The sequence below is a fragment of the Ammospiza caudacuta genome, chromosome 5 (assembly GCF_027887145.1).
Source record: "Ammospiza caudacuta isolate bAmmCau1 chromosome 5, bAmmCau1.pri, whole genome shotgun sequence".
NCBI classification, from domain to species: domain Eukaryota; kingdom Metazoa; phylum Chordata; class Aves; order Passeriformes; family Passerellidae; genus Ammospiza; species Ammospiza caudacuta.
The window spans coordinates 31,064,356-31,130,593 of NC_080597.1; the positions used below are offsets into that span (position 1 = coordinate 31,064,356).

A 66,238-nucleotide genomic window follows, 5' to 3' on the forward strand; every position below is an offset into this window, starting at 1 on the left:
TAATTCACCCAGAAACGTTCCTGTGCCTTTGAAATTTATCACAGAGTAGATAAATTTTAAAGAGTAGATAAATTTACCAGAGAAATCCTCACCTGGTGCAGGCGGAGTTCTAATGCCTGCGCTGCTCAGCGAGGAAGATCTAAGATCTCCCACCACTTTCTTTCTTGTCTTTATTTCTAACCTCCGGTCTGTTTATGGGGGAAGGGAAGGAAACCTCTCCTCTCCTGGTGGGCTGGGAACAGCTTTACCAACAGCAAGCCTGGAGCTCAAAGGTGAGAATGTGAGGGAGGTGCAAGGAGGATGCACCCCTGGGGCCGCAGCTGCATTCCTGTAGGAGCAGCTGTTGCCCACTCCCTGTCCCTCCCAGGTTCCTGGCCAGTTTCAAGTGTAATAAAGCAGTCAGGGAGCTCTAACACCCAGCTGTCAAAGCTGCAGGGATTAAAGCACATTAATCGTCGTGCAGCCTTTATTCTCTGAGGAATGCGCACCACCTTAAACAGATCCGCAGAGATGACAACACTCCCGACTCCCCTTGTATCGCTTACAGTCAGATTCTGCTTTATCTTTGTTCATCTAGACTGGAAAATATGCACAATGCCCTCATCCTACCTAACCAAACACTTTTTTGCCTCTCCCACGTGTTCACACTGCTCACACGACTTGCCACACTGAACTTTCAGAATCTCCTGTGGACTCGGTCTGGTTGTTGCTGTGGGACCAATGTCACATTCACGAGAGGCATGGCAGATCTCAGAGCCCACCTCAAAATCCCTTTCAGTCAGTTTTTTACTGTGCAGTACTGACAAGATTAATTTTTGACAATGTCCCCTTACCATTCCCCTCCTTCAGAGTGTTTATCTCACCTGCATGCAAGCACAACAAAATAAAACTAGAAATAAAAGAGAATATGGAAGCACTGCAGTTTATTGTTTTGAAATGTAATTTTAATATATCTACTGTATCATTATCCTTTTCATCTGCCTTATTTAAATTAAAACTTCTTGCTATCAAGTATAACTTTGTGTCTTCAGCGTTCAATGTATCAAAATGCATGTCAGGCCCCTTTGTAACATACCTCATGTCATCTTGAATCTCAATTTATCCAGGCTAGAAAAGATGTTCTTTTATTGAAATAACCTACTGACATTTTGCATGACAATTTTTTACAAAGTACAATGTGGTAAAATATTAAGTTTGATCTTAACTTGTTCATTTAAAGTAAGGGGAAAAAATTCTGGCTGCTTTTTAGTTAGAAACCAATTGAGGCTTTTGTCTTCTAACTTAATAAAAAATTAGCCAAAACAATTAATTGATATCCTTAAAAGTTTAAATTAATTTCTCTGGTCACTTTATGAAACTCGATAATTAAGAAGGATTATGATAATTAAAACTGATTCTGATTTATGAGGATTGTCTGAAAATTATTTCAGTACTCTTAGGCTTGAGATGGAAACCTCAATAGGGAGTTCTTTTCCTTTTCCTTTAAAGAAAAGAATTGGAGGAATATGAAACCTATGGAAAAAAAAACCCCAAAAACAAAACAAACAAAAAACCCCACAAAACCACAACAATCAGTGTCCAAATATTTGTAAGTTATACTGAAACTGTAGCATTCGATTCATGAAGGCCAGATTTCCACAGTATTCATTTTTTTGGGTGATAACTGATGCTTCAGATGGCTCCATAATTGTTTAAGTAGCATATTATACATACTAGTGTATCTATACCTGTTAGACATTTTTCCTCTCCAAGTCTGCCTCTGATGTTTGTAAGTCATAAAGAAAAGCATCCACTATTGTAACAGAGAAAGTGTTAAACTAGCCGTTTTTCTGGGATTTCTAGGCATCAACTAGGTGTTAACAGCTTCATTTTACAGACAGACTATTCGTAAAAATATCAAAATCTTTCTATCCACTTATAAAGCACCAGACAAAAAAAAACAAAACAAAACAACACAAAAAAAAAAAAACCCCAACAACAAAAAGCGTAGCCCTGGCAAGTTCCAAACACTTTTCAACAGTAAATATATTCCTCTGAAGGTCTCCTCCTTTCCCCAAACAAGAAAATATGTTGAAATACCGTATCCTTAATAGTTAAAGATATGGTTAAGAGAGCCGAATCTTTATCCATATTCAAAGCTTAGCCATGAAATTGTGTTACTTCCTTGTCTTTGAAATCAATTTACGACAAAAATACTCAAGCTGCTCACTCGGTTTCTGTCCTAATCTGAAGAAAACCCCCCAAAGAGTAAGCCTGCATTACGGGGAAGACTTTTTATTTACGTGTTTTATTTTAATTTAGAAGGAAAAACAAAAGTTTGCCGTTCCCGGGGTCTTTCTGGCTTCACAACGCGGGGTTTAAAACGGCTTTTCTCTCCCATCTGCGGTCCAAACGGCAAGAAACTTGCCCGAATTAAAGTCCACCGTCTTCTCTTCACTCTCCGAAGAAACTGGGGTGATTTTGCGCCATTCGTTTTACGAAAAATATGAATTTATAACTCCGAAGAAACACAGACTCGGAGGAGGAAAAGCTCTTCCTGGCTAACAGTTAGGCGGGCTCTGCAAAGCACCAATCACAGATCACCGCTTCGCTATAAATTCAGGCATCGGGGTTACTGTAGCCCAATTACTTTCTTTTGATTAGGAAGAACTCTCTGCAGCGATGTCGGAGACCGCTCCCGCCGCCGCTCCCGCCGTCGCGGCCCCCGCCGCCAAGGCCGCCGCCAAGAAGCCGAAGAAGGCGGCGAGCGGCTCCAAGGCCCGCAAGCCCGCGGGGCCCAGCGTCACCGAGCTGATCACCAAGGCCGTGTCCGCCTCCAAGGAGCGCAAGGGGCTCTCGCTCGCCGCGCTCAAGAAGGCGCTGGCCGCCGGCGGCTACGATGTGGAGAAGAACAACAGCCGCATCAAGCTGGGGCTCAAGAGCCTCGTCAGCAAGGGCACCCTGGTGCAGACCAAGGGCACCGGCGCCTCCGGCTCCTTCCGCCTCAGCAAGAAACCCGGGGAAGTGAAGGAGAAAGCCCCCAAGAAGAGAGCAGCTGCGGCCAAGCCCAAGAAGCCGGCGGCCAAGAAGCCCGCCAGCGCCGCCAAGAAGCCCAAGAAAGCGGCGGCGGTGAAGAAGAGCCCCAAGAAAGCCAAGAAGCCGGCGGCTGCAGCGGCCAAGAAAGCGGCCAAGAGCCCCAAGAAAGCGACAAAGGCTGCCAAGCCCAAAAAAGCGGCGGCAGCAGCCAAGAGCCCGGCTAAGGCGAAAGCGGTGAAGCCCAAAGCAGCCAAGCCCAAGGCGGCCAAGCCGAAAGCAGCCAAGGCGAAGAAGGCAGCGCCGAAGAAATGAAGTGTTGAAGTGGAAATACTTTTAAACCCAACGGCTCTTTTAAGAGCCACCCACTATTGTCCCCAAAAGGGCTGATACACTCCATCACTGAGTTCCGTGCCTGCAGCAGAGCCAACTATCCGTGTGGGACGTTCGTCTGTGGAGTGGATGGGACGCTAAACTTAAGGACTGGTTTTACACTAAGACTTGGAAAAATAAAAGTTTACATTCCCGGCGAAAACGCTTTCTAAAGGCTGCTTTCTCTCTTCTTTTTTTTTTTTTTTTTTTTTTTTTTTGGAGCACCGCAAGTGGGTGTTTATGTTAAAGGGACTACTAAGGGCGGGTACCTTTCTGGGGCGTGGAGGTTCCTTTCGTTGCTCTAAATCAGCGCCATTCCTAACAGCACGGATGCGACCGCCACACCTCTTAGTGACCGCAGCCGGGAACTGCTGTCAGCACGGCTCCTCCGCTTCCGTGGCAGTGACCTTTCCGCTTGCCAGCGCCGGCCTGGGGCAGGGCTCGATTTCTGCGTGATTTCACCGACCTACTTTCCCGAGGAGGCGCCTGCCGGGGCGGGGGGCGGGATGGAGCCGGCAGCGATCCCGGCCCTCCCTGCCGGGCCGGCGGCGGGACTCGGCTCGGCTCAGTTCGGCTCGGCCGGGCCGGGCAGCGGCGCCGCGGGCGGGGGGCGGAGCGGCTGCGCGCGGCGCTGCGCAACTCCGGGGCCGCCTGTGATTGGCTGCTGGGAGGAGCCGCAGCCGCTCATTGGCCCGCGGGGAAATTTGGAAAAGCCCGCGCTGCTGGGGAAGGGGGAGGGGATGGGGGTAAACGGAGAAAGCGCGGGCAGCGCTCCGTGCCCCCCTCCCCATCCAGAGGCCACCCCTGCTCCCGGGCCCCGCGTTCCGGGAGATCTCAGCCCTCCAAAGCGTCTGCCCCATTTCAGGGATGCTCTGCCTTCCCCAGCCCTGTAGTCCTTGTCGTCATACACAAGGCAAAATGTTTCAGCACAAGAAAATTCTGAAGCAAAAGGTAAAGAGGGCCGAGTATTTCTCCATCCGCCTTTTCATAGAAGTTATTAAACATTATTTTAATCTTGGTGAAGCATGTTTATAATTTAACTGTGAAATTTTTATTTGGATACAACAAATTATAAAGTATTGTCTCTTATTTTTACTGTAAAAAAATACTAATTCTATTTATTGAAAAACTGTTTAAACGTTTACATTTAAGAGTAAATTACCTCCAATTTGAAAAAATATTCAAGGACTCCGTAATTATAATTGCAAGATTAAGTAGCTGACTAAACGTTTGCTTAAAATTCTACTTTTATTTTTTTTTTTTTTTAAGATTTCAATACCCAATAAGACCGAGGCACTAATGTGTTAAAGCTCTTTTATGGAGTACGTGGGTGGCTCTTAAAAGAGCCTTTGGGTTAAAATTGACGGTCCGAGGCGCCCTACTTGGAGCTGGTGTACTTGGTGACGGCCTTGGTGCCCTCGGACACGGCGTGCTTGGCCAGCTCGCCGGGCAGCAGCAGGCGCACGGCCGTCTGGATCTCCCGCGAGGTGATGGTGGAGCGCTTGTTGTAGTGCGCCAGGCGCGAGGCCTCGCCCGCGATGCGCTCGAAGATGTCGTTGACGAAGGAGTTCATGATGCCCATGGCCTTGGACGAGATGCCCGTGTCGGGGTGCACCTGCTTCAGCACCTTGTACACGTAGATGGAGTAGCTCTCCTTGCGGCTCTTCTTGCGCTTCTTGTCGCCCTTCTTCTGCGTCTTGGTCACCGCCTTCTTGGAGCCCTTCTTGGGCGCGGGGGCGGACTTGGCCGGCTCGGGCATTTCGGCAGCGCTGCTCTACCCAGGAGAAGCTCAGCATACAAAATGGCCGCGGCGCCCGTTATTTATACAGACGTGTATGCAAATGTCCGGTATCAGCACCGCGAAATTCGATTGGCCCTTGCCGTGCAGCGCGTGTCCCTGCAGCCGATTGGTCTCAGCAGGATCCGTCCGCTGATTGGTTCTTTTGGCAGAGCCCAGCTCCAGCCAATGGCCGCGGTCGCGTCCCGCCCAGGGAGGGGATAAAAGGGCCTCGGCGGGTGCGTCAGGAGGATTGTCCCGGTTTGCTCCGTGCCCAGTCTCGCTCGTCAGCGCGTCCAGCCACCATGTCCGGCCGCGGCAAACAGGGAGGCAAGGTCCGAGCCAAGGCCAAGTCGCGCTCGTCGCGGGCCGGGCTGCAGTTCCCCGTGGGCCGCGTGCACCGGCTGCTGCGCAAGGGCAACTACGCGGAGCGCGTGGGCGCTGGAGCTCCCGTCTACATGGCGGCCGTGCTGGAGTACCTGACGGCCGAGATCCTGGAGCTGGCGGGCAACGCGGCCCGCGACAACAAGAAGACGCGCATCATCCCCCGCCACCTGCAGCTCGCCATCCGCAACGACGAGGAGCTCAACAAGCTGCTGGGCAAGGTGACGATCGCGCAGGGCGGCGTGCTGCCCAACATCCAGGCCGTGCTGCTGCCCAAGAAGACTGAGAGCCATAAAGCCAAGAGCAAGTAAATTTGGCGAGCAAAGCCGCTCAGACTTTGCGCGACATAACATTTTAAACAAAAGGCTCTTTTCAGAGCCACCCACGTACTCAGAAAAAGAGTTGTGTTGCTCTCTTTAGAAAGGTGCTCTGGTGCTGAGTCTTTATTAGTACAAATTTAACTCAAACGAACTTGTGTTTCGATTTTTTAAAACTTTGTTTATACTGAAGACTTGATACATTTGCTGTCTCAACCATGTTTCTAAATCAATGTTAGTATTTTTGTAATTGTTTCATTTGCTCATTGTTACATTCAGTAAAGAACTTGATTATTCCGCTCACCTTTCATGGTTCCACAGCTTACTTAGGGTGTAGAACGCAGGACGGTGGCTACAGCACGGGTGGGAGTGGCAAAAGCTGTGCAGCATGAAGATAAATAAACTACCCTAAAGCCCAGATGTAGATACATCTAACCGTGAAAAAAGGCTTTCTTCATTCCTGTTGAAGGCCTTTGTTCTTTGCAAGATGCCAAGTTCCCTATATGTTAAATATATGTATTTCCTATATATAAATATATTACATGTATGTTTATTATACGTAAATACATGTTTCCTATATGTTAAATATAAGTAATATATTGTAACATATATGTTAAATATATGTAATATAAAATGAGGAATGCCTTAGCAAAGATGGTATTTGATCTACATCTCTACTTAATCAGATGTGCAATCTAAAGAAACAGTGTAACACTTCTATTCAGGAGAATCTTCTAGTGGTAGTATGCTCCCATTTTAAGAGGCATTTTCAAACTTTCTACTCATAAATTCACTGTTCATTGCTGCTACTCCTTTTACATCAATTAACAGTGGGCAAAACTGAGTTTTCTATATTGTTGGCACAAATATCGCCCCTGAGCACAACCTTAAATCTTTTCATATTCATTTTTATAAATTATGAGGAAAACTGGCTGATTCCTCTTGCCAGGACATTCCCAGCAGCCCCATCTGATGGTCTGTATGTAGCACACTGCACTGAGGTGATTGCTCTCATCTTTGCTGCACCTCTGCCCTTCCCATCCCCTGGAGAGGAGGAGGAGTGCCCTGGGCTTGGGGGAAGGCAATTCTCCCACTGTGCCTCCTCAAGCTGCAGCTGAGAGGATTTTTAGGCAGCATTGTGCCATGGCCAAAGCAGGGCATCAGGGATCCTTTGTGGAGAGAAACATAAAGAAGAGAGCTGCTGGGGCACCAGACTAATCTGGTATCCACAGATGGTATCTGTGGTAAAAGGTTTTGGTTTTAAGTGGACACGTTTAGGGTTGTAGTAGCTTTATTATGCTGTTTTATTTACTATTTGCTACAGCTAAATATCTCCTGGCCCTTACACTTCTCTTCTTTAAAAACTGCAATGGTAATTAAAATTTCATTTTAACACACATGAACATTCTACACTTAGTTTCCAGAGATTTCTGCACACATGTTTGTCAGAAAATTTCAATCCCAGAATGGTTTGGGTTGGAAGGGACCATTAAAGGTTATCTCACCCAAACCCTGCTTGTGGGCAGGGTCACCTTTCACCAGCCCAGGCTATTCAAAGCCCCATCCTGGCTGGCTCTGGGGATGGCATCCTCTAGGGATGGGGCATCCCCATTTTCTCTGGACAGCCTTGTCCAGTGTCACACAAGCCTCCTTGCAAAAAAGTCCTTACATATGTGCGCTCTAAATGTGGTCTCTTTCAGTTTAAAATCATTGTCCTTCCTCCGGTCCCTACAGGCCTGAAAAGAAGCCTTTCTGTATTGAAAGACTGGTGTAGGATTTCCTCAGAAACTGCTTTTCCCTGGCCAAACAAGCACAGCTCTCTCAGCCTCTCTTCATGGGTGACATGATTTAGCCCTCTGATAATTTCTGTGGCCCTCTCTGGATATGCTGTGACAGATTCTTGTCTTTCCTCTGCCAGAGGATCACAGAGCTGGTGCAGCACTCCAGCTGGGGGCTCAGGAGAGCTGAGTGGAACAGGAGAATCACCTCCACCTTCAGTTCAGGCTGCTTTTGTTGCAGCCCTTGTTAGGATGGGTTTTTGGGCCACAAGTGTGTATCTCTAAGTCAGAGCACTGGGATTACAGGGAAAAAAAAAAAAAAGGCTTTGGGGTAGAGATATGAGCTAGCTTTCTCTGTGGACAAACTCCTGTATGTGGAGGTCAGAGCTGGCAGCACAAGAGAGGGCCCTATCCTTTGAGTGTGGAGCTAAGCCCAGTGCATCCCTCCAAATTCTTCCTGCCATCTGACCAGGAATTCATTATATGCTTCAGAATTTCATTCCAAACGCTTATTTACACTCATTTACTTCAGTACCTGGATTTTCATCCTCTGTGATGCTCAGATCCACCCCTGAACACTCCCCGGGTTTGTCTTTGCCAGCAGTGCCTTCACCAGTGATGAGGTCTCCAGTGTAAAAATCCAGTAAATGAGATGAGTTGGATGGTAGGAGAGCTGGGAAATCTCCTGGTGTTAAAGACATCTTTCAGGCAATGTAAAAATCCAGTAAAATGAGATTAATTAAATGGTAGCAGAGCTGGAAAATCTGTGTTAAAGACAGCTTTCAGGTAAATTCCAGTGGATGAAGGAATGCAGATAAGCAAGCTTAAATAAATTAATTCATTTCATTTGGATATGCAATAAGCAGTAGAAAAGAGGATATCCATATCACATGGTGCCTTAGCTGTGTCACTGGGTTGCAATGCACCTTCACGTTCTAAAGAATCTGTGACAAAAATGAAAATCTGAATCTGCAATCAAGGTTACTTAAATGCTATGGATCACTGTTATGCTTGGGGGTAACTCAGTGATGTCAGTCTGTATCAAAAGACTGAAAACTGCATGGTTAAATATTTGTAGAGATTTTCTAGCCCTTTTCATCTATATTGCTTGCAATTCTAGGAAAAATGCACCTATTAAGCAGCTCTTACATCACTTCAGTGTGCATATTATTGCACCTATTATGGCAGTTGCAGCAGATACAAATATGGATTTAAATTACCATTTAGGCTCTCAAGAAAATTATGAGAATCTTTGAAGTTGGTTATAATCCACTGATGCAATGACTTTTTAAACAAATTACGTAGCCTCTTGTGCAGTCATGGTGAGTTGTTGCCTTATTGTAATAAACAAATGAAATTTCCTCATTATATTTTAATGAGGAGCTAGGGCAACTGTCCTAATTAATGAACACTTGAAAAGCTACAGATTTTTATTTTTTTTTAACCAAGCTGAGTTTCGCAAAGGTTTCCTTTCTCATTTAACCCCTGGTGCTGTGTGCCCAAATTCATGAGGAAAATGTAGTATCTAAAACATGCGGATTGGACACTAAATTTTGATTTAAAAAATTATCTCCAATAAACAGTAGAAATAACTTTATTAGGGATTTTATTGAGCAGCAAAAATTTCTTTTTTCTCTTTTAAAATTATTTTTGCCTACAAAAATGCTGTGATCCATAAAAGAACTGAATATATCCCTAACAGACACACCTGTGAAACATGTCTGTGTGCACTTGCAGCAACACACAGGCAAGGCAGCCTTCCAGAAAGGATGATGTTAAATTGTACCTAATGTGCTACACTTACTGAGGAAAGGGCTTTGCAGCTGTTTTATTTATTTTGGGCTGCTGGTCTCAGCCTCTCCATCACCCATCTCTGGCAGAAATCGAAGGGGATTTTCCAAGCCTTGCAGTGGTTATGCTGCTGGAAGGAAAAGTTATGCTAGGATCCTCGCTCTGCATTTAGGAAGCCTTAGGAATAAATTATTATTTTGTCATACCAAAAGATTTTGCATAATTTCTTTCGGGTTTCTTAAGTAATCAGAAAGCTGTTTCTGACTGCCTCAGGGAACATAGCTAGACACAGATTTTCAGATATGAAGAACAAAGCAGAATTTGTGGAGCCAAACGGGAATGTTGGGCACCAGCCTGGCAGGGCCACTACTGACAAATCTCCCAGTTAGTCTATAAAGGGTCTAACTTCATTCTGTTCAGTCAAAAAAGCAAACCTAATCTAAATTAAAGATGTATTTTCCTCCTAATACTGTAGCAATTCTTTAAATTTGAAAGAAGGAATTCACAGTAATATTTATAAAAATATTTGCACCTTTTTGTCACCCTGCAACTGAAAGCATGACTATCTAAGTTGCATTTTCCCCCTGAATTTAGGGAATGTTTTATCCCCAGAAAAATTTTGGAGATGTTGCTGAGGTTCTCTACATTATATTAAGGAATAAACATAAATAAATGACTGCACCATTTTTAAAGGATATGAAAAATTTTATAGTAGTGGGCACGTTTAAAGGCTATAAAATACTAAAAATTTAAGAATTGGCAAGCACCTTAGGCATATCAGTTCTGTGTGAGTAATAGTTAAAATCGTAAAAGATATAATTAAAAAATACAGTCTCATGACTGTAATATTTTAAATCTTAAGATTTAATTTAGAAATACAGTCTCATAGCTCTCTCAGTATTTATTCATTCTTTTCACAAATACAGTCCAACGTCCACTCAGCAGCATGCATGACGTGTTTTCCGCAAAAGGGTGAAACACATGGAAAAAAAATCTGGATTCCTCATTGGAATAAAAATTGTTTGGCTAGTGCTCATCCTTCAGATGTCATACAGACAGTTGTCTGTGATGTCCGTAAGGCTTTCTTTCTCTTGCAGGGTCCCGGTGCCCCGCAGCGGATGCTGCTTCCCGAGGCCGGCGGCTGCCGGGAGCGGGCGCGGAGCTGCAGCCAGCAATGCGGGGCTGGGCCGGGCAGGAGGGACGGTCCCTCCCTCAAACAGCCCCTCCGAGCTGCCTCCGGGCAATCCCTGCTCCGAACGCTCCCGCTGCAGCCCCTGGCTGACGCTTCCTCCCGCGGCCGGTCAGGACTCGCTCCCGGCTCCCTCCGCACCGACCGGCAGTGGCTCCGGCCCAGCCCCGCACGGAGCAGGGGCGGCTGTGGGAGCGGCCGTGGAGACAAAACAACCGTGAAGCCGCCATGGCGGACCCGAACAAAGGGAAAGGCGGCTCCGTGGGGCTCCCCGCGAGCGGGAGGCGGAGGGGCGGCGGGGGGAGGCGGGAGCGCCGGGCGAGGCCCCGCATTGGTCGGATTTTGCCGCAGACCCGCGGGGAGGGACGGGGAAGGGGCGCCGCAGCCCGAAACTCGGGCCGGGGGTGCCAGCCCCCGCTCCTGCTGCTGAGGGTTACCCAGTGGTGCCGGGGAAGTGCCAGCAGCGCAGGGGACAGCGGGGCGGTACGGGAGAACGGCAGAGGGACGCGGGGCCTGCCGGAGGGCAGAGACAATGAAGTGAGGCTCGACTTTGACTCGGCTCGTTAGAGCCCCGTGCTAAAAGGGCAATAGTGTACGTTCAATCTCTGGATGAGCCAGCCACTTAAGAGTCGGGCTGGATGATCCTTGTGGGTCCCGTCCCTTCCCTTCTCAGAATATTTCGTGATTCCCGAGCCGCTGGAAGCGCTGGACGACGCCGGGCCCGCTCAGGAGAGGCGGAGCCGCGCGCGGCCGAGGAACACGGCCCACAAAGCGCCGCGGCCGCTTCTCGCGGCGGGCACGAGCGGAGCCGCTGCGAGGGGAGACGAGGGGCGCGGGGCGGAGACACGGCAGCAGACCCCACCTCCCTCTGCAGTCCTCAACCAGGTCGGACCGCCGCCCATATAGAGCCGCGCGGGGGCTGTTCCCGCTCACTGCTCTTGTTGCTTTGAGCGTGTAACGATGTCTGGCCGGGGCAAGGGCGGCAAGGGGCTCGGCAAGGGCGGCGCCAAGCGCCACCGCAAGGTGCTGCGCGACAACATCCAGGGCATCACCAAGCCGGCCATCCGCCGCCTGGCTCGGCGCGGCGGCGTCAAGCGCATCTCGGGGCTCATCTACGAGGAGACGCGCGGCGTGCTCAAGGTCTTCCTGGAGAACGTCATCCGCGACGCCGTCACCTACACGGAGCACGCCAAGAGGAAGACGGTCACGGCCATGGACGTGGTCTACGCCCTCAAGCGCCAGGGTCGCACTCTCTACGGCTTCGGCGGCTAAACTCGCTTTCTGCAATAGCCCAGCGCTTCTACAACACAAAGGCTCTTTTCAGAGCCACCCACAAATCTCAAAAAAGAGCTTAAAATCGCTTCTCTAGAAATGTTCCAGAATTCTTGGGGTAGGGAGGAAGGGGACAGGGATGTTGTTCTTCTCAGCTTCCCCAAAGCCCGTGCTGCTTGGTTCTACTTTTCTGCCGTCTAGGGGGCAAAGTCTCGCATTCAACTGAGCGGGACTATTCCTATTTACTCGGGGAACAAAACGAGGGTAACAGCTATAGTGCTTGACTAGAGGCTCTCACTGCTGTAGGAAAATACTGTCTGAAACTTGCATCCTTTATTTCCTCCCTTTCACACCGAGCACCACCTGCTAAATAAAGACTCTCTTTTCAAAGGGCAAGGAAAGCTACACACAGCCGAAAAAAAAATAAACTCGGGGGTAAGTCGGGGCGAGACACTGTTCCCATAGCCGCTGGCTATGGCGGCACCGCTTTTACCGCCACAGCCTGCAAGGGGAAGGGAGGGAGCTCCTGAAATGGCGGCGCTCTTCTCTCTGCCATTCGGTGGGCGGGACGGAGCGGGAAGAAGAAACAGCCACGAGCACCCCTTAGCGCCCTGCGCACCACAGACGGGGTTGCGAGCCCCGTGATCATAAAATGCCCCCTCGCCCACCCCCGCTCCTGAGGCTGCCCCTTCTCTGGCACCGCTCCCGTCTGCACCAGCACAGCACCGCCCCTCACCCCCTCTCAGCCCCGGCGCCTTTAGACAGTGGTGAACCTCACAATGACCCAAAAACACACGGGGCACAAGGGGAGGGCACGGCTGGACACTGCGGAACGCTCCCACGCCCCCAGTTATCCCTGAATCGGCACTACACGCCGAGCAATAAAAGTGCTTGGCACGGGCTGCCCCTGCCTGCAACGCAACAGAGACAACAGCTCTCTCCAGTGGCCGTGTGGTGGCTCTTAAAAGAGCCTTTCGGTTTGAAGGAGAAGGGCAGAGAGCTCAGGCGCGCTCTCCGCGGATGCGGCGGGCCAGCTGGATGTCCTTGGGCATGATGGTGACGCGCTTGGCGTGGATGGCGCACAGGTTGGTGTCCTCGAAGAGCCCCACCAGGTAGGCCTCGCTGGCCTCCTGCAGCGCCATGACGGCCGAGCTCTGGAAGCGCAGGTCGGTCTTGAAGTCCTGCGCGATCTCGCGCACCAGGCGCTGGAAGGGCAGCTTGCGGATCAGCAGCTCCGTGGACTTCTGGTAGCGCCGGATCTCGCGCAGCGCCACCGTGCCGGGCCGGTAGCGGTGCGGCTTCTTGACGCCGCCCGTGGCCGGCGCGCTCTTGCGGGCAGCCTTGGTGGCCAGCTGCTTGCGGGGCGCCTTGCCGCCCGTCGACTTCCGCGCCGTCTGCTTCGTGCGCGCCATCGCTGCCGACCCTACCTAGCGCAGGGGGAGCAGCAGAGAATCCAACAATGACCCCAAGTAGCGCTCCCAGCTCGTTTTTATATCCGAGCGCTGCCTGTTGATTGGGCGATGGAAACAGCCGCGCTCAGGGGGGAGGTTTGAAAATCCCGCGTTAACCCCTTCCTGTCCTGAGCATTGCTCTTAAATACCTAACCCAAAACAGCCTTTTTCCTTAGTCTTCCCTTTCTTCCGAGCCGGCATGGCTGCTTTTTAACCACTTGCTTTAATTAATTTAATTACTCTGCCACTACAAGTGGGTAAAGATAAAAGACCTATTTTCCAAGAGTTGCCTATAACTTGTTTGTAATCAGGTTTCCTTACTCATATTTTATTCTCTATTTAAACTGGTTACTTATATTTTGTCATCCTATATTCCTATTCAAGTAGTAACAAAGGAATCAGGTGCTTTGCGTGCATTCTTAACCTAATAGTTTCCTGGTGGATTTTTTATTTTTTGTTCTGATTCTGTTTTGCTTATTTGCTTGTTACTTCGGGTTTTTTTTGTTTTTGTTTTGGGGTTTTTTTTCTATTTCGTTTACTTGCTTATAAGTTTGCTTTATTTGGTGTGTGGTTTGGGGGGATTGTAGTTCTCTTCATGTAAAGATTTACAAATAGCTACATTTTTTAAAATGCAAAGCCGCAAGTACTATTCGGAATAAAACTTTGGGAAAAATAAATATTAGAAATAGACATAATGCAAATATAACATCTATAGATGCTGATGCTTTTCTGAGAAAAAGGAAACAATACAAGGTTTGATGGTAATCTCCGAGGTTCGGAGCGGCTTCAGTTGTAACCCAATTAAATTCTCCGCTATCTGACCAATCAAGGCGGGGAGGCGGGGCCGCCGAGCTCTATAAATGGGGAAGCAGAGAGCGATTCGTTACTGTTTCAGACCGATCGGTGCGTGGTGTAACGATGGCGCGCACGAAGCAGACGGCGCGGAAGTCGACGGGCGGCAAGGCGCCCCGCAAGCAGCTGGCCACCAAGGCTGCCCGCAAGAGCGCGCCGGCCACGGGCGGCGTCAAGAAGCCGCACCGCTACCGGCCCGGCACGGTGGCGCTGCGCGAGATCCGGCGCTACCAGAAGTCCACGGAGCTGCTGATCCGCAAGCTGCCCTTCCAGCGCCTGGTGCGCGAGATCGCGCAGGACTTCAAGACCGACCTGCGCTTCCAGAGCTCGGCCGTCATGGCGCTGCAGGAGGCCAGCGAGGCCTACCTGGTGGGGCTCTTCGAGGACACCAACCTGTGCGCCATCCACGCCAAGCGCGTCACCATCATGCCCAAGGACATCCAGCTGGCCCGCCGCATCCGCGGAGAGCGCGCCTGAGCTCCCTGCCCTTCTCCTTCAAACCGAAAGGCTCTTTTAAGAGCCACCACACGGCCACTGGAGAGAGCTGTTGTCTCTGTTGCGTTGCAGGCAGGGGCAGCCCGTGCCAAGCACTTTTATTGCTCGGCGTGTAGTGCCGATTCAGGGATAACTGGGGGCGTGGGAGCGTTCCGCAGTGTCCAGCCGTGCCCTCCCCTTGTGCCCCGTGTGTTTTTGGGTCATTGTGAGGTTCACCACTGTCTAAAGGCGCCGGGGCTGAGAGGGGGTGAGGGGCGGTGCTGTGCTGGTGCAGACGGGAGCGGTGCCAGAGAAGGGGCAGCCTCAGGAGCGGGGGTGGGCGAGGGGGCATTTTATGATCACGGGGCTCGCAACCCCGTCTGTGGTGCGCAGGGCGCTAAGGGGTGCTCGTGGCTGTTTCTTCTTCCCGCTCCGTCCCGCCCACCGAATGGCAGAGAGAAGAGCGCCGCCATTTCAGGAGCTCCCTCCCTTCCCCTTGCAGGCTGTGGCGGTAAAAGCGGTGCCGCCATAGCCAGCGGCTATGGGAACAGTGTCTCGCCCCGACTTACCCCCGAGTTTATTTTTTCTCGGCTGTGTGTCGCTTCTCTTGCCCTTTGGAAAGCGGGAGTGGGTTGAGCGGGTGGCGGTCGGCGTGTAAGAGAATGGGGGAAACAAAAGGACGTAAGTTGCAGAAGGTATTTTCCTACAGCTATGAGAGCCCCCAGTCAAGCACTACAGCCATAACCCTTCGTTTCGTTCCCCGAGTGAAGACGAGGATATTCGTGCCTCTTCAAGTATAAGACTTTGCTCCCTAGACCCCAAAAAATAGGCTAAGCAATTTTGAGTATTGGGGAAGCCGAGAAAAACAAACTCTTATTTTCTTTTTGCCTCTAGCCCAAAACGAATCACTACTAAAAAAGCGATTTAAAGCTCTTTTTTAGAGATTTGTGGGTGGCTCTGAAAAGAGCCTTTGTGTTGTAGAAGCGCTGGGCTATTGCAGAAAGCGAGTTTAGCCGCCGAAGCCGTAGAGGGTGCGACCCTGGCGCTTGAGGGCGTAGACCACGTCCATGGCCGTGACCGTCTTCCTCTTGGCGTGCTCCGTGTAGGTGACGGCGTCGCGGATGACGTTCTCCAGGAAGACCTTGAGCACGCCGCGCGTCTCCTCGTAGATGAGCCCCGAGATGCGCTTGACGCCGCCGCGCCGAGCCAGGCGGCGGATGGCCGGCTTGGTGATGCCCTGGATGTTGTCGCGCAGCACCTTGCGGTGGCGCTTGGCGCCGCCCTTGCCGAGCCCCTTGCCGCCCTTGCCCCGGCCAGACATGGTCACACTCTCAAAGCAGCAAAGGCAATGAAGGAAGCCAGCCCCCGCGCGGCTCTATATGGGCGGCGGTCCGACCTGCTTGAGGACTGCGCCGGGGCCGGGCCGGGGCGGGCTCTGTGCGCGCCCCTCCCCCCGAGGGCCGGGCTTTTGCCGCCGTCGCTCCCGGCTCGGGCCCGGCCCCGCCCCCGGAGCCCGAACCCTGCGGGGCCCGGAGCGGATCCGGCCGGGCTCTCCCCGTGCCCGCCGCGCTCCGCCCGCCTGCCCGGCCCCGCCCGAGGGCTCTCGGTGCCCGCACGGAGCGGGGCCCCGCCGGCCGCGGGGCTGCGGCACAGCCCGGCCAATGGCGGCGGAACCGCGTCCCGCCCGCGCTGCGCCGCCGCCAGCGAGCTGTGCCCGACAAAGGGCCCGGCCCGGCAGGGGACGGAGTGGGCGCTGCGGTCCCGGTTCTACCGTAAATGAAACCTTTTCTGCCGAAGGCTGAGAAAGGCGGGTAATGTGCTGTAATGTGTTGCGATTTTTATTTCTTTTCCCCTTTGAGTGGGACTTTTTTTTTTTTTTTTTTTTTTTTGGTCCTTGTAGGGAAGTCTTGTCTGTCCCACATCTCTGACTTAATAATCACTTGGGTTTGCTGTGTTTATGGGACTGGTGGCCTAAGGAAAGAACAGATTTGTATCTCTTACTGTTGTACCCATTAAACAATCTGCATTATGTCTGTGCTTTTAAAGATGTTGTATGTGTTGGATAATAGTCATGGTCCTATTCTTTATTGAAACATATAAAGCATTACTTTTTAAAATTTCCTTCTTCTCAGTTTATTACTTTTTGAACACAAAAGTGGTCTGGAGGTGTTATTTTTTGCTGGGTTGTCTGTTGGCTGCATGAGTCAATTCTGCTGAAATAACTCCTAAAAGGCTTCAAGCTTTGCATGTACACAACTACTTTTACTTTTTCCGAGTTATTATTTAAATTTACTATGAATATATATTTGAGGGATTTTTACTTTGTTCTGGAAGGGTTGTCAAATAAATGCTATCCCACGCAGTGGCTATATACCATCTGTCTTGGCAGGCGTTATCCTCTGGTTAATTTTGCCTCTGTGCAGTGCACAGGTTTGGGGTTTTTTTGCTGGTGAGCTATTTCTCAATTTGTTTGATCCTCCCCTTCTTTTCCCTGTTTCCAATGGATGCCTATTACTATACAATGCTTCTTGAATGTGAAAAGGTTTTGCTTGGTACTTTTGCACATTTTTACATTTGAGCCATCGCTGTTTTGTTTTGCTTGTCCTTTTTCACCACCTTTTCTGAAAAGTTCTCATTCTCAGGGGAGATGATAGTGGGGACTTTTAGATTTACTTTTCTCTCTCTGTAGATCTTTTGTATGCATGTTATTTAATACAGGTTATGTTTGGCCATCACCCTGATACGTATTTTCATTTGCAGATAGCCAAGCAGTGTTTACATCTCTTTATACCTATTAATACGAAATTATTTGTTCTATAGGTATAGCAAACACATATTTATCTTTGAATTTCCACATTGATGATGGTTGTAGGACAGATGAAACTCTTCCAGTTGTTGTGGAAGCAACCAAGAGCCATGCAGGCATTTGCTCATTTCTCCACCAGTGGGACTGAGGAGAGAATGAAAAGGGTAAAAGCAAGAAAACTCATGGGTTGAGATGACAGTTTAAAAGGGAAAGCAAAAGCTGCACTCACACACAAGAAAACCAAACCAAAGAATGAATTGACCACTTCCCATGGGCAGGCAGGTGTTCAGCCATCTCTGGGAGAGCTCTGATCACTGAAATGCGTATTTGGGAAGATAAATGCCATCACTTCAAATGCCTTGCCCTTCCTCCTTCCTCCTCCCAGCTTTATATTCTGAGCATCAGGTGACAAGGTCTGGAATAGCCCTTTGGGCAGTTGGGGCCACCTGTCCTGGTCTTGTTACAATCTCCCAGACATACCCAACTTCCTCACCCATTGTAGCATCACAAAAAGCACAAAAGGCCTTGGCTCTGTGTGAGCCCTGCTCAGCAACACCAGAAACATCACTATATTATCAACCTGGTGCTCAGCACAAATGCTAAACATAGCCCCATGCAAACCACTGTGAGGAAAATAACTCCAACCCAGCCAAAACCAACAGATTTAGAATCACTGTCTTTGCACAGTATTTATCATTACACTTACTCAAGGAAAAAAACCCCAGATATTTATACACAGTCTTTCCCCTGCTGTCACTGCATTTATGGGTTACAACATAGATAGAACTCAGTTTTTACTGAGTTTTTATCCGGGGTCCTTCACTTTCTAAGTATTCTTAAGACAAACTTAGATGAAGAACTACAACAGGTATCAGTCTAATTTGTTCCTAAGCAATACTTTAGCTTCAAAAGAATAAACTCCACAGATTATTTAGAGTAACTTTTTATTATGGCAAATTTTACATAGAATCCTTGTAGATATGACAGCAATATAAAAGTACATAGAATACATTCATGCATTACACTGTGCTTGGGTTATACAGGGAAATACTCTATATTTCAAGGTTGTCCATGTAATGCTTACCCAAATTTATCTTTTCCCACACTATGTAGCTTAATTTTCTTGTTTTTATTTTAACATACCTTGTTTGGGTGTTACTTTTCTAAATTTCTTGCCAGCATCTGTGGGTATAAAGTAAATGTGTGAAGTAGTGAAGTATTGAAGTATTAGGACACTTCTGAAGATAGACAAAATTAACCCAAAAGGAGGAGCAAACAACCTTTTCAAAGGAACTCAAACATTTCAATGTTATGAAAAAGTAAAAAGGAGTTCTAAGCAATCTGAATTCACCGAATCCTGAAATAACACTTCATTTCCTATATGACATTTTTACTTTATGGCCAGTCTCATGTTTAATGGCCAGTGTTGCAGGACAGGTTGGGGATGAGAGGAACGACCGAGAGAGTGACTCCACTTCTTTGCTCACTCTAGGAGTGCCAGCAATTCAGCACTTCTCCTCCCCTCTGCATCTGCTTTCAATCTCTCATCCTGACTTTCCTCCCAACACTCCAGTCCATCCCAAAAGAAAACCATCCCCTTGAGGAGGCTTTTGAAACAATGTGATTTTCAAATTTGTTCTCTCTTTAATGATCTGCTTTTCTTTTCAGGAAAGCTGTTAGCTGAGCTGAAGGAGTCACTGATCTCTCAGTGGATCTGCCAGCACATGTATTTTTACATCCTTAGGAGAATTAATATTAACTTAGAAACTCTCTGTGGGTATGTTTTTTAAATCAGCTAAAAGAATCCTGATGGAAATACTGAAATCAGAGATACAGATTTGGTTCATCTCCTAAAGCAAAAGCTTATGATAGTGCTACTTTATTTAGATGAAACATTTGTGAGGGAAAAGGAATAATCTTTTTTTGCATCATCTTCCTAGGGAGATGAGCATCCCAGAGCACTCTCATATGAAATGTACAAGCCCAGCTAAAAATAGAGATGGATTTTTGCCGAGAGTGATGATCAACACAACTAGGTATTACAGAACTTGCCTAATTCCACTGAGAGGAAAAGAAAATATTTTTGAAAGTTGCAGCACAAGCAAAATTAAGGCTTTGTGCACCCTACTGACATGGAGACTCCAAGCTGGCAATCCCTGTGCAGCCCCTGTGGTTATCCGCACACAATAAAGGAGAATCGCACCCTCCACACCTCAGTGTGCCTAAATTACTACCAGACTCTTTAAAGTTAAATTTTCACTTATTTACTTTTTTCCAACTATGGTTTCTAATTTCAATGCCTGTCCTCCCCTTGTGCCTGATTCCCAACTCGCTCTTCAGAACTGTCTCACCACCATTTTCCACCTTTACTGCACCTAATAAAAAAAAAATCTTCCCATATTTGAAAACCATAAATAAACAAATTTGTTCAATGCTCAGAACCACTACAATGAAATTTACTTGAATGTCTAGAAACACCAGAAAAGGAAAAGAGAATAAAACAGGATTTTGTATCTTGTTGCCATTGTAGCAATAGTTCCACCCAGCACTGTACACATTTCTGGCCTCTAAATAAATAAACTATTGCAAGAGGTAAAGAAATTTCTGAGAAAAGTGATAAAGCTGATTTAATGGTGAAAATGGCTTTTCTACTAAGCATACTAGGACACCTTCAGAACAAAGACCACTGACTGAAGATGTTCTTGCTTACCTTTACTACCTAGCAGGTCAGGGGTTAAATATATCCAACTTATGAAGTCTAATCTAATAATAAAATTAGTTACAACCAAAGAGTTATTGACATCAGAAATGCTGTCTAAATTTCCTAGGCAGTTTTTAAAAGTAAATAGATCCTTACTCTATAGGCTTTTTTCAAATCAGATAGAAGAGAGAAAGATGATGTGTGGAAAGAAATTGGTGCCATCTCCCTCCTCACAGAAATCAATTCTGGACTACACAGCTGCTTGCACAGGCCCTAACACTGGTGGTAAATAGTTCATAAACAGATCCATTTCACTACATGCATGTCCTTAGGATCAAGTTTGTTTTTTCTGTAAGGTAAAAAACCAAAACCAAATCCTCTCCCCAAAAAACACCAGTCCCAAACAAAAAAATTATTCTACCCTTTCCTCCCTCCCAACCCCGGCCAAAACATAAAACCAAACTAATAAACAAAAAACTCACCCTCAAAAAAGCTCCTATTTGAGTTTTTAACTACTGGTTTTTTGTGTTTTCCCTGGTTTGTGCCAGTATTCTCATGATTCCCTCAGAAAATACTTATGAAGGCCATAAAGGAATCCCAAGACAGGAAACACCTGCAACTTCTACAGGAAGAGGACTTGTTTTCTATTTGAGAAAGGAGGCATCATTTGTATGCAGAGTGCAGAGGCCTGAAACAATCAAACCCCTCCAAGATGTGATACAGAGGTGCCTCCTGGAGAGGAAAAAAGGTTTGTTTGCATCAGCCCTGTTACTGTGGCAGGGTTGTTTCTGTACCTGCAGCCATGCATTGAGTGTTCCAGGACGGAATGGGCAAGGAGAGGGGAAGGATGCAATGATCAGGAGCTCCTGACAGAAGTATTTTATCATGTAGGATGGATCATTGATCTCTCAGCTTTGAAGCCTGCAGAACGAAAATAATATTTTCTAACGGAGCAAGCTGGAACATCCCAACTGCTCCTTGGGTTGTTTTGGTTTTGTAGTGGGTTGTTTATTTGTTTGGTTTTGTTTGGTTGTTGAGGTTTTTCCCCCCTTAGGCCGGGCAGCAGCCGCGGTATAACAAAACAGCAGTCAAAACCCACAGATTAGCCGCTGAGGAAAGGAATACTAGAAGCATTCAAAACACGGGCTGGTTTTACAGCAGGCAGGGCGAGATGCTCGTCACTCATCGCGGGGTGCTCCAGCGGATCCATCCTCACCGGCCGCGGATTAGGGAAAGGAAAAGGACGCGGGGGCAGGGAGGGCAGCGCAGGGAATGGAGGGGAAGGGATGGGGGAGGGAGGGAGGGAGGAGGAGGAGGAGGAGGAGGAGGAGGAGGAGGGAGGGAAGCTGCCGCCCGGGCAGGATTGGTTGGAAATTGCTGCAGCCCAAGCGGGCGGTGCCTGCGGCCCCCGCTCCCCGCCGAGCCGAGCCGAACTCAGCCGAGCCGGGCCGGGCCGAGCCGGGATACGGCCCAGGGGCAGCGCTCCAGAGCGATGGAGCCTCCCCTTCCCTGAGCTGTGCCACGGGAACGACAGGGGTGTCACAGAGGCGAAGGGAAAGCACACAAGGGTCGGGCTCACGGCAATCCGCTGTCCTGTTGGTATCAGATATATTATATCTGATATCGATATGATATGATATGATATATGATATGATATGATATGATATGATATGATGATATGATATGATATGATATTCACACAAACATAATAGACTCAAAGCACTTCTGTGACCTGCAGACGCGGTGTGCTGCCATTGCAAATCTACAGCTGTAGAATCTGCTGTTGGCTTCCACTTCCACACAGACGTCCTGAGCGTCAGCATCAATGGCTTCCAAAATGTGTGGATGGAGAAAAGCGAATTTCTTACATGTTTTCCAAAGTCTAGACTGATCTTGTACCTATGCCTTTTAGAGAAATAAACAGTAACTTATTCTTTAAAAAGTACTTCTGGTGTCTAAGCAGGTCTGGGCTTAAGTGTTTAAGAAAAGTAAATTACTAATAGTATTATTCCAATTATTTACATAGAATAACACCAGATTTGGAAGATGCTCCAACTGTATTTTATGTTGGTATTGCAGAAAGATACTAAAGAAACTAAAAATTTGAGTGAAGGAATTTGAGAGCAATTTAATAAAAGAATTATAAAAGCTTAACCATTGCATAGACTATGTGATGCGAATGTTCATTTAAGTTTTGCAAGGAAGAGCCTAGAGCATCGTGGGGACAGCATTGGTATGAGGTAATTAATTCAATTCCATTCACAGTTTGGTCTAGGTAAACACTCTAGCTTGCCTACATTATCAATAAAATTTCTAGCCTGAAGTAAAATTCTCATGAAACAAACAAACAAAATTAAAATCAGGTCATCCTCTAAGACTTTGGAAGACTGCTTACTACCAAGGGAGTTGGAACAGTATTTCTATCCTGTCCTCAATCAAGTCTCTAGACAAAAATCAAGCATAGACAGTCTTTTTATAAAACAAATTAAAAAACCCAAATAAAAAACCTCAAAACCAAACCAAAAAACAAGACCAAAACAATGTGAATAAGATTTTTGGAAGGAAATTAATATCCAAGGACTTTTTCTGGTACACTATGTTTACTAAGACAAAGCCAAAAAGTAAATGTTCTTTTATAACATCATGTTTTTAAAATTTGATTCTTAGCATCCTTTTGAATGTTTCTGCAACTGAGCATAGTTTCATTTTGGGTTTTTTGTTTTGTTTTTCTTTGGGATTGTTTTTGGTTTTTTAATATTGTCTTGCACATTATCTCTCCCTGCTCTATGGAAAAACAAGAAGCTATTGGATAATTACAAGTTAAATAGCATTTACACGGGAGCAAGCGATCAGAGAGATTGCCCTGCCTATGTTATGGTTAGTACTTTACAGCATAAGGATATATTTTGTGTGGACCTAAAGTTCTAAAGTAAATTAGAGTCATATGATACAAAATGTTTATTTCATGATCAAAAGCATCTGTGATGCGCTGTTCTTAAATCTAAGGCCTTCCTCCTTTTTAAGAATTTAGGCTGGCTGGATAGACAAAACTGTATTTGGGAAGGGAAATTCCACATCTGCAATGAAATAAAATATTGTGCTTTTAAAAAAAACACTACTTTCAACCCTCATTTGTCCCATACTCAAAGAAGTGATATAATACATTTCTCTCTTCTATTTCAATATATAAAAACCTTTTATATATTGAAATGGTCTTTCATTTAACTGTGGTATGCAGACAGAAAATGTGTGCATTTATAACAAGCAGTTACCCGAGGTAGAAAAACATATTGCCCTTCTCCATTAGTTGTGAATGACTGGCCAGGAGAAACTCAGATATGCAGCAATTGCATTAAAACATTCCAGGCATAATTTAGCTGAAGAAAAAGAGGAGTTAGCATACAGAACTCATCAAATCTCCTCTACTAACAAAAATATACTTAAACCCATCATGAAAATCCTGTTGGTGGCATAGAAAATGTCATGATATTTTAAAATCTCTGTATAAGGAAAGCCAGCTCATTACATGAGCTGTCTCAAGGAGGAAACATGGCTAGAAAATCGTGAACATAATGGATTACAATGCTGAGCTTAACGAGTGTCTAGTGAGGAACATGATGGAAAAAAAAAAAAACAAACACTTCCCACTACAATACAACCTACCTATATCTTATTTGAAAACTGTTAAAATACATTTTCCTAATTATTTTTAAAACATCAGCAGGGGGGAGAGGGAGAGAGGAAATAAGAAATAAACCCAACAAAACCAAAACATGCGATTTCCAAGAGAAGCAGAACATAAACCCTGAAGTGCCTGAGAAGGAAATACGAATATTGGTCTTGAAAAGAGATGCTCCCTCCTCACACCCTGTGTTCAAGGACAAAAATGAAACCCGAGAGAGGTTTCTGTTTCAGGATTTTCAAATGGCCCAATCAGAACCTTGTACAAATCAACTCCCTTCTCCAGGCCCACATAATCTCTTCCTTCTCTACTAAATATACACCAATGGAAGCTTATTTTGCCAAATATGCAAAATAGAGCAAAATTGCAATTATGAAACAAACAAAAACAAACAAACAAACAAAAAAAAACGACCAAAAAACCCTGAAGTGTTTTAAACCTAATTCTAGCATCAAATTTCAGAATGGTTACCAATAAAGTCCTGCAGTTCCTGCTGTGTCAAAGTCCAGCTCTGAATGGTAGATTATTAATATCTAATGCAATTTCTCCAGCAGAACAGAGATTATTTTAAAAAAGGAGGGGGGGGAGAAGTCTTCTTTCTGTCTATTTTGGGAAAGAAAAGGAAAATCCAAAATAATAAACATGGAGAAAACCCAAAAAAAAAAAAAAAAGGGAAAAAAAAGCCCAAAACAATAACAACCAAAAAAATCACCAAGCAACGGAAAAGAACACAACCTTTGAAAATTGTTTAAGAATCGTATACCACTTAGAAACAGAGCCACGATTCTTATCTTGTTTCCAAGCGAGATTTCAGCCGGGCACTCCCACGTTATCTCCCTCTGCCTGAAAAACATTTTCCATTAACACAAGGCCCCAGTGACTCATTCCTCCGCCTCCTGAGGCACAACACCGGAAAAAAGAAAAAAAAAAAAAAAAAAAGGAAAAAAAGGGGGAAAGGAAAAGCAGAGTTTTCCTCGCCTTAGTTCTCAAGGGAGGATTTCAGGAACAAAGAAAACCCCCTCCCCAGCCCCTGGGCAGCCTCACTCGGAGGCTCCCGGCGCTGCATTCCTGCCTTCCCTTCGGGCAGTTTTCCACATAAAACATTACTGATAGAAAACCAAGCTACAGCGTCGTTTATCTACACCTATTCCCTATTCTAACAAAGGAGGGTAGGCCATGTTTTTTACAGCGAGAACAAAATTAAAAATAAAAAAAAAAAAAACAAACAAACAAAGGTAAAACCCCCAAAATTACCCCGTTCGGAGGAGGGAGAGAGGAGCTGCCGCCGTCCCCAGCAGCGCGGCCCCGCAGGCACCAACGGCGCGGAAGCTCCTCCCTGCCAATCCCGATCCCTGGCCTGTAACCGGGATTTTCCAGCCCCTGGCACCCCGAGAGGGGCGATGCAGAGGCTGGCAGCTCCAAAGAACACAGCTTCCACATCTGAAGGCCGTGCCCTCTTCTAGGGGCGCCAGGGGCTCCCGCAGCCAAGAAGGCCCAGGCAGCCGTAGCAACCAAGGGCCCTGAAATGACAACTAAGGCTACCAAAGCCAAAAAAGCGGTACTTAAGAGCTGAGAGAAGCCAAAGGCAGCAGGATCCAGGAGAACATAATTTATAAGTAAAGGAGACTTTTGCAGAAAAATGTCAAGAGCACCTCATTCTGCCAGGATGAAGGAGAAATAATTACAACACCAGTTCAGGGCCAGACTAGTACATCCTGACTCCCTTCCCGGGCATATGTGACTTTCCATAGGGCTTCTACACGAACTGACACTCGAGCCAGTTCTGCAGCTGTCACCATCACCCATCACAATAATGAACTCTTAATTCAAAACACCTGATGCCACCTTTTGGAAACCCTCCTGGACTGCGCCCCAGGAAAGTACTTACGGTTATCTTAAAGCCTGAAAGGCTGCAAAACAGAGAAAAGAGAAGCACAGAAAGCAGCAAACGGCAGGAACCCCTATGCAGGAGGCTCTGGAGCCTCCGTTCCAGCCCGGCCCAGGGCAGGGCCCCGCTCCCCGCGGTTTGAAAGCCCCGCGCTCCGGCCGCATTGGCCGCCCCGGCCCGCCCCGCCCTTCCTGCCCCGGGGAGCGGCGCTGCCCCCCACGGAACCCACCGGCTGGGAGGGAGAGGCAGCCTGGTGGAGCCCACATCTCCTCTCAAACCATACAGCGGTGACCGAATTCATCCGTGGAAACCGCTGCCTTTTATTGATTTTTTTTTTTTTCAAAAAGGTTACTGATGCACGCTTACATAAGTAACTTCTAGGATAAAGAAAAAAGGGAGGAAGCTACAGAACACCAAGGCAGAGCCTAGAGATACATAACATTATAGACACCGCCTCTTAAGAATTCAAGATTTCCGGTATATTAATACAGCATGTATTCCTGGGGTCAAGCGTTCCTGCTCTTTCTAGGAAGATGTGGGTGGCTCTGAAAAGAGCCTTTGGGTTGTTAGTCAGACGAGATTTACTTGGCTTTCGCCTTGTGGCTGTCGGTCTTCTTGGGCAGCAGCACGGCCTGGATGTTGGGCAGCACGCCGCCCTGCGCGATCGTCACCTTGCCCAGCAGCTTGTTGAGCTCCTCGTCGTTGCGGATGGCGAGCTGCAGGTGGCGGGGGATGATGCGCGTCTTCTTGTTGTCGCGGGCCGCGTTGCCCGCCAGCTCCAGGATCTCGGCCGTCAGGTACTCCAGCACGGCCGCCAGGTACACCGGCGCGCCCGCGCCCACGCGCTCCGCGTAGTTGCCCTTGCGCAGCAGCCGGTGCACGCGGCCCACGGGGAACTGCAGCCCGGCCCGCGACGAGCGCGACTTGGCCTTGGCCCGCGCCTTGCCGCCCTGCTTCCCGCGACCCGACATGGCTCACGGAGCTGGATTAAAAAAAAAAAAAGCCGAGTACGCGGAAAAACTGCGCGACAGGAGTAAAAATAACGCCGCGAAAATGAGTAAAGGCACTAAAAGCTTTAACGCTGCCTTTTTATACCTTCCTGTTGAGGCTGGCTTGGGCTTCTGATTGGAGGAGAGAGGGATTGTGAATTTAGCCAATGGGAATGGAGATAAGAAAGTCAACCAATGGAAGATCCAATGTATTTGACGTCACTGAGCTCGGAGCTGTCCAATAGCGAAGGACAGTGTTGAGTCATCTCATTTGCATACCGTCTCTATAAATAAGGGTGGCTCCGGTTTCGTACCTACGTCGTTCCTGCGGTAGCCAGGTGTAGACAGACCCGTAAAATGCCGGAACCAGCCAAATCCGCTCCTGCTCCTAAGAAAGGCTCTAAGAAAGCCGTCACCAAGACTCAAAAGAAAGGTGACAAGAAGCGTAGAAAGACTAGGAAAGAGAGCTACTCTATCTACGTGTACAAGGTGCTGAAGCAGGTGCACCCCGACACGGGCATCTCGTCCAAGGCCATGGGCATCATGAACTCCTTCGTCAACGACATCTTCGAGCGCATCGCGGGCGAGGCCTCGCGCCTGGCGCACTACAACAAGCGCTCCACCATCACCTCGCGGGAGATCCAGACGGCCGTGCGCCTGCTGCTGCCCGGCGAGCTGGCCAAGCACGCCGTGTCCGAGGGCACCAAGGCCGTCACCAAGTACACCAGCTCCAAGTAGGGCGCCTCGGACCGTCAATTTTAACCCAAAGGCTCTTTTCAGAGCCACCCATATATTCAGTAAAAGAGTCGATCACAGTTTTTTATCGGTGAGTGGTGCTTGTACTGTTTTAGTTACTGGGTTAGAACACGCTGTCAGAAGATGAGGGAAAAATGTTTATCCTGTTCAGGTATCTAGAAAGATTTGGGTCCTCTTGTCTGTTCTGTTCTGTCAGTTGGCCCCGCAGGTCTATAAAAAGCATGTTAAGCCCCTAAAGAGTTTTAAAGCCATTAAAGCTTTCTGTCTTAATTTCAGACTATTTATTCGTACTAGTTTTTCACAAAGACAGTTTGTTGTCCCCTTTAAATACGAGATGTCATTCTGGAGTGACTTGGCCATAAACCAAAGGGGCTTGTTTACCGGGAAACTAGGGATTAACCTGTAATGATTTAAAGACGATATTTAACGAAACCAATAGTGACAGGCAATGCAGGTGCATTATGGTATAGAGAACAGCATAATTTTATTAGTCCTAGAGATTTCATAAGGAAGTGGTGTACTTTAATAATGTCGAAGACATTAGTAAAATACACCACCGTGCAGTGGAAATACGGCAGAATTAAGAAATGCGCAAGTGACAACACAATAGGAAATCAGAAGTAAATATAAGAGACTTGGGGGAAAGAAAAAAAAAAAAAAGAACAGAAAAGCGAGGATGAGCGCTTTAACGAACCTCAGGTAGCTCGGGATGCGCAGGGAAGGCTGCATTTGGGTAAACGCCTTTTAAAAGAGGCTTAAATCTAGGATGTCCCGGGCAGAGGCTGCGAGAAACCCACGGCAGAGACAGAGTAAAAACTCCACGTCTGCTGCGGGCTGCAGCTGTGCGAGTGTTCCGGGCGGCCGCCAGTGGCGCTCGGCAGGGCGGAGCTGAGGGATGAGAGAGGAGGGAGCGCGGCCGCTCCGGGCAGGGAGGGGGGGGGACGGGGGAGGGCGGGGAGCGGCGGCGATGGCGGCTCCCGCCTGCCCCCCCCCTTCACCCCCCACGGCCCGCACCGCGCGGGATTTTCAAACTCGGCCCTTGTCCAATGGCAGCCCGGCTCTGCGCGCTGGCCAATCACAGCGCGCTGCTGCCCATAAATAGCGGCCCCAGTGGCCGCTGCCAGATCAGTGTCCATTCCCTGCACGGCTCGGGGTCCTCGGCGGGCAGCGATGGCGCGCACGAAGCAGACGGCGCGGAAGTCGACGGGCGGCAAGGCGCCCCGCAAGCAGCTGGCCACCAAGGCTGCCCGCAAGAGCGCGCCGGCCACGGGCGGCGTCAAGAAGCCGCACCGCTACCGGCCCGGCACGGTGGCGCTGCGCGAGATCCGGCGCTACCAGAAGTCCACGGAGCTGCTGATCCGCAAGCTGCCCTTCCAGCGCCTGGTGCGCGAGATCGCGCAGGACTTCAAGACCGACCTGCGCTTCCAGAGCTCGGCCGTCATGGCGCTGCAGGAGGCCAGCGAGGCCTACCTGGTGGGGCTCTTCGAGGACACCAACCTGTGCGCCATCCACGCCAAGCGCGTCACCATCATGCCCAAGGACATCCAGCTGGCCCGCCGCATCCGCGGAGAGCGCGCCTGAGCTGTCGGCAGACGGAAGTTTCAGACCATCGAAAACCCAAAGGCTCTTTTAAGAGCCACCACAATGTCACTAAGGAGCTGTAAAATCCTAATTATGTGTAAGAAGTGATGTTTTTGGGGTGGCTTATAGTCGAGAGGATCTTGCGCGTCAAGTAAGTACAAAATTACGCATAAACTGTATTTTATAGGAGTCAGGTCTTGAGTTTTGCAAAACTGTTGTGCAGTTAATTCTTTTAAAGTGATTTTGATAAGTCAAATTTTCTTTTAGGGTTGAAAACTGGTCTCCATTTTTTATCTCACGTCATTTTGGTTGTAGGAAACAGCTTTCACTGTTCTCCAAGGGAAGCTATCTACTTAAAAGATAAGTGGGTTTTATCTGTTAGCATGTCTTGATATAATTTATTTGAATTCGCAAAGGGAAGTTCTGTAGAATCGTGCTCCCCTGGCTGGAGAAGTTTATTGCACTCTAAATTTCTCCTGTGTGTTGCCGATGTGCTGCCTCTCTGTCCCTCATTTAACCTCACCGTTTTTCAGCATCAATATCTCAATATCGTATCTTGTATCTCGCCGTCCCGTCCCCCCCCCTTTTTTTTTTATTGTTTTGTTTTTGGGAGGGCCTGTGGCACTCACTTTGTTTCTGAGAGCGCAAGAACTCCTTTCCCGCCCTCCCTGGAAGGATTCTCCATCGGTGCTTTCCTCAGTGCTCTATCGCTCCTGGTCGTGAGCGACGTCCCGCGGGCATTTCCAGCCCATTTCAAGTGCTGCAATTTATTCCCGAGATAAAATATTTCCAAAAGCGGTGGAGGGGCGGATGGACTCCAAGGTGGAGGCAAGGATGTTTTCAGAGTCCTTTTCCCGAGCCGTGTGCGTGCTCCTTGCTGGAGTCTCGTCGAGGACCACACGTGTGACATCTTTAATGGATGGTTGGGGATTTTTGGCTGCATCAATCTTCTCTGTCGTTATCGAGGCTCCCAAAAAGGTTTCTTGAAGTTACCGCAGGCCGAGTGTTTTCCAAGAAGCATCTGTGCTTGAAAACATAGCAAGTCTAGAATAATTTCTAAATGGAGGCTCTTCCTCATTCGTCGTGTTCAGTGATTTTTGTGAACATACCCAGAAAACGGATTTCTCCCTGACTGTAAATTCACTCACACACACACCCCTGCTCTCCTAGTCATTAGATGTGTAGTTGCCTGAAAAATGTACATTTCTAAAATTATTTCGGACTTTCTGGTCCCTTTACATATATATATATTAATGCTACAGGTAGATTTAGGTAATCTGGGGAGCCTGCTGTTCCACTGAATTACTGGAAATTATGTCCCTCTGGTTTTTCGGTGCTGCAAATTAGTACCGGTGGCTTTAAGAAGCTTAAACACAGCCTTCATTCAAACCAGGAAACAAGGAGCCGCTGAGAAATGCTTAGAGGAAATATTTCTCCCAGAAAGCCTAAGATTGCAAGGTTCAGTTTAGTCTTAATTGCTGATAAAACCTTCATTTTAGGAATATTTCCTTCTCTCCGTGAGAAACTTGGACTCTGCAGCAAAATCCGACCAATCAAGAGCCTCGACACCATTTTCTTTCCCCTGTTTTTCTCGCTTTCAGCCATTTTCTGTTTCTGAGCCTCGGAGGGTTAAAAGGGAGGGGGGGAGGCGTGGGGAGCCGGGCTTTGGGAATTCAGAAGTCTCTGCTGTGATTTATTCATCCATCCCCCCAGATTTGTTCATTGCATATGACTGGTGTTTTTCCAAACAGATTTTTGTATTTCTGCAGATTGCCAGTGGGACTGCAGAAATGAGATGTAGTGAAAGCTAACTCAATTCATATTCTGATGCGGCCAAAGACATGTTTACCTGGACCTGTTTGCATATGCTTATAGGAAAAATAAATATTAAATCAAGTAAAATCGCTTTTTCTAGCGGTTTGTTTAGAAGATATTTGATATCTTATAGAAGCTATTGGTCAGACTAGTTACATTTCAGAAAAATGTAGCATCAGAATTAATGGGTTTTTTGGTTTGGGATGAGAGAGGAGGTTTGGGTTTGTGGTTTGTTTTTGGTTTTTTGGGTTTTTTTGCATGTTGAAGAAACAAATTATATTTAAGCAGTGAGACAGGGAGACAGGTTTTATTTGCCTTCATCTCTCTTTTCCTCTTGTCTTTTGAAGACCTCAAACTGTTTTACTAAATTAAGTATTTGGATTAATTCAGAGAGAGTTGCATGCTCGAATGGTAAAAAAAGAAAAACACTTAACACTTCATCAGCTGAGAAAGAAAGATGTGCAGTGCTCTTTATTTTCTCAGGTCTTATATAAACCATAAATTATAATGCCTGAGCCTGAAGTAGTTTTGGGGTGTAATGCACAGCAAATGGGTGTCAGGCAGACACAGGTGATGTGGTGCAAGATTCCCTAAGTCCAAGCGGGAATAAACGTGGAGGTTCCTCTGGTGCCAGCAAGGTTCAGCTGCATTTTTTTGCTTTTTGCAGGGGAGCCTGAGATAAAAGAATGCTGCCAAGGCAAAGCTGGATGTGAGCAAGAGCTCTGTGCTGAGCAGCTGAGGATGGGCTTGAGAGCTGCTGTTGGTAATTAAGGTGCATTTGCAGGTGATTTTAGATGCTCACCAAGATACTTGGCTAGGACTGTTCCTGGCCCTTTATCATCCTCCATGGATGAACTCGCTCAAATTAAAATCATGGCCTGGAAGAATGTTCTTATCAGCCCAACAGGTAAAACAGAGCATCACTACTGACATTCTGCTGAAATTCTTCATTTCATCCAAATATATAAAATGTCTGATGACAGCATCTTTCTAGAACAAAAAAAAAAAAAAAAAAAAGAAATTGAATCAGTCCTACTTGACAGCTATTAGCTTCTGAAAAAATCTGAACAGATAAATATCCATATGAAAGCAAGGTTCTCATTTGAATTAACTATTTTAGTGTAAGTATTTTGTAAAGGTGCTTTCCATGCAGGCCAGCATGCAAAGATAGGTCTAAACATGTTTCAATCTGCAAGTCCCTCTTGAGGGCTTCTTCACCATCTGAATCACCTGTTCATTCCACCAAATTCAGGTTTGAACTTGGCCAACCACACCTCTCCTACAGGCCTGGCCATCACTGCTCTGCTCTCTCCTCTCCTCTCCTCTCCTCTCCTCTCCTCTCCTCTCCTCTCCTCTCCTCTCCTCTCCTCTCCTCTCCTCTCCTCTCCTCTCCTCTCCTCTCCTCTCCTCTCCTCTCTTTCAGGTCACATTCTACCTTCAGCCTGGGCCCCAGCACGTGTCAGATTGTAGATGTGCAAACAACATGGTCACAACACTATCCGCATTTATAAAAAATTTATATTATATATTAGAAAGCACTTTGTCAGCTACTCCCATGATGGCATTAATTACACTGGCCACAATAACATGGTCTGACCCTAGGATCCTGCTGATTAATGCCCTTGTCCTAGTGAATGTTTCCAATTTGTGTTTCATTGGTTCTCAGGTTTCAGCTTGAGTTGGGTGTCTCTGAAGGGTGACCACTACACCAAAAATTAAACTTTAATCCCACACAGGGCACCCAGCACTCAATTCCCAAGTCCATCACTTGTTTCTGGTCAGTTGTCTGTTTTGTTTTAGGAGTTGTGAGGTGGTTTTTTGTTTTGTTTTGGGTTGGGGTTTTTTTTGGGTTTGTGTTTTTTTGGGATTTTTGTGGGTTTTTTTTTTTGGTTTTTTGGGTTTTGTTTGGTTTTTTTTTTTTTGTTTTTTGGTTGGGTTTTTTTTTGGTTGGTTGGTTTTGGGTTTTTTTTGGTTTTTTTCAGTGTTTTTTTTTTTTTTTATCTGACATTACCTCAATTCTTGGAGTTGTTTCCTTGGTCTTCCCCTACCTTTTTGATTCTGCTTTGGTTACTGTAGCACCATTAGCTTTTAACAAAACCTTTTATTTTGATCAGCTCTTGTGGCCTAATGCTACAACCACTCCAGCCACTAATGCTAAACTACTTAATACATCATGAGAATATGCAGAATGCAGTTAATGGAAGTTTCCTGTAACACAAGATGGAAAGCTCTGTTCTCAGTGAAGCTGTTATGGCAATACCAGGGTTTAGTAATAAAAAGAAAACAAACTAAAGGAACACTAATGTATCAAACCAATGCAAACTGAGTTTGAATTAAACCCATTTGTACATAAAACAGGGTAAGCCCATCTGGCTGGAGGCCTTAGCCCAAGTCTGTGATGAGTGATAGGGATCAGAGAAACAAATCCTGCAGCTCCAGGGACACTGGGGTGGCAAAGGACATGCCCCAACCTTGCTCACTCCATACTGCTGTCATCTGTGCCAGCCGTGGTGCCCTGCACCTCAGTCTAAAGGTGCTTTTTGGTCTGGCTCCAGGTTCAAAGAGCCCCTAAGTCCAGAGCCCCAGGGGCAGTGGTGCCACCCAAGCCATGCCAGGGTGAACCTGGCACTGCCCCAGCCCTGCTTTCCCCACCCCTTTCTCTTCCTGGGCACTCCAGCCTCAGCCCGAGCCTGCTCTGAGGGTGACGTGTCAGAGTCACAAACCCACTCCTGCAGGGACACTGGCGTGGCAAAGGACATGACAAGGGCAGCGTGGCCCTGCCCCAACACTGCTCCCTCCTCACCTCTCTCATCTGGGTCACCTCTGGCGCTTTATCCAGTGCTTTACATGGAATGACAATGTTCAGTTCCATATCTGGTTCCCCATCCTTCGTGTTCTTTTACCCTTCAGCACTGTGAGGTTTTAGTCCATTAACATGAAGATGCTTTTTTAATGATCAGTTTGTCTTTACACATCAGCCAAGTCTGTGCCCTGCTGTGCTGTCATCTGTTCTCATGAGGGGGTTAAATGTAGTTAAGATATTAAAAAAAATTGGTTATATATCCTCTATGTCCTTAATGCTTCTCTCTATACACTTTGTTCTTGCTCATCACTCTGTTTCTGAAGATCTAGTGCCAGGAGTATTTGATGTATTTATGGGTATCCCCTTTCCCTCTGCACATGGATTTTCATTTATTATGCTATTCCAAGCACAGCACTGATCCATCAGGATGGATCTGTGAAGCCACAAAAAATTCTGGCCTGTAAGACCTTCAACTTGTGATGCCATCAGTAGGAAAGTAATTGATCCAGAGGGCACATGACATACTTCTCTGTAAGTGTTCCATATGGTCCCATGGATTTTAGGACAGTGTGCCAATGCTGTAATGAACATACGGATCTAGAGCTGAAGGCATGATGTGAGAGGCTTGACCAAAAACAAAGCACACACGAAAACCAAAAAACACATGAACAGAACAAAACAAAACAAAAAAGTGTTTCTGAGACGCAGCTTTTCAGGAACAACAAAAAGTCAAATGTAAATCTCTGTGTGTGTTAGATGCCAATTCAGTGTGCTGAGGTCTGAATGTTTCCTGAATTAATTCCAACTCCTGATAATACATGGAAAACAGGTAAGATCTCCATTGCACCAATGTAATGATAAGTGGCACTTCAGAATTTCTGAATGCTTTGCTGCAGTCAGCTAGATCTGTCAAAATCCTTGTCACACTGAGATTGAAACACTTCTAAGCAACAGACAGGGCCAGCTGCAATTCAAGTTAGTTATGTTGTGAAACAGAACATTAAGGATGGTTATCTTCCCCTCCTTTTTCCTAAATGAAGTATGCTGTTGGTTGCTGAAATTAAATGTTATTTCCCTTATTTGGGCCAGTTTTGAACTTCCCATCAGTTCTTCCAGGCAGACTCATCTGACAGGTTGTTGTGGTTTTGTTTTTCGGGAAAAGGAACATGTTTTGAAAAATTTAAGATCACTACATGGATATGGACTGGTTCACTTCCAGGAGGGATGCATTTAAGAGTCCAAGAGTGGTAAATATACAGACGCCAAAGGAAAATGGAGTGGTTGCCAGCATCTGTCACTCTCAGGCTCCTTTGGTATTCTCAGTGTAGGCCAATATAACACAGAACTATTTCCAGAACAGAAGTGTCACCTCAGCTCTGCATCCAGTGCTTGAAAACTGTAACAGAGTCTGCAGCAATTCCAGGCCAGTCCTTGCTGGGTTTTGTGGTTGTTTAGGCAGGTGCATGCAGAGTTTGAGTTCACCTCGCAGCAGCATGAGTGCAGCCTACGCTGAAATAAAATGAAAAGTGAGTTCAATACTGATTCCATGATGTGAGGACTGAATTACAATTGTAATGTGTGTGCGTGCATGTGTGCATGCAGTCATTATATGTTTTCAAAGATCTGTAACTGGGATCTTTAAATGGGAATAATTTCTTACCATGCTTATAAAATTCATCTGATTTAAAGGCCCTAAAATGCATGGCAGCAAGACTACATTATAGAGGTATTTCATAACACACAGTATTTTGCAAGCAGCTGTATATGCTGTATTTTAAGAACACTTTCAAGTAATAAAATTTTATCCTCAAGACTTTAGAGGGTGAGGTTTGTCGGTTTTTGGGGGGTTTGTTGTTTTGGGGTGTTTTTTTTTTTTTTTTTTTAGTTTTTTTATGGGTTTTTTTAAGTGTAACAGGCTGATGTGACAGGAGAGTGTCACACAGGTGCAAATGGATGGGTCACTGCCTTGTGGAAGACTGCAGCTGAAATGTGGGAATCAAACAGAAGGTTGGCTGGCCGTGCTTATCAGGAGGTGACCAAGCAGGAAAGCCAAGAGGGCCTCATGTTAGGGAAGAATGAAAAGCAAATGCACTATGATGCATCCCTAAACGCTGGAGTCGCAATTCCAAACCAAGCAGTTGCCTGAGTTATAGAATAGATTCTATCAGTAAGTTTATGGCTTCATAAAGAAGGCTGAAGAGCTTTGAACAAAGTTGTCTGGTGCAGAGGGAAATAGAAAAAAGAGCTGAAAGATAACCACAGCAAAACAAGCAAGCAAACAAATGAATGAACCCCAGCAAAACCAACCAAATCCAGAAATGTTTCATTATTTTCCTGTGTTTGGAAAAAGTAGTTTGGATAAATCTGTCTTATAAAAGACAGCAGATTTCTTTTTGATCATGTGTCTACTACACTTTTGAGAGGATGAGAGCAGGTAAAGAAAGAAATTTCTTACCCTAAAATGTGTGAGTCATTAATAAGAAAGAATGATCCTAAGGAATGTGACTATTGTTACAGCAGCACATTTTTTCTTTTTCAAAGTTACACAAAATCATTCCAGTGAAAATGTTTTATAATGATAAGAGTTCTCAGAATATGAAGACTAATTGCAAATTAAACCAGAAAAAAACACCGAAACAAAATCCCTAAAAGGTTCTTTGGTAAATTCTTATTTTCATACTTTTAAAAGATTTATTTACTTCTATGTCAATATTCCTCTAGTAACTGTAAAGATTATTCATTATTACCCCAAATCAATAGAAATTTATGAAAAAATGTTGCTATAAAATTAGAAAAAGAAAATGCCAAGTGGCCCTAAATGTTCTTTAATTGTGAAATTGAGTTTAATCTCAATATAAATCAGTTTTATAGCATCTATGTCAGGAAAGAAAATTTATCAGTTTATTCAATCCTGCCTTAATCCAGGAAACTTAGTAGTACTGGAACATTCACCTGTATTTTGGTATTGACTGTAAAATTATGAGTAGCATTCCTATTTTAAATGGTGCATGTTTAGCAAGGGGATAACCCAAATGAGAGAAACTTGAAATTGTCTTTCCATTACAGTGTGGGGCAAGAAGAGGTCTCCTACTTCCCTCGTAAGAAGCATTCCCAGAAAATGTTGTGGCAAGCAATGTCTTCTGCCTTATGGTCTCTTATTTTCTATGCTTTCAGCTTTCCTAGAAATGGTGAAAAATATCCTGCATAGGTAAAGGTATGACAGACAAGATGTATGTGTTAGCACATGTGAGGGCTTTTGTTTCCAGGGAAACAAACAAACAAAGCCCAGTAAAACAAACACAGGCCACAGGACTGTTCACCCTTTAATCCTCACTGAGGAAATTCGATATTACATAAAAAAAAAAAAAAAAAAAAAAAAAAAAAAAGGAATAAAGGAAAAGTCCTCTAGGCATGACACGGCTTGAGCATTTCCTTCCCCTGCTGTTTTAAACAAAAAGAACTTAGAAAGAAGCTGTAGGTCGCAGAGAACAAGGTTGGCAGAGATTATAAAAATTCTCCCGAGGAAGGTGTCGATGCAGGCACATGCGAACAACCGAAAAATCAAAAAGGAACACTTGAAGCGTCCAAAGCAGGAGCAGAAGCTGGGATGAGCGAGGCGAGAGCAGCGCATGAGAGGCGGGGAGGGAGCGCAGGGCGAGGGCCCGCATTGGCAGGATTTTGCCGCAGACCCGCGGGCAGCGGGGAAGGGAGGCAAAGGGGGCGCCGGAAGAGGGTGCGGCGATCCCGGCTCCTGCTCCGGGCGGAGACTCGGAGCTCCGGGGAGCTGTGACCGCGCGGGGGCACGGCCGGGGCGGGACGGGAGAGCAGCCAAGGGAGGCGAGCGGCGGGAGCGGGAGCGGGAAAGCGCCGCGGTCGCGCCGCGCGAGGGAGGCGGGGCCGGGGAGGAGACCACGCCTTTTCCTGCAGTCCTCAACCAGGTCGGACCGCGGGTAATAAAGAGACCCTGAGGGAAGATAACAGAGTGCAGTGCGGTGTTGAGCGGAGCGTGTGACCATGTCTGGCCGGGGCAAGGGCGGCAAGGGGCTCGGCAAGGGCGGCGCCAAGCGCCACCGCAAGGTGCTGCGCGACAACATCCAGGGCATCACCAAGCCGGCCATCCGCCGCCTGGCTCGGCGCGGCGGCGTCAAGCGCATCTCGGGGCTCATCTACGAAGAGACGCGCGGCGTGCTCAAGGTCTTCCTGGAGAACGTCATCCGCGACGCCGTCACCTACACGGAGCACGCCAAGAGGAAGACGGTCACGGCCATGGACGTGGTCTACGCCCTCAAGCGCCAGGGTCGCACTCTCTACGGTTTCGGCGGTTAAACTTAATATAGTTCTAACTCACACTGTTAAAACACCAAAGGCTCTTTTCAGAGCCACACACAAGTTTCACAAATAGAGCTTGTAATTACTTAAGCTAGTAATGCAGAGGATAAGAATTCTGAAAAATTGCGTAGTAATTCGAACCTATACTGTTAGTTCTTGAGATTCATAGTACATAATCCACATTTTTAAAAAGTGGTATTTGCAATCACAGCTCTTATAAGGAACGTGTGGTGGCTCTTAAAAGAGCCGTTTGGTTTATAATTTGTATCCTTTTACTTGGAGCTGGTGTACTTGGTGACGGCCTTGGTGCCCTCGGACACGGCGTGCTTGGCCAGCTCGCCGGGCAGCAGCAGGCGCACGGCCGTCTGGATCTCCCGCGAGGTGATGGTGGAGCGCTTGTTGTAGTGCGCCAGGCGCGAGGCCTCGCCCGCGATGCGCTCGAAGATGTCGTTGACGAAAGAATTCATGATACTCATGGCCTTGGACGAGATGCCCGTGTCGGGGTGCACCTGCTTCAGCACCTTGTACACGTAGATGGAGTAGCTCTCTTTCCTTGCCCTCTTGCGCTTCTTGTCGCCCTTCTTCTGCGTCTTGGTCACCGCCTTCTTGGAGCCTTTCTTCGGTGCTGGAGCAGACTTCGCCGGCTCAGGCATCCTTAATGTTTCCTGCCAGGATCTTCCCCGTAACACAACAACATCGAAAATGGCGCCTACCCCCCCTATTTATAACGGCGTTATGCAAATTATAGCATCGTAATTGGTCCATTCCTATTGGAGTAGAAAGTACAACGTAACGCCAGGCACTTCCGTCCTGTAACCGCCAGAGCTCAGGCGCCGCTTTTACACAATCGTGCCGCAGTTAGGGTCCTGGGTCTAAAAACAAATAAGCAGCGCGTGATGCAAGCTGCACTGGGTGGACATTCACTAGCGTATTCACCACCAATGACTATAGCCCCATGAGGACTTCTAAATTCTTACCTTTTACAGGTAAGAATTTTTTAATAACCTTATCAACACGGATATAAGGATTAGTAATTAACAGCTCTTATGGTGAAATTGTGTGTGGCTCTGAAAAGAGCCTTTGGTGTTTAAAACAGGGTAAGTTAGAACTATGTTAAGTTTAACCGCCGAAGCCGTAGAGGGTGCGACCCTGGCGCTTGAGGGCGTAGACCACGTCCATGGCCGTGACCGTCTTCCTCTTGGCGTGCTCCGTGTAGGTGACGGCGTCGCGGATGACGTTCTCCAGGAAGACCTTGAGCACGCCGCGCGTCTCTTCGTAGATGAGCCCCGAGATGCGCTTGACGCCGCCGCGCCGAGCCAGGCGGCGGATGGCCGGCTTGGTGATGCCCTGGATGTTGTCGCGCAGCACCTTGCGGTGGCGCTTGGCGCCGCCCTTGCCGAGCCCCTTGCCGCCCTTGCCCCGGCCAGACATGGTCACACTCTCAAAGCAGCAAAGGCAATGAAGGAAGCCAGCCCCCGCGCGGCTCTATATGGGCGGCGGTCCGACCTGCTTGAGGACTGCGCCGGGGCCGGGCCGGGGCGGGCTCTGTGCGCGCCCCTCCCCCCGCGGGCCGGGCCTTTGCCGCCGTCGCTCCCGGCTCGGGCCCGGCCCCGCCCCCGGAGCCCGAACCCTGCGGGGCCCGGAGCGGATCCGGCCGGGCTCTCCCCGTGCCCGCCGCGCTCCGCCCGCCTGCCCGGCCCCGCCCGAGGGCTCTCGGTGCCCGCACGGAGCGGGGCCCCGCCGGCCGCGGGGCTGCGGCACAGCCCGGCCAATGGCGGCGGAACCGCGTCCCGCCCGCGCTGCGCCGCCGCCAGCGAGCTGTGCCCGACAAAGGGCCCGGCCCGGCAGGGGACAGAGCGGTCCCGCTTCTGCGGTAAATGAACCTTTTTCTGCCGAGAGCTCAGAAACGGGAGTAAGATGCTACGCATGTGTTTGCTTGTTTTATTCCCTGTCAGGGCAACCCTTTAAATTTCCACCGTGGTGGAATTATTTTTTGTATCCCATGTCCTAGACTTCATGATCACATAGCTTTGGTTTTTTTGTGGGTCTGATGTGTTGATGAAGGAGCTGATTTATGCCTCTTGCTGCTATACCTATGACAAAAACCTATACCACACTTCATGTGCTTTTAAAAAGTGGCACGTGGTGGTGATTTTCATGGTCTCACTCCTTTCACTGTTTTTTTTTCATTTAATATTACTTTTTGAACACAACCAGTATTTTTTCCTTACTGCTGTCCTACAGCTGCATTCATTTTAATGAGTTCCGTCATCTTAGTTACCTTTAGTATTAATAGTTTTAAAAGTTCATTTTTTCTTTTTTTTTTTTTTTTTTTTGAAAAATGCATGGTTTGCCTCCTTCCCCTCTTTGCTCTTTTTTTTTTTTTATCTTGGTCTTTTTTAGTACACTTAAATTTTGTTATTGAAATGACACATATATTTAATGTTTCTCCAGGGAGTTACAGGGTCTTCAGATGATAACAACACTCAACAATTTACAAAATTAGAATAGAAAACTTGCAGCTACAGGTGACAAAGTATGGAGCAAATCATGCAATTATGCCTAAAATTTCAGTCTCAACAACTGAAAGATCTACAATAGCTGCCCACAGCCTTGCAACCCAGCTTCTCAAATGTGATTCTAAGGTTCCTCATGCACTTTAAAATTTTCCCAAATAATCCCAACCACAAGACAGATGTGTCTCATCATCATCAGTAAATTTGCAATTTTCCTTATTGCTATGTGCTGTCTCCTCTTGATGGCCAAGTTGTTCTTTACCTTTTCCTGGGACTTCTTGGTTCCTTTCTCTGTGTTCCCCATAGAAAATTACACCACATTAAAATAAAGTTATGTTCAGAAATTAATCTAAATCTCCAGCAAAGATCCCTGTTGTGGATGAGAGGCAGCAGGGCTGTGGAGAGAGGGCAGGTATTAAAGCAGAGCAGCGAAATAACCAAGGCAGAATTGAGCTGCTCTTTTCAACACTGCTTTGCCTCCACAGTTTAGGAGATATGAATAGCAGAAGCACTTTCAAGTAAGCCTTTCTCACTGGGAAGGAAAAATATTCCACCCTTTCTTTGTCTGCTTCCCTTCAGACTCCACTACTTTGCAAACAGACCGGAGATCTTTGTGGATCTGTGCTTCTGCTCAGCACGGTAAAATGGAAAAGAGAGCAGAAGCAAGACCAGCTTGCTAAGATCTCTTTTTTCCCTTGTCCCCGACAGGTGGCATGAGCCTACACAAGAAACCTTTCTCCTCTGATACCAGGTAAGTCCATTCTTTGAACAGTCCTTAAAGTTTCCAAAAGGAAATAAAATCATATTTTCCTCTTGCACAATGAATTCATATTAACAAGAAAACAGCTTGATTTTCTGGTTTGTGATAATTTCCAACTACAGAATAAAATCCACATCTAATTTTTAGGGTTATCATGGTTTTGGCTTAAACACATACTTCCAATACTTATTCCATCTGAGAAGAAATCCAATCATTTAATGTTACAAATTAAATCACCACTTCCATCTCATTTAAATTGATGAAAAAGAAACCACACTCTATGGGCCAAAAGGATTAGTTCTAAACACGATTAACAGTGCTTGTATTCCAGACTCCATATCTTTCCTTGCATCTGTTGCATCATTTTCCCTTTTACATTTATGCCGTGGCTGTTACAGATTGTTCTATGAAGATATGCTCCTTCTTGTAGAAAAAAAAAAAAAAAAAAGAAAAAAAGGAAGAAAAAAAAAACAGTAGCAGAACCCCTCACAAGTTGTTTGTTTCTGGGTTTGCTTTTTTCTTTCCTCAGAAATGCCCTTAAGGAAGTTTTGCTGCTCCGAACCCGCCGGGTGCTGGGGGGGACCCCGGGCCGGGGAGAGGCCGCGCCGCAGCGGAGCTTCGGCACCAGGGCTGGGATTGAGAGAGCTCATTCTGATTGGCTGATAGTATTCGAATCAACGACCAATCCTAGCGTGGTGTTTAAAAAGTACCAATAGCAGAGCACCTCGGTCTGCGAATGACGTCACTACGGAAGTTGTCCAATGGAAGTGCTGCTTTCTGATACCAGCAATTTGCATAAGGGCCCTATAAATACAGCAGTAATCGCATTATCCGGCATATCGCTGTGACCGCGCAGTCAGGGAGAGCAGCCATGCCCGAGCCGGCCAAGTCCGCCCCCGCGCCCAAGAAGGGCTCCAAGAAGGCGGTGACCAAGACGCAGAAGAAGGGCGACAAGAAGCGCAAGAAGAGCCGCAAGGAGAGCTACTCCATCTACGTGTACAAGGTGCTGAAGCAGGTGCACCCCGACACGGGCATCTCGTCCAAGGCCATGGGCATCATGAACTCCTTCGTCAACGACATCTTCGAGCGCATCGCGGGCGAGGCCTCGCGCCTGGCGCACTACAACAAGCGCTCCACCATCACCTCGCGGGAGATCCAGACGGCCGTGCGCCTGCTGCTGCCCGGCGAGCTGGCCAAGCACGCCGTGTCCGAGGGCACCAAGGCCGTCACCAAGTACACCAGCTCCAAGTAGGGCGCCTCGGACCGTCAATTTTAACCCAAAGGCTCTTTTAAGAGCCACCAATTTTTTCAATAAAAGAGCTGAATCAATGCTTTTAGTGGGGAGGTATGTAAATAGCTTCACATTTGCACGTTAATTTTTAGATCACTTGGTGTTCTAGCAAGTTTAAATGTACCTACTAATATTTTTAGAAAGTATCTTGTTTATGCGCGGTATATCAACTTGTTCACAACCTCTAATCCGGTTCCTTCTCAAAAGGGACTAAAAAGCAGCAACAACTTGTCCAATTCCAAGTCCCGCGGAGAAGGTGAAATTGGTTAAATTTTCTAAGGGTTAAATGCCTTTTACGCAAAACACGTAGCACATACTCCAAATGCACTAAAGCAGTAAAATAAAAAAGGTTTTTTCTGTCTTGGTGGCTTAATTTAGAGGGGGGGTCTGTACACGTAGTAGGATTAGATATTTCAACTGCGGCGTTTCGGGCTTAAAACACCCATGGCCCCAGAGTCACGCAGGAGATAACTGCCGAGAAAAGGGCTCTCAGTGATTTACTGCAGGATTTAGAGGGAGCCGGGGAGAACCGGAGCGTGGGGCGCAGCCCTTCCTGCCCCGCCGCGGCACCGGGGCCCCGCTGCAGCTGCCGCCGGACGGGGCCGTGGCACGGCCCGCACGTTCCCGTCCGTGCTCTGATCCCCGGCCCGCCTTACCCAGCCCCCCGGCTCGGAGGGAGGGAGGGAGGGAGGGAGGGAGGGAGGGAGGGAGGGAGGGAGGGAGGGAGGGAGGGAATGAAGGAGGGAGGGAGGGAATGAAGGAGGGAGGGAATGAAGGAGGGAGGGAATGAAGGAGGGAGGGCCGATGCGCGGCTCCGCGCGTCACCGTCCGGCCGGGCTGGGGCCGCGGGGGGGTCGGGCCCCGGAGGGCGGAGCGGCGGGAAGGCGGCGCGGGCCCAATCGCGGCCCAGGGCGGCACTTTCAAACGGCCCCGGGCACCGGAGCAAAGGGCGCTCGCCGCTCCGCCGACACCACCTCCCTCGGCTCCGGGCGGCGCCGGTCAATGGGCAGGGGCGGGGCGGGCACAGCTGTTATCGCAGCGTTCCCAAACGCACCCAGGGACACGCTGCCTTGCAAAGGGAGCCCCAATCTCCCACGCAGGCGCTGAGGAGCGCACTCGTACCCAAAATCTGAACTTTATTAACGCCCTGTGAACTCCCACCGAAATCTGTGACTGATTTGGGGCTGTTGATGTAGCACCATAGTGTTTCAGCTCTTTTTGAGATTAAGTGGGTGGCTCTTAAAAGAGCCTTTGGGTTTATTTAGATGAGCAGACTCAATTTCTCTCAGGCACCTTACTTCTTTTTGGGCGCCGCCTTCTTCGCCTTGGCCGCTTTGGGTTTGGCTGCCTTGGGCTTGGCCGCTTTGGGCTTCACGGCCTTTGCCTTGGCCGGGCTCTTGGCCGCCTTCTTGGGGCGCCCGGCCTTGGCGGCTTTCTTGGGGCTCTTGGCCGCTTTCTTGGCCGCTGCAGCCGCCGGCTTCTTCGCCTTCTTGGGGCTCTTCTTCACCGCCGCCGCTTTCTTGGGCTTCTTGGCGGCGCTGGCGGGCTTCTTGGCCGCCGGCTTCTTAGGCTTGGCTGCGGGCTTCTTCTTGGTCGCTTTTTCTTTTGTCTCCCCCGGCTTCTTATTCAGCTTGAAGGAGCCGGAGGCGCCGGTGCCCTTGGTCTGCACCAGGGTGCCCTTGCTGACGAGGCTCTTGAGCCCCAGCTTGATGCGGCTGTTGTTCTTCTCCACATCGTAGCCGCCGGCGGCCAGCGCCTTCTTGAGCGCGGCGAGCGAGAGCCCCTTGCGCTCCTTGGAGGCGGACACGGCCTTGGTGATCAGCTCGGTGACGCTGGGCCCCGCGGGCTTGCGGGCCTTGGAGCCGCTCGCCGCCTTCTTCGGCTTCTTGGCGGCGGCCTTGGCGGCGGGCGCGGAGACAGCGGGAGCGGCGACGGGCGCGGTCTCGGACATGGTGCCGGCCGGGTCCGGAGCCGGGCAGAGCACTGGGCCTGCAGCGAGTCGGCGGCCTGGCTTTTATAGAGCGAGGCGCGCGCTGATTGGTGCGCTGCAGGGCCCGCCCCGGCGGCCGGCTGGAAGGTGCCTTCGCCCCGCTCGGTTTGTGTTTCTTAGGAGCCCAAAAGGGCCCTTTTTAGCGGAAATTCCGCCACCGACCCCCCCCCGGTTCGCGGCGGCGTGGAGAAGAAAGACTCTTGCTCCCCTCGGCCGAGTTTCCTTTCGAAGAGGCAATGGGTGAGCTAAAAAAGAGGCGATAAACACCGAGTCCTGGACCTGAACAGACCTCGGGAGACAGAAACTTTTGTTTTTCCTTCTAAATAAAATCCGCGATGTGGGGAACCAGATTTCCAAAGTAATTAATTAACGTTCTTTAAAGGGTCTTCTCTTAATCTGAACTGAAAAGGAGGGATTTAGATCGATATTTTAGTCGCAATTTGATTTCAAAGAGGAGTAAGTAACACAGGCTCATCCTGAGCACTGAATATGGATTAGAAATTAGCTCCTTTGTCCAAAACCATTTACCTCTTTCAAAATAATGAAGAGAAATTAAATTGGTGCGTTATGCAGCAAGGCAAGGAGCGGGTTAAAGTCCCGTGAAGGGCTTTTTGTCCCACCGAAGGAGGTGACTTTTTACAGCACAGCAGTTTGTGCTGTGTTGCTCAGTGCACACAATGCAGACATGGTTCCCTCGTCCTCTGCCACAGAAATACTCACTTTCTTAATAATTTAGGTGACATAAAAACTTAACACGGCCAATTTTTGTTAATAATAATAACCAGTGGCCTCTCATTTCATAGTATGTCAGTGTTTTTATTTTGATACAGCTGGATTGGCAAAAATCTGAGTCATCATTGTTTAAGGAGACACTGCTGCTGCTGATTTTGCCATTACTTGAACAAATTAAAACTTGCTCCAGTGATCAGTCAGGATTCCTCTTTCACAGCAATTTCCTAAATATTCCATTTTCTTACTGTCCAGTGATTGCTCCCTACACTGGAATTGATGCTAAAAATGGCGTGTCTTGATGGATCTGCTGCACTGGAGCAGCTGGCTGCTAAGCAAGAGGGGGGACACTCTTTAGAAGCTCTTTTCCAAGACCAAGCTTCAATTAAAAATAAATGCACTTTGTTTTTCAGACTACAAAGCATAAAAAGAAGTATTCTATGACATGTTTATTAATGCCTATAACCCATTGTTTTGACAAAGGCCTGTAACCTCCTTTTTACCTCTTGATATTGTAACTGTTGGTGATACTAAAATTCTGGACAATGTTATGATTAATGTAACTTATGTTTTCAAATGGATAATTATTAAAATATGTTTTTTGACCAATAATAGCAGATTTTATGTTTCTATTTCAGCATATTTATGGTTTATATTTAGCATTATGTAGAAGATGGAATCAAAACTGGCAACAGTCCCTTTCACCTCAGATTGCCTGGGTGTTGTGATGAATTATTCTCAAACTGCTTCAGATTTGAGGCAGAAAATGGGCTCAGCAGCTCAAAGATTTTTAATGAGAAATAAGGATAAGTAACTCAGAATGCCTTTTAATACAAAACAACAACAAAACTAAACCAATAAAAAAAAAGAAAAACAACAAACCAAGAAAACCAAAAAACTTCCAACAATATCTGTAGGTCTAAAAGTTGTTCAGAGGGGACAGGGCTGTTTTTAAATACATCAGTGAATTACCTGAACTTCACAGAGGGCCGAGCTGATAAAAGGAGAGGCCTGATGGGGGTGGAGGTTCTTTCCTACAATCTTAACAAACTTTAATTAACACGAAGTGATTTATTTTACTACACAGTAGATTTCACAAAGTTTTGATCATCATTTAAGAGCTAAGATGCAAAGTATTTAGGGCGGTTTGGTTTTGGATTTTTTCCAAGAGCTAAGATTAAAAGGATTTGGGGTGTTTTAGGGGGATTGTTCATTTTAGTTACATTTTAGGTTTTCTGAGAAAGGGGAGGGGGAAGGGAAGTGTTTAGTTTGGTTTTTTTACTAGGATGTACAGCTCCTTTTATGAGGAAGTGGTGGCTCTGAAAAGAGCCTTTGGGTTACTTTTGAGGTTGGGAGCGCTCCTCGGACTTTTTTCACTTGCTTTTCGCCTTGTGGCTGTCGGTCTTCTTGGGCAGCAGCACGGCCTGGATGTTGGGCAGCACGCCGCCCTGCGCGATCGTCACCTTGCCCAGCAGCTTGTTGAGCTCCTCGTCGTTGCGGATGGCGAGCTGCAGGTGGCGGGGGATGATGCGCGTCTTCTTGTTGTCGCGGGCCGCGTTGCCCGCCAGCTCCAGGATCTCGGCCGTCAGGTACTCCAGCACGGCCGCCAGGTACACCGGCGCGCCCGCGCCCACGCGCTCCGCGTAGTTGCCCTTGCGCAGCAGCCGGTGCACGCGGCCCACGGGGAACTGCAGCCCGGCCCGCGACGAGCGCGACTTGGCCTTGGCCCGCGCCTTGCCGCCCTGCTTCCCGCGACCCGACATGGCTCCCGCTCCGACGCCGCCGCACGAACCGACTGACGCAGTCACGTGCCTCCGCGCCCCGTGCGCGGTCGGTTTTATAGCTCCTGCGCGCGCCCCGCCGGCTCGCTGATTGGACGCGGCGCGCTCCGGCTCGTTCCGACCAATGGCGCCGCGGATCCAAATTCGACCAATGGGAGCCGCCGGCGGCCGCTCCCGCGGTGCCGCCCCCGCTGCCGGTCCCGGCCCCGCTCCGGGAGCGAGGGCAGCGCCGGGGAAACGGCTCCGCCCGGCCGGCCCGGGAGAGCGCGAGAGCACAGCCCGGCCGGCCGGGCGGAGCACAGCAGCCTCCCCAGAACCCCGCTCAATGCCATGGTTGCCGGTTCAGAAATAATCCTGTATTTTAAACCTGCAGGGCTACTTTAAAAATGTGTTACTGCTATGATAAAAGAGAAGCTTTACTTTCAGTAGGAGCATTTATACCCCAGCACTACTGATAGGTGTATAAACTAAGCAGGAAGACATAATACACGTTTCTCTGATTCTAGAGACAAATTACTTCAGTATTGCTGCAATCACTCACATTGGTGTTTTCAAACTGAATTATCTGACTTCAAGATGAATTTTCTCAACTTTGGTAAACATAACTGATGTCATCAGCTAACTTCCACAACAGAAGTTGCTTAATAAACAAAGAATTTCGTGTTTCAAGGATTGTGTAGTTACATCACACAATATGCATTAGGTGGGTGGGCTCATGTAAATTTTATGTTCTCGGTACAGAGAACTGTCGTGCAACCATTTTTGATTATGTCCAGAATTTGTGAAATTTGTGAAAACAGATTCAAAGTTTTCAAGTGTAAATTTGGTTAGCTAATGACTTTGTCTTCTTTAAGAAGATTTAACCTCAAAACATGGTGCATTCAGCAAAACCTGAAATGTAGAGCAAACTAAACATATTGTCTGAGCTATCTGCTAGTCTGCTATCCTAATATTAGCCACAACTAAAATTATGTCAATCTTTTAACATTAAAATTGTTTACTAATTTTTACTTAAGGTAGCCTGTCCATGATGCACCCAACAGTTATCTGAGGCTTGATATGAAGCAAACCTCCCAGAGTGTATAAAATGAATTGTTTTGTAATTATGAGTAGTGTATCAGGATTTCAGCTTTTACTACCTACCAATAAAGATTTTATAAGAGTATCATCTCCATATCCAGGGATATGTGTATTAAAAGGGATGTTTAGGAACTTAGGAACATAGCAGAAGCTTAGTAGGAAAAAGTAAGTAAGTATATGTTATTAATAATGTGATTATTACTTTTCTGAGGTTCTGAATGACTCTATCATCTTCCAAGGCGAGCTAAGAACCCTCCCCCCTCCCTCTCCACCTGCATGTTAGTTTCTCACAAATCACAGGGAAAGTGGTATTTTGATACACTGAACATTTATTGTCTTTCACAAGACAAAATGAAGTTTCCCCAGCCAACAAAATCCCATCAAGATGACCATAAAGGGGATAGGATGCAAAACTCCAGTGTACAGTATACGCAACAAATGACCTCCCTGACTACCCTGGAAGAAAGATGATTGATCAACCTCACTGCAACTAAAAACATGATTATAAAATATTTACAGAAAAAAAAAAAAGTACAGAAAATAAAAACTGGACAACCATTTGTGTATGAAACGCTGCTAACACTTTTCTGGCTCGTTAAAAACCTGTTCCACTACCCTCACCAGAGCACTCAGGCTGTGTAAGGATTTTGGGGATTTTGGCAGGGAATAGTCACCCCCGTCCCCAGAGTATCATTATCTCCCTCTAAGGAAGGGGGAGGACTTGAGGGGAGCAGCATCGCCTCCTTTACTGCAATCTCCTTTCCCCAGGTGGACGTGGTGGCTCTGAAAGGAGGTGCCCAGGCACACCTCAGCTGCAGCGGTCTCTGCTCACAGCACACTGGCAAGTTAACCTGTGGGTAGGGAACTATTTCCAGTCATGCCCTTTCGTTGCTTGCAGGAGGACTTTCCCTTCTTCTCCCTCCACAGTGTTCAGAGGGGCAGGAAAGCTGACCAGGACTACGACAGGTCACAGGAGACCTTCCATTTCTTTCATGAAGGCTTCATACACATCATCCTTTGTCTGTACAGAGATAGGGGCAGACGCACCAGCCTTAGGGGCAGCTTTGGTTAAGGGCAGGGCAGGCTCATCCTCCTGCTTCCTCTGGGATGCGGCGGCTGCGCCTTTGTTCTCGCGGCGCACGCGCAGCGCGGTGGGCACGAAGCGCGTGATCTCCGCCTTGGGGTTGGTGATCTGCGGCTTGGCGCTGATGGTGGCCGTGGCCTTCTTCTCGATGGTGGCAGCGCTGGTGTCGTCCGCCTTGGGCCGCTGGATCAGGCTGGGCGGGGCGCTCAGCACCCCAGGGTTTGGAATGGGAGCTGGTGGGAACAGCCCGGGTGGGGCAGGTCCTAAGGGAGGCACCAGGGGCGGCCGTAACATGCCTGGGCGAGGAGGAGGGATACCTGGAAGACGAAAGCGAGAGCTGTCTCCACATCTGGGAATTTCAAAATATTTGAGGAAAAAAGCGCACAGGCTCAGAATGCCAAGAACAAAAAGCAAAATGAAATAATCCCCAACAAGATGCAGCAGCACTGGTTTAAAAAAAAAAAAGGTTTTCAAATCTGCACTAAGCGCCAGGTTGAAAATGCTTCTCTTCAGGCTCTGAAAGCCACAGGAGCTTTTTATCATTCCCTTTTAAATCTGAATTTTAAATTTAAAAATTTAATTTTTTTTAATCACTCCCTTTTAAATTTAAAGTTATAATCTGAGAATAAAGTTTCTTGACAATCCATCCCACTGGAATTTCAGAGTCATCAGAAATGTCTGACCCAGGCACAAAAAATAAATATTCAGATCCCCAATTTATTTAGTGGAGTGCCATTACAGCACTCAGATGCTTTTCAGAAAGAGTCCAGCAGAGTAAAAATCTAAACTCTGAAATTCCCTTTTTTTTCAGGGCAGATTTTTTGCTACCAAACTATGCACAGCACTTCCGTGTTACTGCACAGAACAATGTAATAGCACACGGCACAATGCAGCCCCAGCCAGGAACAAAGGCAAACTGCCAGCCAATTATGCCTCACTGGCTGGATCACCACAGCCAAGACTGCGAAAAGAAAGCAAAAAGAGACCTGGCACTGAGACACACAGAACCCCTTACCTGGGGGGGCAGGAGGGGGCAGACGAGGAGGAGGGCCACGTGGAGGAGGACCTGGGGGCAGGCCTGGTGGGGGGCCTGGGGGAGGACCAGGCGGTCGCCCCGGGGGAGGACCAGGTGGCAGCAGCCGAGGCAAAGGCCCACGCAACCCCGGTAACCCTGGAGGCCTCAGGAACGGAGGAGCTCCTGAAAGCGTTCATGTAACAAACAAGAAATTTAATTCACAGTTAAAAATATGTCCCAGCAACTTTCTCGTCAGCTAAGGATAAAGATCTTCAACATACCAATGAAAGCTGTATTACCTAGCTGCCAGATTAAATAGAATTTCTAAAAATCTCAAGGAGAGGCAGCAGTTACACTGTTAAAGCATCTTTATGAAGGCAAAGTGTATAATAGAAAAAGGGTTCCTCCCCATACAATTAAGTTGTAACAGCTTCTGAGCTGAGTTTGTTAGAATTTAAATAGCTATAAACCTTTTTCTGTGGCATTTGATTTTTCTTTTTTGCTAAGGAACTTTTGCTCTTTTACTCCACTTCGTACACTGGCTCTGCTGCTGTCTGCCAGTGTTGGCTCTAACAAAGACAACCATCAGGAAGGCTACAGCTACAGGAGCCTGACGCCTCAAAAGCAAGGTACAGCAACAATGATGCAGACTATGACAGCCAGGTCTCACTAAGTGGCTACATATACTCCACCTGCAACCCACTGTGCAGCTTCCAGAGTCCCACACTGACAGCACTGCCTGAGAGCCTGCACCCCTCAGAGCAGGGCAAACCAAGCACTCACCGGGTGGAGGGCCAGGAGGAAGGCCGGTGGGTGGGCCTGGGGGCCTCAGTGGAGGGGCTGGAGGTGGTCCCAGAGGAGGAGGCCCAGGCATGGGAGGTGCCTGTATCTGAGCTGGAGGCACAGCCTGGGCACTCTGCTGCTGCTGCTGCGCCTGGGAAGTCGCAGTGGATGACCCGGTCTCTGCAAGTGCCTCCTCACTGAGCTGTTGCTGCTGCTGTTGCTGTGATGTCTCTTCAGACTCTGAGTCCTCTTCCTCCTCCTCCTCTTCTTCTGAATATTCTTCCACCTCTCTCCCTTCTTCTGGAATTTCCTGGCCTAGATATGGAGATGATACCCTTACAAAATCTGTCTACGCATAACATCTTTGTGAACATCAGAGAAAACTGAGTACACAGAATTAAATAAAAAGAAGCAAGAGAAAAATAAACCTTCAAAGGGAAGAAATCTGACCACTTTTTATTGGTAAACATAAAATGAAAACAAATAAAAATAATAACAGAAAAATCGTTGCTGCTCTAGAGAGATCTCTGACAACAAGAGTTATGTGTTCCTCTGGGACCTGAAACTTGTACTACCAGCCCAAAGTTCTGCTATTTAATCTCTGCCTTAAAGGAGTTTGTGGGGAGGCGAGGCAATAGGGGGTTGGGGACACAACGCCACAATAAACAAAATCCCCATGTCCAAGAAACTCCTGCACCTTTGAAAGATACTGGAGTTTCTTTTTAAAACAAAGTTTGTTTTATTGGTTAACTTATCTCAGCAGAAGGGTATTTTTAAGGAGTACAAATCTTACAGGTTACATGCTGAGCACATACACAATGTTACCCTTTCTCTTTCAGAAAGAGATTTGTACTTCATTTGAACAACTGTTTAAAAGCTAATCGAGAAAAGGCTTAGAAGAAAAAAAAAAGTAAATTGCTACTCTTCATTTCAACTCTGCTATGCAAAACACACACATTACTTGAAAATAAATTTTAAAAAAACTTACAAAACCAAAAAAAATCCAAACAAACAAAAGAAAAAAAGAACAAAACCCAAACTATAACTCAAATACCTAATGAGAGCTGATACTCTCAGCAGAGGTTACATTATGACAGTAAAATATTTACTCTATAAAATAAAACTTGGGCAAAGTAAGCTGCCCACAGAAAAACTGAAACCTTAACTGGAAGCCTAAAGGCATCCCACCACATATTATATCCACCTGACTCACCTGCCATTCGTAACATCATGGCCTGGAGTGGAGTCAGTTCTTTCATGTTCTTCTTCTTCTTTCGTGACTTGCCAGGCATGTCTGCAAACCGGACACTGTGACCTGGAGAAAGCAGGGTAAGGGTGACAGGAAGTGGGGAGAAAATAAGAAAAATCAGATAGCTATGTTGATACCTGGTATGGATAGCCCATCAGTCTAACATAATGATGCTTCTTAGATTAGAGTTTGCACTGGTGTTTCTGATTGTTTCAAGTTTTGCTAACCTAGTATTCTCTACAAACAGGTCTCCCCCAAGCAAGTGAGCATATTTTATATTGAGGCGTAATTTTGCAATGATTGAGGTGAAAAATGGCTTGTGAGTTATAGGCTAACTCAACTTCTAAGAAAACAGGTTTATCTGAAAGTTGCTTTACTTCTAGATAGCCTCCTTCTGACTCATTTATTATTAAAAATCCTTTAGCTGGAATTTAGGTGAGTTAGAACATTGTTAGTTGACTAAATAAATTGCACACACACCTTCAGCTGTGTCAAGTAGTGTTTTTCTTCAGAAGTAACTCCCTGTCTTCTATTTCCCCTTCATACCTGATTTCTTTTCTTCACCACCTTCCCTCTCCTTGTCATTATCACGATGCAGGAAGTCCTCTCCTTCACTGTCTGCATCCGACCTATCACTGTCACTGTCATCGCTGCTCTCATCGTGCTTGTCTTGATCCATATCCTCAGGGTAACCTTCATCTTCACTGGTGCTGGACATGTCATCATCATGGCCTCGCTGTCCTGCAGAAAGCAAAGTATTGGGAAATGCATCAACTCCAAATACAAAATATTCCTTCAAACCAGTGTATGTTTGCAGTCACAACATTCCCCTTAGCAAAAGCACTGACAAACTGTACTTTTTAGCACATATTTTTAAAGGATATTTTGGAAAATCTGTAAGATTTCATATTAACCTGCTAATTAATTTACACAGCAAAAAAGTGAAGGCAACTGCTACTGCAACTGATTCATCAACTTCTATTCAGCATTTACCCAACACTGAAATATTTTGATGTCTTCTGGCATTAAATAAAGCTAATTCATCTAGTCACAAAAATTTCTAAGGATGAACTGTATGAAAAATAGGACCTATGTTCTCCTAGCAAATGCACATCCAGAGCTCATTGTGGGTTTTGTTGTAGTTTTGGTTTGGGGGTGTTTATTTGATGGGTTTTTTAAAGAGACGATTTCTCTGAGAGTAGGTTTTTTAATATGAACAGTGTTCCAGCACTGTTAAGGATTCATCTAAAAAAATCTAATCTGTGAAACCTAACCTAAAAAAAAAGTATCTGAGACATGCAATTAGAAGTTTCAACATTTAAAACTACAGCTGGTAGCAAAATTGCAGATATTATGAATCTATCTGAATTACCTCAGAGAGCAATCACTTAGTAAGAGTCCTTCAAATAGTGCTAACACTCATAATGCCAGAGAACATTTTGTCTGGGGCACGCCGCATTCACAGCAGGACCATCCACAGCCGAACAGAGGTCAAGGAAAACTGCAGAGAGGAACAGGGAAGCCCTCACCTGCTTCAGAACTGTAAGAAATCTCCTCCTCTCGCCTTCGAGGCGCCACGTCCAAGTTGAAGCCCACCTTACGGCCATACATCTGCAGCACCTGAGGAGGGGGCGGCCCTGGGGGAGGGCCTGGGGGCTTCCTGCCCGGAGGTAAACGCGGAACACCGAGCCCCGGGGGAGGGAGCACAGAAATGGAGCGAACCGGTGGGCTGGAAGTATGAAAGGAAATGAGAAATGTAGGAACACAATTAAAGCAAATGTGCCTTTAGTAGAATTACTGAGCCTTCTCTCAGCACTGCTTATGCAGACTTCTAAAAAAGAAACATGAACATTTAGAAAGTACAGATTTGACACAAGGAGTTTACAACATCAAACAAAGACATGACTGAAGAAGATCAGACAAAAGCTGCTCAGAAACCAACTGAAGACAATACTCAAAAAAATCAGCTGTTGAATCCTACCGCAGAAGAAGAATGAAATAATCAGAGTTGGTAAAAACAGAAGGCTATTCAGAAAGAAATAGAAAAAAAATAGCACTAGAATGAAAAAAAAAAAACAATCAAAACAAAACCAAGCAAACTAGGAGTTTATATGAACTATCCATATACACTGAATATGGCAGCAGGACAACAGAACACACATAGGGCAATTTAAAGGGCATTTATGTTCATAACAGTAGGGCTCCAATATGAACTGATACTACTACTACTGATCTACATTCCTGATTTGAAAAAGACAAAAGCTAAAAGGCATAATGTATTACTCAAATAAATTTAAACAAAAAGCTCTAATGGTGGGGAAAGATTAAGAAGGGCTCTGGTTAAAAGAAAGAACAATTCACTTGCATAGAATTCCCAACCTCTACAAGTCAATATTTCCTCTACTTCTACCCCTAGCTCCTCCCCCATAATATGAATGCTTTCTTTTTACTTCCCCCATAAGTTTATTTTTCCACTAACCCATAGGCTGATGTCTTCTTGAGGATAGAAGGTGGCTGAGCCCCTGGAAGGGGGATGTCCTGTATGAGGATGTTGGAGGGAGCATGAGGCATATCTGGTAAGGGGATACTCTCCACTTCAACATGTTGAGCATTCTGAAAGGGAAGGGAGAAAATAGAAAAAGAGAATAGGCTACTTCCACAGAAGCTACTGCACAATCTCATTACTTTTTAAAGTACAGAACATATGGAACCTGCCACCACTTGTCAAATCTGCCTGTTATTAGGGTGTGTTATCTTGCAGCAGTCCATGAAAGAAATCTGGGAAAGTGTTAACAACAAAAGCCTTCAATGCAAACCAAAGAACTTGCAATGCACCCAAGAAAAGTTTTAGTATTTCAGTCAAAACTGAGTCAGGTTTTCACCTTCTTTTAGACCTTCAGTCTACGAAATGAAGAGACTGCAGGCAAGCATGGCTGTGCTTTTGTGTTTTTTAAGTATTCAAGTCAGAGACTGCTGCATGTTCTAAAGGAGAGGAAAAAAAAGAAGTCTTACAGATCCTTGCACTTGCAAAACACTATGTTCTCCAGCACGGTAGGGAGGAATATTAGAGGAAGGTTTTTAAAGGAATGCCAAAGATTTCTCATTATTTCCAGCAAGAGATTTAGCAGAAATTCATAGAAATACCAATTGCACACTCACGAGCTCGCTCTCTCTTTAATACAGAAAACAAATGTCTGATATTGTTGATTTGCAATACAAATTTCCCTTTCCTCCTTTCATTTTGAATGAGATCAGCATGTCAGAGACAAACAGTGACCTGACAACCACCATACTGTCCTCACTGAAATGCTCTAATTTGAGGTACCATGCAAATTAATATTTCATATGGGCCACGTGATGCTGAACTCACACAAATCTCCCTTCCTCTGTAACAGTCACACCTAATGAGCAAACAGAATACACTACCACAGTTACAAGACTGAGATACAGCAAGCATTACCTTGACAGCATCAAAGTACTGGCTGAGCTGTGCTCTCTTCTGCTCGTACTCCACTTCCAGCTTGCGCAGCTCCTTGTAGATGTCAGGGTTCTCCTTCTCGTAGAGACGCAAGATACGCTCAAAAGTCTCACGGAGCTTTTTGCGTTTGTCCTTCAGCACTTTTTCATTAAGTTGTGGCTGCTGTACCGGGTTAAACTCTGATCCAAGACAGCAAAACAAAAAGACAAAAATTTGCAAATTACTCTACTGCACAGCTGTGATGAATGGAACTATTTCAAAACAAATTCCAATCCCTATTTTCAGGAAGTCTGCAGCCTTTTGACAATCCCCTCCTTGAATTCTACATTAGCAGCACTCACACACTACTTGATTTTCTTATCAATCATCTTCTGGGAAAAAAGTCCTCTTTGATGGCACCACAACATCTCAAATCATAATCAATCCCCAGATACACAATCCCCCCTTCTTACAGAAAAGGAAAAAAAAAATACTCTATTTCAGTCTCTCCCATTGGCAGTCAAAACTACATTGTGCATCTCCATAAACCATGGCCTAAGTCCAGCACCTGGTACCTCTCACTCACCCATCTCATCCAACTTTTCCATGTCCCGGATAATCTGCTTCGGATCTTTCATCTTCAGCACAGCTGCTCGGACCATCATCCGCTGCTTTTTGTTCTAAGATCAGAGATCAAGCAGACAGAAAAGTTTCACAGTAGAAAGACACAAAACATCTGTTACCCCTTTTTCAGTATTTCCAGTCTGAAGAAAAAAAAAATCACACCTCAGAATGCCCTGAAAACATTCACCATGGCACTAATGAGCAGCAAATGTAGTTAAAACTTCTGGTAATTTTAATTCCACTATCTTGGTAATTGCAAATGCTACTATCATTTCTTCACTCCAACTAAGTCAAGTGCAATCAACACAACCAACTGACAAAATACATTAGACACACTAAGAAGTGTGTGACTCTTGGATGCTTGGATTTTTTTTTTTATTTGGTTTGTTGCTTGCTTCTTTGCTTTATCATTTTGGGTTTTTTTAATTTCTAAGTACTTCCAGCAACGTTTTAAAATAAATACAAGTTAAAGAATGTCTGGGGATCTTTACTCCAAACAAGACTTCTATGTTTTTTTGAACTACATGTTTGGATAGTATTTCTAAAGTAGTCAGTCTTAGGATATCAATTAAAATATCCACAGTCTATTCGTGGCCCTTTACAATCACACACACAATACACAGTATAGGAAATGCCAACTACACGCTCCCTAATCTCTTTAGTTACCTTCTTTAGTTCCCTTTTCCGAGCTTCCTTCCCTACAGGGGAAAAGAAAAAGAAAGTAACAACTTGAAAGACAAAATCAAATTAATGAATAACCTTTTCTTCATCAAGACTAGGGCTGTTTCTCAACAGCTCACTCATTTTACAAAGATTTACTGCTTCCCAGTGAACGAGAAATATAGCATGAAATTGATTTCTATTTCTTGTCTTTTATACAGGAAAAAAAATGATACTACAGTCTTCATGTCTGCAGAAGCAAGGCTTTTGCTATACAAAAAAGAACAATAGGCAACCAAAGTCATAGTGATAGGTGCAATCATGAAAAGATTGCTGCACAGAAGCTGAAACAGAGTCATCAGACAACACACTTTAAAAATAAGTAGGCTTTGAGAATGCCTCTGAAATAAAGCATATCCACTGTGGGAGTCGGGATTTTCTTTATTCACTGAGCACTGATAGCACCTGGCATGTTACCAAAAATAGACAAAAAACAGTAAGACAACTCCCCCTTCTAACCAGAGCACCTGCAAAACTTGACATGTTCCTCAGATTCCTGCCTGGGACAGATTAACTCTGTCCCAGGAAGCAGCCTGCAGTTTATCCAGCAGCTAAGTACAAAGGCCTTCCAACACTGATAACCAGTGGAGACCCAAGAGGTAAATACTTGAGAGAAGCAGAAGCATGAAAGCAAGCAGCCTTCCCACACAAAACTGAGATAATGCTTTTCAAATTAGAGAAACTCAGTTCTATCCTGAGGATTCTACCCTCAGAGAAAGCTTTTTACCTGCTCCTCCAGGCACTCCCCATTCCTCCCTGCTCAGCTTTCATGGATACTCACGGGCCTGATCCGTGGGATTCATAAACTTCCCACTCTTGGTGGATGATGTAGATCTCCGCCCCATTTTGATCTTTTTTCTTCTGCCTCAAAAAATGAAACTTAAAAAGGAGGGAGGGATCTGGAAAAGATAATATGGTATCAGGTCCTACACACTGGTAGCTTGAGGATGCTTGTTTCTCTTCTGTCTATCAGCAAGTTACTCCCTCAAAGAGCCCAAACACCTTTAAGGTCCTCAAACCTGACTATGAGCTCAGCACCTGTATCAAAACTGCCCTACTCCAACAAAGTACTACTATTTAACTAAGTACCTACTTATTGCTAATTTTGTAGGCCATAATTTTAAGCTAATTGATGAGTTTGTTATTATTCACATTACAACTCAAACCAAGAAGCTTTATGCTTACAGTACTGAGGGCTGCAGGGCAGGGAAAAACACATACTTTATTTTTCCAAGAGCATATCAGAGTTTACCTTGTCATTCACTCTTGTAAGTGCTCTCCAGTTTTCACCTTCCTCTGTTTCAAATGTTTCCCCATAGATCTCCTCCCTTCCTCAGACTTCTAACTGCTCATGGTATCTCTCCCCAGCCCCCATTGTATCAGCAAGTGTAGGATTATTCTGCAAAAAATTATTTCCTGTCTTTAGATATCTCTCCAGCTTACAGATGACTACATAAGTGTCCAAACCACAGCCAGGGATGTTTCTTCTCTCCATTCCCCTCCAAAACTGCTTCCCTGCCAAAGCACCGGGGTGGGTTTGGTTTTTGCTTTTGCAAGACACTATCGCTTCCTTAGGTGGGAAGCTCAGCAAACACAGGCAGGAGTTACATTTACACCTTGTATTTCCCATCTTTCTAATATTTAAAGGCTAAAGAGAAAGAAAACAAACTTCTGAAACCTCGACTTCACGTCTTCTAAGGACCCAGACTAAAGAGTTTCAACGCAACAAGTTAACGGCCGAAGATGAAAAAATTAAAGATATATAATCAAGCAATAAATTAATTATTCTTTTGGCGACAGAGGAACAGGGCAGAAAGCCCCCCCTCCTACTCCCGCCCGATGGCAGGAGGAAGAAAATGAGGCAGCGCGAATTGCCACCTCCCCCTCCTCGCCTCTCCTCTCCCCGCAGCCCAGCCCCGCCGCGCCGCTCTCACCCCTGGGCCGGCCGGGCCCGGCTCCGGCTCCCTCGGGCGGCCGCGGCCTCGCTCAGCCCCGCGCCCGCCGCCGCCGCGGCCCCGCCGCCATCTTGCACCGGCACCGAGTGGCGGCGCGGAGCCGCGCTCCGGAAGCGGCGGCCGCAGCTCGATGGTTCCGCCGCCGCTCGCTCACCCTCGGCGGCCTCAACTCTATGGTTGGGGCTGGGCAGGGGCGGGAAGGCGGGGCGGGAGCGGGGACTGGCGGAGATAGAGACAGGGATAGAGATGGCGATAGAGATAGCGATAGAGATAGTAATAGAGACCAGCGCCTAGGCGGCCCCGGCGGGCTCTGGGAGCGGGTGGACACACGCGGCGCGGGAGGGATGCTCCCGTGCGGCCTGCGCTGGAAACAGAGCTGCGAACGCGGCCTCTGCTCCCTCACGCTCTCCAGGAGGATCCCCCAAAGTGCCCCCCGTGCCCTGAAACAAGGCAGAGCCGAGGGACATGTGGGAAGCCGCTGTCCCTGTGTCCATAGGTGCAGAGCGCTGCGGGGGCAGGGACTGCCCACAGCCCCAGGCCCTTCCATGGTTTGTTGGGGCCCGCAGCGCTGCTTCCCTGCGAGCGGGGCTGGGACCCCTCTGTACGAAATCTGATAAAAATCTGATGCCGTCGGGCACCACAGAAGATACTCTGGTATTTGTCCCCTCCTACAGCCCCCGCTGTGGTGAACTGACGAGGCTGGTGAACACCTAGTGGGAGCTGCTTTGTGTCATCGCCAGAAGCACAATTTCTAGCAAAAGTCCGCAGCATGTGAGGAACCAGGATGAAGATGCACAAAACATGAATGTGCAAACAATAAAGTATGGGTGCAGGCTTAAAGAACTAGCATGTTGGGGAGGAGATGTAGAAAGGAAATTTTTCTCTGCACAGGTGGCATCTGGGAGCAGAGGTGGTCAGATCCCTGGGCAGGATTTCTAGACTCACTGCTCCTGGTGAGCATACAGTGCAACACAATGTTGTTATAATTTTTCAAGTAATGGAGACTCAGTTGACTAATTTGTAAGGATCATTGCAGGATGGGTAAAGGAGTATAAGCTATATATCACATTAATGCCAGCATTTACAGTATTTAGTCACAAGCTGCACAAAGTCAAAGTCAAGGAGCATCCTCCGAGCCAAGGCTTCAGGAGCTCTCAGTGCCTACAGAGCCTTGCTAACCACATGCACAGCATGGTCACCCCCATCTTGTGCCTCTTTGGCATGTTCTTTTTGTATTATTCTTGTCACCAGAAAAAAATATTCAGCTGGGCAGATTTTGGTTGCAACCATACTGTTTTTCCACGTAGGTTTGGAAGCAGCTTACACTGGTTTGGGCTGATTTGCACGGTTTTGTTTAGGCACATATATCTCAGTTTTAATTCTTAATCGTTTGTCCGGAACAACAGCTTGAGCAAAGGCAGAACACTCAAGAGGATGTGATGGAAAGCTGTGGCCATACACACCCCTGTCAGGTGCCAGGCCATGTAGAGGGGGATGGCTGAATCTTTGAAGGTTAGCTGCACCCCACAAGGCTTAGGGTCTTCTGTCCTGGCAGTCCTGGGCTCAGTGGGGACAGTGGTACTGCCTCAGCCCTGACTGCTTTCTCTCAGCAGTGTCTGCTGACTTGGAGGACACTAGTCCTCTCACGTTTTTCACTTGGTACTTCTGTGACACTGAGAGGCAGCTTGAAGGAGTCTGGAGGGGAAATATCAACAGATTGGTTATGACATCTTTGGAGCTCCAAACATAAGACTATGGCCAGAGCATTAGAGAGAGCAGGAATTAAATCTGTTTTGGGGAAACCTGCTTTCCTTTAAGTCCACCAGGAACAAGGATATACCTAGAGGCAGTTTTATAGCTCTATGTTCTTCACTGTGTACCTCACTTCCCCTGACACTGCTTAGCATTTGCATTCAAGAACGTGTGGGCAAATTGCTTGAAAAATACAACAGATTGTTTTTCTTTGACTCCACTGTTCTCATACAGCAGTGATTGGCAACCTCTCATAGAGCTGATTTTAATTCCTAGTTTAGATTGTACATTTGCACATAGAAACAGGAACCGGGAACTCCTGCCTCTCCAACACACGATTTTTGCTGTTCTGCTGACTGACAGTCTCTTGCCTCTGCAGAAGTACCTCTAAACTGAGTGCCATCTGTGTCAGGAGACAGGAGATGTTCCATCTTGGAGAAGTGATGCCTCAGGTCACCACATTATCCACCTCAATACCTCGTGCAGGCAAGGCAGTGCTTTCTGCCACCGCTGAAGTGCCTTTCCTGACTCACATAGCCCAGACTGCAGCTGGTCCCAGTTTCTCAGGCCCTGGCTCCCATCTTTGCTCCCGATCCCTGGGCTTTCTCCCTGATGACTTGGCAGAGCTGCTGGGTACCAGCAGTTTCATTGCCATCTAGTGGCTTTTGTGCATAAAACAGGAGTCAGAAAATATTAGAGAGAAGAGAATAAAAACCAAACAAACAAATAACCCCCCCCCCCAAACTCCAGAATGGAAGGGTTGTGAATCTTACCCATTTCTTTATTTCATAGGGATTATCTACTTATTAATAAATTAAGATTGCTAATATTGAATATTAGCAAACATGTATGAATTTGGATATGATTTTAGTATGGGGGAAGTGGGTACTAAAAAAAGGAAGCTATGCACAACCCTCCTAGATTGGTCTATCATGGATTTAAAAAAAAAAAAATTGCTTGTATAATGAAGCTTCTAATACTTATTTATTATTTGGTTTAAGATTGGTTTTGAGATTAATAAAAACCTCAAACAAAACAAAGCAAGTACAGAAAAGAGAAGTCTTCCAATACTCATGTACATTTTTATTAATTCTTAAATTACCTTTGTTTCTAAGATATGAAAAAACAATTCACAGCAAATCACAGCAAGACGCTACAAATAATGTTCTTGCTCCCAGCTTTGGTTTTAAAATCTAAAAAATAAGGACACTTGGTAGCACATTGTGAAATGCAGAATCTGAGCATATTCTTGGCAGTCCCACATTGGTGGGATCAGGTAAAGACTTGAAAATAACTTTAGTTTAATAGGGCTGCAATCCTACAGGCACTTGTACATGTGTATAATCCCACTCCAATCAACAAAAGAGCAACTTTGCACAGAAATTTTTATACGTGAGTTGGCAGGAGCAGAGCATCACAAGCACAAGAGGTTATTCATGGCCAGGTACACCCAGAATGCAGCAGCTGGTTTCCCTCAGTGGTGGAGCAAGGTTGTGTCTGTTTGCATGTAGGCCCAGGCTTCTCTTACCTGCCAATCTACTGGGATTAGAGTTTATTTAAAGAAGATCTCTTGCTGGCTCCTTAGGAGGGCAGAAAATAGCAGTTAAATATGCTTCAGCTAGTTCTTGTAATTGAATTCAGTCTATCAGATTAAGCACTAAAGCACAGTAAGGGTTTAGATGTCTTCATAAAGCCTCCACATGCTTTGCCTTGTTGAAATTGTTTTCTCCCTTTGTGTTGTCATCTTTGATACAGAAACACACCTTCTTGCCACTACCAGTCCGGCAGTCTGTATTATTGTCTCCAGTATGAATTACAGTTCAAGGTTACCTACAGTGCTTCCCAGAAAATAAGCTTAAGGAAAGGTGCAAAGTATTTGAAACACTGCCCCCCAAAAGACCTGTAAACCAGTTCTCTATTAATGTATTTCCTGAACTGTCACTTTTCTTGTTCTGCTGCCACAAAAAAGAAAATAAAAAGCCATCAGTAGTTCATTTGTCATAATGAATCAAAAAGGTTTCTGCAAGCATAAGCTGCTGCAGCTGCTGTGACAGCAGGAGAGAGAACTCCACCTTCATTTACTGAACTTGCTGTCTCACCAAAGAAGTCACTTCATGTATGGCACGCTGGTACTTTTCTGAGGCTGCTTTAAACTCAGCCAGGTGCTTCTCATAGCTCCTCACAGCTGTCAGCAGCTGGCTCCTCTCCACAGCTCCCAGGATGGCATGGAGAATCATCTCCAGGCCCAGCCCAATGATGGTGATGCTAACTCCCCCAAGAACAGAGGCCCCAATCTGCGCCAGGACACCCATGAGCTTGCTCGCAGTGAGAGTTAAATGATTGGAGCCAAGAAGTTTGATAGCTACCATTGCAGCTGTTGAAGTTGCTTCTCCAAAAATTATGGAAAAAACTCTCTGGGCTATTGCAATTTTCTCCAGCTCGGGCTCTTTGATATCATATAGCTTCTGGTACAGCACTGGCTCGAGCTTGTCCTTCATGTCACTGTCAATCTTCTGCACCTGGTGCTGAATCTCACTCATCACTTGAATGATGTTCTCACAGTTTTCCTTGACTGTACTGCTCTCTCTCATCTCAATGGGGGTAATGGTGCAGCCCAGGTGCTCATTCAGCACTCCAACCAGCTCGTTTGTTGCATGGAAATTTGTGGACATACAGTCAAGCAATTCCTGATGCAGATGGATCAGTTCTTGCTTTCTCTTGGGATTATCTGGGTAAAGGAGGTCACTCAATGCCATTCTTCAGAAATAGGCTACTTCAAGAGAGAAAAGACATTTCTTACTCTGTTTAACACCCATAACCATAGCCCTTAAAGAGCAGTGAAATCTGCTTTGTCTCTGCCCCACTGGTTCTTTTCATACTGAGCAGGTCAAATCCCAAGTCATAGTTTGTAAATGTAGAAATCTTAATTCTTGTTCTGGATCTTTGCCAAGTGATTGGAAAAGCACCTTGTAAGACATTGGGTATGCTCAGAGCAACAAAAATAGCTAACAAATATGTAATGAGCAGATTGGTAAAATAGATGTGAGCCATTGGCAACTGAAGATTGAAGTCAAAAGTCAGCCTTGGAAACTGAAGATGGTAGAAGCTGAACTAGTTCACTAGTTCAAAAATGAAACAATCTCATCTAATCAGCAAAATTAAAGATGTGGCCTAAAGACTAAAGGGTTGTTCCAGGCACCCTTTTGTACCCATTTTATTTGTAGCCTATTTTATCCATTTAGTGGCGTTCAATTTTTCAGCAACCCTGATGACTGGTGGATATGGTTTGTGCCACAATAAAGGCATTTTATGCCAGTATAGCCTTTTTCTTCTAACATTCAAGAGAAAATGATACTATATAAGCCTTCTGTGCTTATACTAAGAAGCTTATCCTCTGAATTCATAATGAATAGTAAAATTGTCTATAATAACCCCATCCTAACCTATATCACCTTACATATATCTCTCACTGTATTTCCTTCCCTGATATTTATTTATTCATAAACTGCTTGCCAACATAGAGTCCAAAGAGACTGAATTAACAGTGATCATGGAGTAATTCCTCATCACTAAGATTCTGAAATCAATACTGTCACTTCCTTTAACCTTTCACCAGCTGCAAAGTGAAAACGCTTTAACATTATTTCATCTTAAATGCAAACATCTTTGCTACAGGGGAAAACTATGAATGAGTAGGATGACTCATTTCTTTGCTGGTACTTTCCATGGTCTCAGCCCTCTTATTGCAAATCTGGGCTACTTTTGTGCAGTGCTTTGCATTTTTCTATGTTTCTCTTCTTGCTGTTAGTGCCTACATACCACAGTTAGAGCTACAAATAGTTATGTGTAGGGCACTACCCAGATTTTTCTTCTTGAAAAGATACCTTTGTGCCATTTTGGTCCTTTGTAGTTCTTGCACTATCTGTTAGCTGCAAATCATCTGACACTGACCCAGCTGTATTTTACTAAACACACCCTCCCCCACAAGATCACTGTAGAAAACCAGAATGAATTCCACAATCCCCTGCCAACTTTTAATCTCAGTGTTGAAACACAAGCCAGCCTGAAAAGAGTTTTTCTCCCCCAATATTTTGCACAGTACTGTATACCACTTACCTTGAATCTCTGCCAAGAGAATAAACTGCTTAACACATCTTCTTATACAAGCTGTAGGGAGCCAAATACATATACAGTAAAGGTTTGGGATTTTCTGGAAACATAAAGCCATGATAATGCAGGCTATGATTTCGTATCAATCCTGCCTCAGGGATGTTGCTGGCTTGCTTTCTGACTCAATGTGATACTAAAACCTTTCCACTCCAGTGCTGTTTTGTTGTAAGGTCATTTGTTTTCCCTTATTGGTAGAAACTGAGAAGACAAATTTTTTCAGAAGGAATAATACTTCAACTTTTACATACTAGACAGATGTGGAGAAGACTTTTAGAATCTGTTCATTACATATGATTATTTCATCTTCTTACAGCTGCTCTAGATTTTATATCTTCTAATGTTAAAATTACTTCTTACTCTTCACATTAGCACTTCCATTAGCTTTTATATTTTCCTTTTAGAATTAGGCAGGCCACATATATTTCTGTATTTCTATTTCTCCAGTGATTTCTCTGTGGAGATTTACCACAGAAACTTTTCTAATTAAACATTTACACTGCCTACCTGATTTGGTCTGAATGCTCCTGTTGAAATGTGTATGGGAGAGTAACTTCAGCCTCTTTCCCCTCTGCTCGCCTGGTGTTTTCCAGCAGCATGTGATGAGTTAGGGATCCAGAGGCTGGGCTTCAGCTGCATCCTGTGCCTGCCTGTCATTAATTCTATTGTGTGATGTTTACCCAGATTCATCTCATTTTCTTCCACCTCTTCCCTTCCTTCCAATTTTAAGAGAATTCAGTTTACTCAATGCTAGTTCCCAATTACTAGATCATCCAAAGGCCTTCTGTTCCTGGAGAGAATGGGTAGAGCACAAATCCCTCCTGCCTGCTGCAGAGGTGCCATCATAGGCAGCTACAGCTGAAAGGGAATGGTGTTACTTGCTGTCCTCAGAACATAAAAAGTGTAGGACAGCACTTCTAATTCAAATAGATACAAGATTATGTTTTTTACTGGTTTCTATTGTTTATAAATATAAACATTAATGCTTGCACCTATGCCTTGAAATAATGAATATTTGCAATGACTGCTTCTGTACACCTGCAAATTACAGAAGAAAAATTGAATGGTCCCACATAAACTGAAAAATAGACACCACAGAGAGTGGAAATAGGCTTTGTCTGTTCCAGTAAGACAAGCTTGTACATATGCCTTCAACCAAGCTAGACATCTTTCATGCTCTTGTCCTTAGAAAGGTGGACCTGCAGCCCACAAGGGTCTCACTAGGAACACTGCTTCCACTCTAGAGGATGGCTGAGTTCTCAGATG

General features: G+C 46.4%; 15 protein-coding genes across 23 annotated transcripts in view; 5 read left to right on the forward strand and 10 right to left on the reverse strand.

Annotated features, from left to right (window-relative positions):
* Window positions 1–2,084: 2,084 nt before the first annotated feature.
* LOC131558117 (histone H2B 1/2/3/4/6) lies at window positions 2,085–5,152 on the reverse strand. The gene is made up of 2 exons (XM_058805726.1): window positions 3,654–5,152; window positions 2,085–2,873 (listed from the first exon to the last, which is right to left on the reverse strand). Exon 1 carries the CDS (start codon window positions 5,141–5,143, stop codon window positions 4,763–4,765), a length of 381 nt encoding a protein of 126 aa, XP_058661709.1. The 5' UTR covers window positions 5,144–5,152; the 3' UTR covers window positions 2,085–2,873; window positions 3,654–4,762.
* LOC131558107 (histone H1.10) lies at window positions 2,638–3,559 on the forward strand. Its single transcript, XM_058805714.1, has one exon. The coding sequence runs from the start codon at window positions 2,662–2,664 to the stop codon at window positions 3,325–3,327; it is 666 nt and encodes a 221-aa protein (XP_058661697.1). The 5' UTR covers window positions 2,638–2,661; the 3' UTR covers window positions 3,328–3,559.
* A 281-nt stretch (window positions 5,153–5,433) lies between the features above and the next one.
* LOC131558114 (histone H2A.J) lies at window positions 5,434–6,349 on the forward strand. Its single transcript, XM_058805723.1, has one exon. The coding sequence runs from the start codon at window positions 5,467–5,469 to the stop codon at window positions 5,854–5,856; it is 390 nt and encodes a 129-aa protein (XP_058661706.1). The 5' UTR covers window positions 5,434–5,466; the 3' UTR covers window positions 5,857–6,349.
* Window positions 6,350–12,893: 6,544 nt separating this feature from the next.
* On the reverse strand, window positions 12,894–13,304 carry LOC131558110 (histone H3). Its single transcript, XM_058805717.1, has one exon. The coding sequence runs from the start codon at window positions 13,302–13,304 to the stop codon at window positions 12,894–12,896; it is 411 nt and encodes a 136-aa protein (XP_058661700.1).
* Window positions 13,305–14,261: 957 nt separating this feature from the next.
* LOC131558109 (histone H3) lies at window positions 14,262–14,672 on the forward strand. The gene has a single exon (XM_058805716.1). It carries the CDS (start codon window positions 14,262–14,264, stop codon window positions 14,670–14,672), a length of 411 nt encoding a protein of 136 aa, XP_058661699.1.
* Window positions 14,673–15,649: 977 nt separating this feature from the next.
* On the reverse strand, window positions 15,650–15,993 carry LOC131558122 (histone H4). The gene has a single exon (XM_058805732.1). The coding sequence runs from the start codon at window positions 15,988–15,990 to the stop codon at window positions 15,679–15,681; it is 312 nt and encodes a 103-aa protein (XP_058661715.1). The 5' UTR covers window positions 15,991–15,993; the 3' UTR covers window positions 15,650–15,678.
* Window positions 15,994–26,057: 10,064 nt separating this feature from the next.
* On the reverse strand, window positions 26,058–26,739 carry LOC131558111 (histone H2A-IV). Its single transcript, XM_058805720.1, has one exon. The coding sequence runs from the start codon at window positions 26,715–26,717 to the stop codon at window positions 26,328–26,330; it is 390 nt and encodes a 129-aa protein (XP_058661703.1). The 5' UTR covers window positions 26,718–26,739; the 3' UTR covers window positions 26,058–26,327.
* A 327-nt stretch (window positions 26,740–27,066) lies between these two features.
* LOC131558116 (histone H2B 8) lies at window positions 27,067–27,550 on the forward strand. Its single transcript, XM_058805725.1, has one exon. The coding sequence runs from the start codon at window positions 27,093–27,095 to the stop codon at window positions 27,471–27,473; it is 381 nt and encodes a 126-aa protein (XP_058661708.1). The 5' UTR covers window positions 27,067–27,092; the 3' UTR covers window positions 27,474–27,550.
* Window positions 27,551–38,291: 10,741 nt separating this feature from the next.
* LOC131558108 (histone H2B 7) lies at window positions 38,292–38,716 on the reverse strand. The gene has a single exon (XM_058805715.1). It carries the CDS (start codon window positions 38,670–38,672, stop codon window positions 38,292–38,294), a length of 381 nt encoding a protein of 126 aa, XP_058661698.1. The 5' UTR covers window positions 38,673–38,716.
* A 394-nt stretch (window positions 38,717–39,110) lies between these two features.
* Window positions 39,111–39,453, reverse strand: LOC131558123 (histone H4). Its single transcript, XM_058805733.1, has one exon. It carries the CDS (start codon window positions 39,448–39,450, stop codon window positions 39,139–39,141), a length of 312 nt encoding a protein of 103 aa, XP_058661716.1. The 5' UTR covers window positions 39,451–39,453; the 3' UTR covers window positions 39,111–39,138.
* A 2,371-nt stretch (window positions 39,454–41,824) lies between these two features.
* Window positions 41,825–42,624, forward strand: LOC131558115 (histone H2B 1/2/3/4/6). Its single transcript, XM_058805724.1, has one exon. The coding sequence runs from the start codon at window positions 42,167–42,169 to the stop codon at window positions 42,545–42,547; it is 381 nt and encodes a 126-aa protein (XP_058661707.1). The 5' UTR covers window positions 41,825–42,166; the 3' UTR covers window positions 42,548–42,624.
* A 1,149-nt stretch (window positions 42,625–43,773) lies between these two features.
* Window positions 43,774–44,837, reverse strand: LOC131558044 (histone H1). The gene has a single exon (XM_058805602.1). The coding sequence runs from the start codon at window positions 44,535–44,537 to the stop codon at window positions 43,881–43,883; it is 657 nt and encodes a 218-aa protein (XP_058661585.1). The 5' UTR covers window positions 44,538–44,837; the 3' UTR covers window positions 43,774–43,880.
* Window positions 44,838–46,247: 1,410 nt separating this feature from the next.
* Window positions 46,248–47,096, reverse strand: LOC131558391 (histone H2A). The gene has a single exon (XM_058806096.1). It carries the CDS (start codon window positions 47,066–47,068, stop codon window positions 46,679–46,681), a length of 390 nt encoding a protein of 129 aa, XP_058662079.1. The 5' UTR covers window positions 47,069–47,096; the 3' UTR covers window positions 46,248–46,678.
* Window positions 47,097–48,495: 1,399 nt separating this feature from the next.
* WBP11 (WW domain binding protein 11) lies at window positions 48,496–59,155 on the reverse strand. 6 transcript variants are annotated; one of them, XM_058805037.1, is made up of 13 exons: window positions 59,033–59,117; window positions 58,351–58,497; window positions 57,880–57,959; window positions 57,045–57,076; window positions 56,341–56,434; window positions 55,758–55,954; window positions 54,777–54,910; window positions 53,827–54,026; window positions 52,844–53,038; window positions 52,262–52,363; window positions 51,049–51,363; window positions 50,266–50,448; window positions 48,496–49,567 (listed from the first exon to the last, which is right to left on the reverse strand). In XM_058805037.1, exons 2-13 carry the CDS (start codon window positions 58,356–58,358, stop codon window positions 49,134–49,136), a joined length of 1,974 nt encoding a protein of 657 aa, XP_058661020.1. In that variant the 5' UTR covers window positions 58,359–58,497; window positions 59,033–59,117; the 3' UTR covers window positions 48,496–49,133. The 6 variants fall into 6 exon arrangements, with proteins under 6 accessions (XP_058661020.1, XP_058661025.1, XP_058661022.1 ...); XM_058805042.1 differs by having other exon boundaries at window positions 57,880–57,963; XM_058805039.1 differs by having other exon boundaries at window positions 57,880–57,997.
* Window positions 59,156–61,966: 2,811 nt separating this feature from the next.
* Window positions 61,967–66,238, reverse strand: part of SMCO3 (single-pass membrane protein with coiled-coil domains 3) — a 4,756-nt gene continuing 484 nt past the window's right edge. The window contains exons 1-3 of one of the 4 annotated variants that reach the window (XM_058805640.1): window positions 65,480–66,238; window positions 64,922–64,972; window positions 61,967–63,575 (exon numbers count right to left, since the gene is read on the reverse strand). The exon at window positions 65,480–66,238 is cut by the window's right edge and continues 484 nt beyond it. In XM_058805640.1, coding sequence (XP_058661623.1) covers window positions 62,884–63,561 — 678 coding nt within the window. In that variant the 5' untranslated portion in view covers window positions 63,562–63,575; window positions 64,922–64,972; window positions 65,480–66,238 and the 3' untranslated portion in view covers window positions 61,967–62,883. Of the gene's footprint in view, window positions 63,579–64,921 lie in introns of all 4 variants that reach the window. The other 3 variants (XM_058805638.1, XM_058805641.1, XM_058805639.1) reach the window with 3 other exon arrangements.

Coding starts and splice junctions, on each gene's coding strand:
- LOC131558107 (XM_058805714.1), top strand. CDS start 2,662: ATGTCGGAGACCGCTCCCGCCGCCGCTCCCGCCGTCGCGGCCCCCGCC.
- LOC131558117 (XM_058805726.1), bottom strand. CDS start 5,143: ATGCCCGAGCCGGCCAAGTCCGCCCCCGCGCCCAAGAAGGGCTCCAAG.
- LOC131558114 (XM_058805723.1), top strand. CDS start 5,467: ATGTCCGGCCGCGGCAAACAGGGAGGCAAGGTCCGAGCCAAGGCCAAG.
- LOC131558110 (XM_058805717.1), bottom strand. CDS start 13,304: ATGGCGCGCACGAAGCAGACGGCGCGGAAGTCGACGGGCGGCAAGGCG.
- LOC131558109 (XM_058805716.1), top strand. CDS start 14,262: ATGGCGCGCACGAAGCAGACGGCGCGGAAGTCGACGGGCGGCAAGGCG.
- LOC131558122 (XM_058805732.1), bottom strand. CDS start 15,990: ATGTCTGGCCGGGGCAAGGGCGGCAAGGGGCTCGGCAAGGGCGGCGCC.
- LOC131558111 (XM_058805720.1), bottom strand. CDS start 26,717: ATGTCGGGTCGCGGGAAGCAGGGCGGCAAGGCGCGGGCCAAGGCCAAG.
- LOC131558116 (XM_058805725.1), top strand. CDS start 27,093: ATGCCGGAACCAGCCAAATCCGCTCCTGCTCCTAAGAAAGGCTCTAAG.
- LOC131558108 (XM_058805715.1), bottom strand. CDS start 38,672: ATGCCTGAGCCGGCGAAGTCTGCTCCAGCACCGAAGAAAGGCTCCAAG.
- LOC131558123 (XM_058805733.1), bottom strand. CDS start 39,450: ATGTCTGGCCGGGGCAAGGGCGGCAAGGGGCTCGGCAAGGGCGGCGCC.
- LOC131558115 (XM_058805724.1), top strand. CDS start 42,167: ATGCCCGAGCCGGCCAAGTCCGCCCCCGCGCCCAAGAAGGGCTCCAAG.
- LOC131558044 (XM_058805602.1), bottom strand. CDS start 44,537: ATGTCCGAGACCGCGCCCGTCGCCGCTCCCGCTGTCTCCGCGCCCGCC.
- LOC131558391 (XM_058806096.1), bottom strand. CDS start 47,068: ATGTCGGGTCGCGGGAAGCAGGGCGGCAAGGCGCGGGCCAAGGCCAAG.
- WBP11 (XM_058805037.1), bottom strand. Junction 56,435..57,044: donor GGAAAAGGGAACTAAAGAAG/GTAACTAAAGAG, acceptor CTCTGATCTTAG/AACAAAAAGCAGCGGATGAT. Junction 50,449..51,048: donor TCCTCCTGGCCCTCCACCCG/GTGAGTGCTTGG, acceptor GAACGCTTTCAG/GAGCTCCTCCGTTCCTGAGG.